At 37.8% G+C, this 62804-nt stretch overlaps 1 protein-coding gene across 1 annotated transcript; it reads left to right on the forward strand.

Annotated features, from left to right (window-relative positions):
• Positions 1 to 42877: 42877 nt before the first annotated feature.
• LOC145981477 (uncharacterized) lies at positions 42878 to 54948 on the forward strand. The gene is made up of 5 exons (XM_083114707.1): positions 42878 to 43304; positions 44787 to 44897; positions 46748 to 46923; positions 50815 to 50976; positions 54542 to 54948. Exons 1-5 carry the CDS (start codon positions 42961 to 42963, stop codon positions 54946 to 54948), a joined length of 1200 nt encoding a protein of 399 aa, XP_082970833.1. The 5' UTR covers positions 42878 to 42960.
• Positions 54949 to 62804: the final 7856 nt, after the last annotated feature.

The raw sequence follows: 62804 nt of genomic DNA on the forward strand, positions 1-62804 counted from the left end.
AACTATTGATAGTCTTTTAACCAAAAAGCAGCGCAAGAAAAAAAATTCTTGTCTTGCCAAGGGCCATGGTATGAAATTATTACTTAGTACCCCCCAATTAAAAAAATTACAGCAATCCAGGAAAAAATCACATGTGGGTGGCTTCATATTTACTATCCCGGCCATCTTAGCAGCTTTGGGGGCTGTTGGCAGCTTGGCTGGGGGATCAGCTGCTATAGCAAAAACAGTAATAGATGCCAAGAAGAATAAGGCAGAATTAGATGAAATGAAGCGCCATAATCTGGCCATGGAGAAACAAGGCAAAGGTGTTAAGGGAGCCATGAATAAGTTTAAAAAAAACAAGAGCCGCTTACAAACCAAGAAATTGAAGCTTTAATCAAGCCACTGGGCATCAAAAATTTTAGAGGTGTGTACATGTCTGATACTTTACCAGAACAACCACTCAACAAAGAGTGTGGCATAGTTAATTTGGATAAGTACAAAAATCAGGGCACTCACTGGATCTGTTATCTTAAATATTTAAAAGATGAGGCATTTGTGTTTGATTCATTTGGAGGTATTCCTCCTGAAAATTTAGTAAAATATCTAAAATCAACTAATCTTTATTACAATAATGTCCGTGTTCAAAATTTCAAAGATGTTAATTGTGGACATCTGTGTTTATCTGTTCTTAGATATCTGTCTCAAATAAATAAACCATCAATTGAAGATTTTCAAAAGGCCCTGTGGTATTTAAAACATCATGGGGGTATTCCATCTCACCAGCCAAAATTCAATATTGAAACTTAGATTACATGATGATATAGTGTATCCCAAAACAATAGCTCTCAGAGCATTTTATGGCATGTACTTGATCCCTAATATTACACACCACAACAACACAATTGCAGTTGGTGATCAAAAAATTGTCATCACTCCAGGGCAATATAATCTGTCTACTCTAAATGCTCAGTTACCCAGAGGTATAGTGTTAACTCAAAATTCTGTCACTCACAGAGTAGAGATTGTGTCTGCTACAGAAACAGTGGATCTGGGTACTATAGGAGAGCTGTTAGGCTTTGAGAACAACACAAAACTTGAACCAGCCATCAAACACACTGCTATTAATATACCTAAATTCTTAGCCATAGAGACTCTGAATATTCACTGTAATGTGGCCGAGGGTATGATCACCAAATCAAATGGCATAGGCACTCACAAACAAACTGGCATCATTGCAACATTCAAACCTAACTCTGAATTTATGGAGCCCATCATCTACACTCCATCAAAAACATTATATTTTCCTGTGTGCCATAATAGAATAGATTACATTGAGTTGATGGTCACTAATGAAAAAGAAGAATTAGTTGATTTTGCTGGAGCCACAACAACTGCTATCATAGAGATTAATATTTAAATAAAAATACATACAAAAAAATGGAAATTATTGAAAGTTATGAGCTACAATCATTCCCCCCAAACAGGAGGACCTTTGCAAATTTAAATCAACCCAACACAGAGATTGAGGTTGATCTTGATGTAGGAGATGGCTTTATACACCCCCACAGAGCAGATCTATACATCAAATTTGATGTTGTAAAGCTCGATGGTACAGATTATCCGGCAAATTCAAATATAAGATTGGTAGACAATTTTGTGCCACATCTGTTCTCTGAAATTGAGATCAGAAAACATGGTGTTGTTATAAACAGAGTGGATTACCCTGGCATTACCTCTACAGCTTTGGCCACACTAAAATTATCCAAGACCGAGGCATCATACTACAAAATAGGTGGATTTCAGGCTGGTGATAAAATATTATCCAAGAGCCACACAGTATTGTTCCCCATGCGCCTGTTGCCAGGATTCTTCTCAAATTACAAAGATATTATGTGGAAGGGTGGTTTAAGAATTACATTTAGAAGAGCTGCCAATGATAATAATGCTTTGATGAGGTACAGTACATTAAACTCTACAGGGGAAGCTCTGCCTAATACCCTACCTGATGAAGGCAAGTGCCTTATTCAGACTATGGAGCTAAGAATGCCAGTAGTTGAATATGAAGCTAGTTATTCCCTTAAATACAAAGCAGATATCCTAAAAAATCCACAGGTGCCTTTACAATTTTATACATATCAATGTGTGCAGAAGCCTGCCATTGGTAGCTATTATGAGTTTGATGAAACAAATTCATTCTCCAGTATACAATATGACATGCCAGATTTTGTGGTGGTACTGTTTCAGACTGGAAGACACAATAATCAAGAAAAAAATTCAAGTAAATTTGATAACTGCAACATCAAAAACATATATCTTAAAAATAGCAGAAATGAGGTGTTCCCTAGAGAAAATTATAATTTAAACATGTCCAAGGATGATTTCCTTAAATTATATGAAGCATTTACAGCATTCCAAAGGGTCACTACTGGCAATACTGACATGTATTACTCACCAGATGAATTCAAAGCACAGAGACCCATGTTTGTCATCAACACCTCAAAAAGGAAACAAGTTGTGGTTAATGACAGGACAAACATTAAAATTATCTGTGAATTCCATGATACACTCCCCGATGACACTATATGTAGTGTTATTCTTATAGGTGAAAAATCATATGTTTATGATGTAAGAAATGAGAGAGTCACAGAGCAATTCTAGAAAGCCTCTGCATATTACATTGTCTTAGTACTAGATATGCAAGTTGGGCCTGGTGTCCAATTAAAATATTGAGCAGAGCCATAACAATATCAAGAAGACTATATCTTTAGCAGGATTACAAACAACAAACTGAGAGATTCAGCCTTTGCACACATGGGCAAATCTGTCTGTTGAGGCTTCTTCATTTGTACACTAGGGCTCAAAATTCTTTAGATTTAACTGTGTGCACACATGGCCGATTGATTCATATAGACATATTGACATTGTTTTAAGTATAGCCAAATCGGGCTGTTTAATCATATGAGCTCTTCATTTGTACACTGTGTGATTCTTCATTTGTACACTAGGCTCAAGATTCTTTAGATTTAAATGTGTGCACACTTGGCCGATTGGGGCATATGGGCATCTTGACATTGTTTTAAGTATAGCCAAATCGGGCTGTTTAATCATATGAGCTCTTCATTTGTATGATTTTGTGCTCATAGTACCACAAAACACACTACTCTTGGTGCCTGTACTACTGGTGCTAAGTTTTGAGACTGACATTATTTAAAATAAAAAGAACACACGGAACACACACTATTGCACGAAAGGGCTGTATTTAATCTTCTCACAAACTGTTCTTTGTGGCGCACGAGTGAAAGATAAGCGAATAATTTTACACCGGCCTTGCTACGAAAACGCTGAACTCAAACTGACCCAGACTTTCAATGTTCGAGAACGCCCAGAACAATGAAGGGTCATTGTTTATATCGAGACAAATTTAACACCCACAGTTTTCTCTAGACACAACAACTCAGCTGCGTCAACATGGTGGCAACGAAAAAAACAGGCGGAAGGAAATGAAAAGTGATGTTTCCCTGGTTTCTTCAAGGAACGATAACTCCGGCTGTATGCGACGGAAATTCATGGGACTTGGACAGTGAGGTTCAAAATGTCTTTCCCCATCTTATGATAAACCTTAAAGTGGCGAGTTTTATGAAAACTTCTCGCGCGCAAGAAAAATACAGAACACTGCTTTTAATTTCCGCGCCGCAGTCTCCTAACTGTACAACGTTGCACTCCTGCCACTGGTTGATCGCCACGCACATCCTCTGCGTGGCCCCACCCGATATCGCTTCTAAAAGCGTGCGTCGTTTATAAATCTGAAGAATTAGGATCATGAAAACCTGTATTGTGCTGTTATCTGCTTTGATGGATGATGCATTCATCACCTTCAGATTTCTCGTTTGTCACAGAGGATAAGTATTTTAATTGTCAATGTCAAGGTCTTCAGAAAAATAAAACTTATTATTTGACAATTCAATCATTTAAATGTTTTTCTTTGTGTATCAGATTTCACAAATGTTAAACGAGTCGATGCATGTGTGAATGTAACCCTTATTGGGATTACGTTGAGTTCACAAAGAGAAACGAAGACTAAACATTGTATATATTACGTGTATTACTACAGGCCCGTACCCAGGGGAGGGGCCATGGGGGCCATGCCTCCCATCGAATCCTGAAATATTTAAATGTGAACCTATAAAAAAAAACTACGAAAATAATATCATCGATTTTTCAATTTTGTTCTTGCATAAATGAATGTGTTTCTTGTGTAGAAGTCTCCAGTCTGCAATTTTGGGTAGTTTTAGGTTTATAATAATTGATGCAAGGCTACCAGACGTCCGATTCACCGATTTAGTCAGAACAGTCCATTACTTTTAATCCCTGTCCCAACTTTTTTCGAACTGCAGCCTTCATGCGAGAATGTGTCTATTAATTATTTTTGTCAACTCACATTTAGACATGTTCTTTACTGTAATAATAATTGCTAGTACGCAATTAGAGACCAATAATAGTTAAATTTTCTAACTATGAACTCAAGCAGTTGATTCTTGCAAGGGCTCGCTTATTTAGAGGAACAGGAATTAGTGTGCATGAGGATTTTTCAAGGGGCGTGCGCGAAACCCGGAGAGAATTGGCAAACTATTTGCAACAGGCAAGAGAACAGAACCTATATGCAGTCATGAGGTTTGATAAGTTGGTGATAGAAGGCAGATCGTACACTTTAAGTTATTTGAGTGAAAATGGACTTCCGTGTGCAGCGAGTGACGTAATAAGTGAAAGTGTTGTCAATTCTCAAACTTCAAATCATTTATATAGTTAATGACAAGTGTGTCGTCTCTCCTAGTGCCGGTCGAGAAACTGAACATCTCCGCACCCAGCCCCTTCTCCCCGTTGAATCGCCTACGGAACCAGCATCATCGTTATCACAGAACTTTGCTGATCAGCATCCACCCCCTTCCCCCCAAAAAGCTCAAACCAAGAATAGGAAATCATACAGTGAAGCAACAAGGAAACTAGACGCACCACAATCAGCGATGCAGAACGGCGCCCGCAGGTATGCAGCACGAATCGAGGACAGAAGAGTGTTCAATCCTCCCCCTCCCTCGATGAGTCACAATAACTTACCCCAGAGGCACAATAGAAGATTTCCCTCCGCGTACCAGGCTAGAGGTCAGCAAATCCGGTGACAAAAGAGATCTCCCCAAAAATAACGGCCAAGTAAGTAAGTAAAGGCAACTCCAAATGTATTCCAGAAGAACTTGACACTTCGTTGTTTCAATTATGTTACCAAAATGTTAGGGGTCTCCGAACCAAAACAAGATAATTTTACACGAATGTCCTTTGTAATAACTTTAGTGCAATAATGATAACTGAAAGTTGGTTAGGAGATTCCCACGAGAATAGTGAACTTTTCGATGAAAGATATGTTGTACAAGGGGGGACCGAAGCAAAAAAGTGTCTGGTAAAACAATGGGTGGTGGTGTAATCATTGCAGTGAAATCAAACGTTAAGAGTGCATTAATAGATTCGCCGTGTTTACATCCGAATATAGACTGCATTTTGATTAAACTATGGTTAAATGGACTAGGAACTGTATATATTTGCGTTGTGTACATAGCACCTGGTAGTAACAAAGACACATACACTTTATTCTTTAGGTTCATAGAAAAGCACTGTCAACCTGGTGACGCTAAACTACTGATAGGTGGGGACTTTAATCTGACAGATATACCTGGTAGCAATTACAATCTAACTAGTTCATCAGCAACAACGTATTTCGATTTGAACAACTTTATTAATGTATATCAACTAAAAAGCTTGAACGACATTAAAAATAGCAATGGGAAAACACTCGATTTGTTTTTGATAAATGGGCAGGGAATAACAGTAACACGAAACACACAGCCGCTAGTTCCTGAAGACACACACCATCCCTCGTTGCTAGTAGATATTAATTATGTCAAAGAAACCCGCGACAAAACTTGTCATAAGCTACAGTACAACTTTAGTAAAGTCGACTTTCCATCCATCTATCACAAGCTGCTTAACACGAACTGGGATGTATTGAAAACAAAGAATGACGTTGATCAAGCTACAGACGTGTTTTATGAAATTATATATAAAATATTCGATGAATGTATCCCCTTAAAGAAAAGCCGCAAAAGACAGTACCCATGTTGGTTTACGAGCAGCATTATTAAAAATATAAATAGGAAACATTATCACCACAAGAAGTGGAAAAAACAGGCGGGAGACTTTCGATACCACTACAATAAATTTAGCGAATTTCGAACAATAGTTAGTAAGGAAATTATTGATGCATACAACAGTTATGTTGCCAATTCGGAAATAAATATTGCAAAAGATAGCACCCAGTTTTGGTCGTTTGTTACAAATAAACGCAGGAAAAGTAACAAAGATCCTGTACTGTTCCAAGATAAAGTGTTGTCAGACCGACTATCAGTAGTCGAAGCTTTTGCACAGCATTTTCAGTCGGTGTATAAAAAAGATCCCCCTAGATATGACATGAAAGTATTGCCTAACCATAAACAATATGAAACTTTGGATAATCTTAATATTACAGAGATACGAATTGAGGACGTAGAAAAAGCAATTAATAACTTAAAACCTAAGAAATCAGCCGGACCGGACAAGATACCGCCCTATGTAGTCAAAGGTTGCAGTAATATATTGAAATACCCGTTATATCTCATTTTCAATTTAATTCTTGCAAAACACAAATTTCCTGAAAAATGGAAAGCCACGGCAATTTGTCCACTTCCCAAAAGTAATAACACTAATGACGTATAAAACTACCGACCAATAAGTATATTATCAGCCCCAGCAAAAATATTCGAAAAAATCATGCACCGTTACATATTTACCCACGTAAAACCTGTAATATCATCGTTTCAGCATGGCTTTGTACCACGTAGATCGGTGTTGACTAATCTCTCCGATATTACCAATTTTATTAGTTCAACATTGGACGAAGGAGGTCAGGTTGACGTAATATATACCGACTTTTGCAAAGCGTTCGACTTGGTTAACCACGATATTCTATTAAGTAAATTAGCATGCTTCAATATTTCTGAACCACTGCGTCAACTGTTCGCTTCCTATTTGCAGAACCGTAAGCAGTACGTAACGTATAAAGGCCACACATCCGACGAGATAAGAGTCACCTCAGGAGTACCTCAGGGGTCTAACCTTGGGCCACTTCTTTTCACATTACTTATTAATGATTTGCCGGATTCATTAGAAAACTCACACAAATTGCTGTTTGCAGATGACCTGAAATTTTACAGGAAAATAAGCAAACAAGATGACAGTGTGCAACTTCAAAATGATGTTACAAAGTTAGAAACGTGGACAAAAATCAATGATTTAACACTAAATATCAGTAAATGTCATTATGTAACATATACTCAAAAGAAAAACCCAGTTGAATTTCAGTATCAAATATGCAACAATACTCTAGGAAGAAATTTTACAGTAAAGGATTTAGGGGTTATTTTTTATTCAAATCTTACTTTTAATAAACACGTAGAACAAATAATTAGTGAAGCGTTCAAGAACCTTGGGGTTATTCTTAGAATGGGGAGGGATTTCAAGAGTATAGAGACACTAAAAGTTTTGTATTATTCATATGTAAGACCATGGCCGTATTTAGAGGGGGGGTTTCTAGGGTTCAAACCCCCCCCGAAACTTCTGACATGTTGGATTCATTGATGTTCAGAAACCAAAATCTGTAACAAATTTTCAATTTTTTTTTCGAAGCATCACAAAAATACAAGGAGACAATGTTGAAACGATCGAGCTAGAATTTTCATACATATGGAATTCTGAAAGTTGAGTGAAACAGGATTTATTCTCGGAATCGCAGCCCACCGGCGACCCCTCCATTATCACTTCTGCTGTCATCTTTCCAGTGTTGTTCCTGCGTCACAAGGAATATAGACTGAAGATTCCCTTATGATTGTCCCAAAATTTCCCTTTCAGCTTTTAAATTCCCCTTCCGATGAAGTCGAAGATAAATCCCCCTTGATAGGAGTTCAACCCTAGTACCTCCAGTTTCGTAGCGCATTACGTTCGCGATTGAGGTTACAATCCATGCCCCAGGCTAATCTTTTAAAGAGAATAACTGGTTCCACACTTTTCAAAATTCCAAAAATTTAATTTTAAAGTCAAACAACAAAAACTTTATGACTAAAATTTCCATCTAACTTTTAAAGTTTTTTCTTGAAGGTATCTAAAGCTTAATGACGAAGTAAAATAATTGTGCATTTCAGTACACACTGTATGAAACGTAAAAAAAACAAAAAGAAACTTATGCTGGATATTCACTCATCTGCTGGATTGAGTAAGCCCCCTCAAGGATATAACAATAATATAATAATAATTATTATTAGTATTATTATTATGGAATAAAATGGTTTTATTATTATGAAATTTTAATTATTATTGTACAATTATTATTATTATTTCTATTATTCAAATTTCTGGTGACACCCTGGGAAGAATTATGAATGAACCCCCCCCGAACATTTTTCCTGCCTACGGCCATGTGTAAGACCCAAACTCGAATATGCATCTGTTATATGGAATACAGACACAGCAAAGTACAGTGTAGCAATTGAAAGAGTCCAATCGAGATTTCTTAGATTTTTAAAATACAAATTTCAAAAAGTTTACCCCACATTTGAACACTACGACAACCTAATATATGAATGTCGATTTACAAAGCTGTGTCACAGAAGAAGGTTACATGAAATAGTATTCTTGTGGAAATTGTTAAATCACGAAATAGATCCTGAACATCTACTCTGCCAGATTAATTTTCGAATCCCGTCGTCGAAAACTAGACTAAAGAATGAAGTTTTTCTTATAAAGAAGGCTAGATCCGAAATTAAAAAGAAATCTCCATTGTGGAGAATGTGCACCAGTTACAATAACTTGCTAATCAAGAATAACACCATTGACATCTTTTCTATGAACCTAAGGGACTTCAGTAAAGCCACTATTAACACAATGGCCTAAGCTTAAACACATAAGTTCGTATTTAAATTGTGTGATAAAGTGTATATATATATATAAAAATATTTTTAATATTATATATATATATATATATATATATGTATGTGTGTATGTCTGTATATGTATATGTATGTATATATATATATATATATATATATATATATGTGTGTGTGTGTGTGTGTGTGTGTATGTGTATATATATGTGCATATGTATGTATGTATGTATATATGTATATATATTTATATATAATTTCTATCTCTATATTACAGAAATATATGTAATTGTAATGACTATGTATCCTTCATATGGGCTCTGTAATTAGGTATGTACCTGTTGAGTTCAATAAATAAATAAATAAATAATTTTATAAATATACTATTTTCTAAACATAGAATTATCATGACTTTTGAATGGCACTCGAATAAGGAAATTGAAGGAAATTTGATAACATTGTTAACTTGCAGAACACAGAACTATTTTGTAATATATATATCGTATATATACACACACACACACACATTTATATGTATGGCCCCTCCCTCAAAAAAATCCTGGGTACGGGCCTGTATTACTATATTATTATTATTATTTGTGAGGTAGCAGTATAACATCCACAATCAGATATAATAAATACACTCCAGTAAAATACGGTATTCTCCCATGTTACTTCTTTCATGTGTGTGTGTGCACAGGGTGTCGAACAACAAAGGTTGAGTGCTGGAAGATATCGTAGAAACAAGGAACTTTTCCTCATAAACATAACCTCGAAAGCGCTTAGCTTCTGTGCTATGAGCGCTTAAAATTTAACCTGTATAACACCATTAAGCCTTGTTTCCATGATATGAAAAACTCAATATGCTGACCAAGGTAGAAATTTATTTTATTATAAAACATAAACTAAACGTAACGTTTCAACCTTGTAGCAAGGTCTTCTTCAGACTCTGTACCAAGTACAAATGTAACAAGATAAACAGGACGATATATATACACAAACATTACTCCCCTCCAGATTATTAGAAAGTTGTTCTGGAACATTCTAGCAGGTGGCTTTCCCTTGTCAACTGTACTTTCACCTAAAAGGCTAAACATTTTCTTCCATATGGAATGTGGTTGGACTCTTTCTCTCTCCTCTTTCTCTCTTGTCCTTTCCACTCTTTCTAACACCTTCTTCCATTCTTTGTTTATCTTCAGTCCCCCATTCCAGTTCATTGTCTTCTTCACCTTTCTTCTCTATTTCCTTGGCCTCCTTATATTTTCTCACTAGTATTCTCTTCTCCGTTCCTATCTGCTTAGCCTCATCCCACTCTATGTCATGTCCTGTTTCTCTTGTGTGTTTAAATATCGCATTTCTCTCTCTCTTAAGACGTACATCATCCCTATGTTGTTCTAACCTGTTTGTATGCAACCCAACACAGCAAACGATCGCTCTGACATAACTTTCAGGAACGTGTGTTACAGTTGCGTCACTTGTCAAGAGAGACGACTTGAAAACAGCAACTAGGAGTCTTTACTGGCCTTACAAAATAATAATTATACTTGCGATGTTGTAAGAAGCATTTACAGTATTTATAAACTGACCCAGACAAAAAATAGGAGGACTAAAATTCAAGATTCTTCATTCTAAAATGTCTCCATAGTTGATTGAGTGCGATGATGTAATGAAATAACAGAAAAACACCCATGCTCAGGCCGGGATTTGAACCCGACACACCTGGGTTCGTAGCGCGCTGTGCTAACCACATCACCACGGTGTGTTTCCAATGTCATCAATAGGGCCCGGATATATAAGCACAATCAAACAGTAAAATAAGCAAGTTAATAAGCACAAAAAATGAAAAAAATAAGCACCAAAATAAGCATAAACAAATACAGGAAAATCTGAAAAAACATTTGTTTATTAGATCTCTTATCTTATTCCAAGCTGTTACAGTATGTAAGGAAGGTCATCCTGAGATTTTCTTGTGTGAAGCTCCTGTGTCTGTCAGTGAAGAAGGATTTGTACAGTGAAAATGTTCTTTCCACGTAGAATGACATCCCAGGCGCATGTGAAAAACACCACAGTTCTTCTTCGGTGAATTCCTCTTCAATGTCTGTTTCTTCACCAGAAATATTTTTATAAATTTGACACAGTGTTTTGTAACCGGAATTTTTCAGTAATACCTGACTGAGCTTGTCGGACACAATTTTAGCAATACCGTGAGTTTCTGAAGACGACGTTACTGAAATTTCATCAATTAGAGAAAGAGAATATTGCAATGGATTATTTCGAGCTTTCAACTGTTATAATATCAGGTAATTTGGAAAAAAATGATTTTGGATTTACTGTATCTTTTCTTGGATGCCGTTTCTCCCATTCGGCTATTTAGAAGCATTGATCTCGTCATCCCAATGCCGTCGTGTGATTGAAATAGGATTGAAATATGAAATATTTGGGTAAAATATGCTATGTTAAACCAAAATCATAAAATAAGCAAGCATAACCGTTTCCTGCAGAAATAAGCATTTATAAGCACGTTCAACCTTAGTTAAATAGCTCATCAAGGTATGTAATACGAAGTATAACATTTCTCCTTACCATTAGAAGTCTGGAAAAGAATATGCATTTCGCTTACAAATCCGGGCTCTAGTCATCAATAACCGCATGAAATCGACAAACGAACAAATGCAAACATAATGTGTTCGCTGCCTGGTTTGGAACACACAGACTGTAATGTTACAATTTATTTATTTGAAAATTACAGCGTACTTGTTTCTATGATATCTACCAACAGCCAACCGTTGTTGAAGTTGTTTTTCGACACCCTGTATCATCTTATGTTTGTGCATATTTGCTTTATCAGATTTTTTTCTTGGGTTGTAACACAAGGTTGGTACAAGAAGATCCACTGAACACAAGGTTGGTACAAGAAGCTCCACTGAACACAAGGTTGGTACAACAAGCTCCACTGAACACAAGGTTGGTACAAGAAGCTCCACTGAACACAAGGTTGGTACAAGAAGCTCCACTGAACACAAGGTTGGTACAAGAAGCTCCACGGAACACAAGGTTGGTACAAGAAGCTCCACTGAACACAAGGTTGGTACAAGAAGCTCCATTGAACACAAGGTTGGTACAAGAAGCTCCACTGAACACAAGGTTGGTACAAGAAGCTCCACTGAACACAAGGTTGGTACAAGAAGCTCCACTGAACACAAGGTTGGTACAAGAAGCTCCACTGAACACAAGGTTGGTACAAGAAGCTCCACTGAACACAAGGTTGGTACAAGAAGCTCCACTGAACACAAGGTTGGTACAAGAAGCTCCACTGAACACAAGGTTGGTACAAGAAGCTCCACTGAACACAAGGTTGGTACAAGAAGCTCCACTGAACACAAGGTTGGTACAAGAAGCACCATTGAACACAAGGTTGGTACAAGAAGCTCCACTGAACACAAGGTTGGTACAAGAAGATCCATTGAACACAAGGTTGGTACAAGAAGCTCCACTGAACACAAGGTTGGTACAAGAAGCTCCACTGAACACAAGGTTGGTACAAGAAGATCCACTGAACACAAGGTTGGTACAAGAAGCTCCACTGAACACAAGGTTGGTACAAGAAGATCCATTGAACACAAGGTTGGTACAAGAAGCTCCACTGAACACAAGGTTGGTACAAGAAGCTCCACTGAACACAAGGTTGGTACAAGAAGCTCCACTGAACACAAGGTTGGTACAAGAAGATCCATTGAACACAAGGTTGGTACAAGAAGCTCCACTGAACACAAGGTTGGTACAAGAAGCTCCACTGAACACAAGGTTGGTACAAGAAGCTCCACTGAACACAAGGTTGGTACAAGAAGCTCCACTGAACACAAGGTTGGTACAAGAAGCTCCACTGAACACAAGGTTGGTACAAGAAGATCCATTGAACACAAGGTTGGTACAAGAAGCTCCACTGAACACAAGGTTGGTACAAGAAGCTCCACTGAACACAAGGTTGGTACAAGAAGCTCCACTGAACACAAGGTTGGTACAAGAAGCTCCACTGAACACAAGGTTGGTACAAGAAGCTCCACTGAACACAAGGTTGGTACAAGAAGATCCATTGAACACAAGGTTGGTACAAGAAGCTCCACTGAACACAAGGTTGGTACAAGAAGCTCCACTGAACACAAGGTTGGTACAAGAAGCTCCACTGAACACAAGGTTGGTACAAGAAGCTCCACTGAACACAAGGTTGGTACAAGAAGCTCCACTGAACACAAGGTTGGTACAAGAAGCTCCACTGAACACAAGTTTGTTACAAGAAGCTCCACTGAACACAAGGTTGGTACAAGAAGCTCCACTGAACACAAGGTTGGTACAAGAAGATCCATTGAACACAAGGTTGGTACAAGAAGCTCCACTGAACACAAGGTTGGTACAAGAAGCTCCACTGAACACAAGGTTGGTACAAGAAGATCCATTGAACACAAGGTTGGTACAAGAAGCTCCACTCAACACAAGGTTGGTACAAGAAGCTCCACTGAACACAAGGTTGGTACAAGAAGCTCCACTGAACACAAGGTTGGTACAAGAAGCTCCACTGAACACAAGGTTGGTACAAGAAGCTCCACTGAACACAAGGTTGGTACAAGTAGATCCATTGAACACAAGGTTGGTACAAGAAGCTCCACTGAACACAAGGTTGGTACAAGAAGCTCCACTGAACACAAGGTTGGTACAAGAAGCTCCACTGAACACAAGGTTGGTACAAGAAGATCCACTGAACACAAGGTTGGTACAAGAAGCTCCACTGAACACAAGGTTGGTACAAGAAGTTCCACTGAACACAAGGTTGGTACAAGAAGATCCATTGAACACAAGGTTGGTACAAGAAGCTCCACTGAACACAAGGTTGGTACAAGAAGCTCCACTGAACACAAGGTTGGTACAAGAAGCTCCACTGAAAACAAGGTTGGTACAAGAAGATCCATTGAACACAAGGTCGGTACAAGAAGCTCCACTGAACACAAGGTCGGTACAAGAAGCTCCACTGAACACAAGGTTGGTACAAGAAGCTCCACTGAACACAAGGTTGGTACAAGAAGCTCCACTGAACACAAGGTTGGTACAAGAAGCTCCACTGAACACAAGGTTGGTACAAGAAGCTCCACTGAACACAAGGTTGGTACAAGAAGCTCCACTGAACACAAGGTTGGTACAAGAAGATCCATTGAACACAAGGTTGGTACAAGAAGCTCCACTGAACACAAGGTTGGTACAAGAAGATCCATTGAACACAAGGTTGGTACAAGAAGCTCCACTGAACACAAGGTTGGTACAAGAAGCTCCACTGAACACAAGGTTGGTACAAGAAGCTCCACTGAACACAAGGTTGGTACAAGCTCCACTGAACACAAGGTTGGTACAAGAAGCTCCACTGAACACAAGGTTGGTACAAGAAGCTCCACTGAACACAAGGTTGGTACAAGAAGATCGATTGAACACAAGGTTGGTACAAGAAGCTCCACTGAACACAAGGTTGGTACAAGAAGCTCCACTGCACACAAGGTTGGTACAAGATCCATTGAACACAAGGTTGGTACCAGAAACTCCACTGAACACAAGGTTGGTACAAGAAGCTCCACTGAACACAAGGTTGGTACAAGAAGCTCCACTGAACACAAGGTTGGTACAAGAAGCTCCACTGAACACAAGGTTGGTACAAGAAGCTCCACTGAACACAAGGTTGGTACAAGAAGCTCCACTGAACACAAGGTTGGTACAAGAAGCTCCACTGAACACAAGGTTGGTACAAGAAGCTCCACTGAACACAAGGTTGGTACAAGAAGCTCCACTGAACACAAGGTTGGTACAAGAAGCTCCACTGAACACAAGGTTTGTACAAGAAGCTCCACTGAACACAAGGTTGGTACAAGAAGCTCCACTGAACACAAGGTTGGTACAAGAAGCTCCACTGAACACAAGGTTGGTACAAGAAGCTCCACTGAACACAAGGTTGGTACAAGAAGCTCCACTGAACACAAGGTTGGTACAAGAAGCTCCACTGAACACAAGGTTGGTACAAGAAGCTCCACTGAACACAAGGTTGGTACAAGAAGCTCCACTGAACACAAGGTTGGTACATGAAGCTCCACTGAACACAAGGTTGGTACAAGAAGCTCCACTGAACACAATGTTGGTACAAGAAGCTCCACTGAACAACAGGTTGGTACAAGAAGCTCCACTGAACACAAGGTTGGTACAAGAAGCTCCACTGAACACAAGGTTGGTACAAGAAGCTCCACTGAACACAAGGTTGGTACAAGAAGCTCCACTGAACACAAGGTTGGTACAAGAAGCTCCACTGAACACAAGGTTGGTACAAGAAGCTCCACTGAACACAAGGTTGGTACAAGAAGCTCCACTGAACACAAGGTTGGTACAAGAAGCTCCACTGAACACAAGGTTGGTACAAGAAGCTCCACTGAACACATGGTTGGTACAAGAAGCTCCACTGAATACAAGGTTGGTACAAGAAGCTCCACTGAACACAAGGTTGGTACAAGAAGCTCCAGTGAACACAAGGTTGGTACAAGAAGCTCCACTGAACACAAGGTTGGTACAAGAAGCTCCATTGAACACAAGGTTGGTACAAGAAGCTCCATTGAACACAAGGTTGGTACAGTGGGATCCATGAGTATTACCGTGCAAATTGTCCACGACTATTTTCATTAATTTTTCTCTTACATCCTGTGGGTTTTTAAGCGATGGATTTTTTTGTATGCTGGTGCAGAAGTTGTAAACAGCTTGTTTTAAGATTTCATTTAATTCTTTAAGCTCTTATTGGATCAAATAAAGTGCACGAACATGGTGATTGACAATTTGCAAGGTAATACTAATGGATCCCACTGTACAAGAAGCTCCACTGAACACAAGGTTGGTACAAGAAGCTCCATTGAACACAAGGTTGGTACAAGAAGCTCCATTGAACACAAGGTTGGTACAAGAAGCTCCACTGAACACAATGTTGGTACAAGAAGCTCCACTGAACACAAGGTTGGTACAAGAAGCTCCACTGAACACAAGGTTGGTACAAGAAGCTCCACTGAACACAAGGTTGGTACAAGAAGCTCCACTGAACACAAGGTTGGTACAAGAAGCTCCATTGAACACAAGGTTTGTACAAGAAGCTCCATTGAACACAAGGTTGGTACAAGAAGCTCCACTGAACACAAGGTTGGTACAAGAAGCTCCACTGAACACAAGGTTGGTACAAGAAGCTCCACTGAACACAAGGTTGGTACAAGAAGCTCCACTGAACACAAGGTTGGTACAAGAAGCTCCACTGAACACAAGGTTGGTACAAGAAGCTCCACTGAACACAAGGTTGGTACAAGAAGCTCCACTGAACACAAGGTTGGTACAAGAAGCTCCACTGAACACAAGGTTGGTACAAGAAGCTCCACTGAACACAAGGTTGGTACAAGAAGCTCCACTGAACACAAGGTTGGTACAAGAAGCTCCACTGAACACAAGGTTGGTACAAGAAGCTCCACTGAAGACAAGGTTGGTACAAGAAGCTCCACTGAACACAAGGTTGGTACAAGAAGCTCCATTGAACACAAGGTTGGTACAAGAAGCTCCATTGAACACAAGGTTGGTACAAGAAGCTCCATTGAACACAAGGTTGGTACAGTGGGATCCATGAGTATTACCGTGCAAATTGTCCACGACTATTTTCATTAATTTTTCTCTTACATCCTGTGGGTTTTTAAGCGATGGATTTTTTTGTATGCTGGTGCAGAAGTTGTAAACAGCTTGTTTTAAGATTTCATTTAATTCTTTAAGCTCTTATTGGATCAAATAAAGTGCACGAACATGGTGATGGACAATTTGCAAGGTAATACTAATGGATCCCACTGTACAAGAAGCTCCATTGAACACAAGGTTGGTACAAGAAGCTCCATTGAACACAAGGTTGGTACAAGAAGCTCCAGTGAACACAAGGTTGGTACAAGAAGCTCCATTGAACACAAGGTTGGTACAAGAAGCTCCATTGAACACAAGGTTGGTACAAGAAGCTCCATTGAACACAAGGTTGGTACAGTGGGATCCATGAGTATTACCGTGCAAATTGTCCACGACTATTTTCATTAATTTTTCTCTTACATCCTGTGGGTTTTTAAGCGATGGATTTTTTTGTATGCTGGTGCAGAAGTTGTAAACAGCTTGTTTTAAGATTTCATTTAATTCTTTAAGCTCTTATTGGATCAAATAAAGTGCACGAACATGGTGATGGACAATTTGCAAGGTAATACTAATGGATCCCACTGTACAAGAAGCTCCATTGAACACAAGGTTGGTACAAGAAGCTCCATTGAACACAAGGTTGGTACAAGAAGCTCCACTGAACACAAGGTTGGTACAAGAAGCTCCACTGAACACAAGGTTGGTACAAGAAGCTCCACTGAACACAAGGTTGGTACAAGAAGCTCCACTGAACACAAGGTTGGTACAAGAAGCTCCACTGAACACAAGGTTGGTACAAGAAGCTCCACTGAACACAAGGTTGGTACAAGAAGCTCCACTGAACACAAGGTTGGTACAAGAAGCTCCAGTGAACACAAGGTTGGTACAAGAAGCTCCATTGAACACAAGGTTGGTACAAGAAGCTCCATTGAACACAAGGTTGGTACAAGAAGCTCCATTGAACACAAGGTTGGTACAGTGGGATCCATGAGTATTACCGTGCAAATTGTCCACGACTATTTTCATTAATTTTTCTCTTACATCCTGTGGGTTTTTAAGCGATGGATTTTTTTGTATGCTGGTGCAGAAGTTGTAAACAGCTTGTTTTAAGATTTCATTTAATTCTTTAAGCTCTTATTGGATCAAATAAAGTGCACGAACATGGTGATGGACAATTTGCAAGGTAATACTAATGGATCCCACTGTACAAGAAGCTCCATTGAACACAAGGTTGGTACAAGAAGCTCCATTGAACACAAGGTTGGTACAAGAAGCTCCATTGAACACAAGGTTGGTACAACAAGCTCCATTCGCAGACTTAGGAGTGAGGGGAGAGAGAAGGAGGGGACTCAGAAAAGAGAAAGTTTGAAATTATTATACAATCCAAATAATTAGAGACTGGATTTTAAATGGAAACATTTTACTCTAAAAAGTACAAAAAAATAAATTATTGACAAAAAAGGAAATGAAAAAGGACTGTAATGTATTTTTGCACTCCACTAAAATATTATTTTAAATGAAAGCACAATATATATATATAGTACAAGAGGTGAGATAAGAAACTCTCCCATCGATGTGCTGGGTCGGAAACGCAGCAAGCGCATGCGCGAACTTCCCTTATCGTGCTTAACAGGCAGGGTTGCCGATCGTCATAAATATGTGAGCACCGAGAAACAACGCGATCGACTTGCCTGTATTAATTTGAAGTGTGTGTTTGTTTTGTGTGCAGTGTACTTGCTAGCATGGAAGCTTGCAGTTCAGAGATAGCAAGTAAACTCGGTGGACGGAAAGCAATCCAGAGTCAAGAGCGAGAAATTGTATATAATGTATATACGCATTTATGAAAGACGAGGTGGGAGTTGGTATGTCCGAAAACCAGTTTCAAAGGAGGGTGGCTCGCACATGTGGTGTTTCATTCAGCAGTGTGAGGAGAATTGTACTAATAGAAAGTAAAGCATGCACTACGTTGAAGAAACACTTTCATACGCCCCATAAAACACGACCGCGCCGAAAAATCAAAAGTCATATAGACGAGTTCGATAAGTGTGTTGTTAGGCGTGTTGTGCACGAATTTCACCTTACGGACGGGGAAGGTATCCGAAGGGTTTTGAAACAAAGAATAGAGTTCCAAGGCAGTGTCTAGTGTCATGGCCGTAGGCAGGAAAAATTTTCGGGGGGGGGGGGGGGGGTTCATTCATAATTGTTCCTAGGGCGTCGCCAGAAATTTGAATAATAGAAATAATAATAATAATTGTACAATAATAATTAAAATTTCATAATAAAACAATTTTATTCCATAATAATAATACTAATAATAATTATTATTATATTATTGTTATATCCTTGAGGGGGCTTACTCAATCCAGCAGATGAGTGAATATCCAGCATAAGTTTCTTTTTGTTTTTTTTACGTTTCATACAGTGTGTACTGAAATGCACATTTATTTTACTTCGTCATTAAACTTTAGATACCTTCAAGAAAAAACTTTAAAATGTTGGATGGAAATTTTAGTCATAAGTTTTTTGTTGTTTGATTTTTAGAATTAAATTTTTGGAATTTTGAAAAGTGTGGAACCAGTTATTCTCTTTAAAAGCGTAGCCTGGTGCATGGATTGTAACCTCAATCGCGAACGTAATGGGCTACGAAACTGGAGGTACTAGGTTTGAATTCCTATCAAAGGGGATTTATTTTCGACTTTATCGGACGGGGAATTTAAAAGCTGGAAAGGGAATTTTGGGACAATCATAAGGGAATCTTCAGTCTATATTCCTTGTGACGCAGGAACAACACTGGAAAGATGACAGCAGAAGTGATAATGGAGGGGTCGCCAGAGGGCTGCGATTCCGAGAATAAATCCTGTTTCACTTAAGTTTCAGAATTCCAAATGTATGAAAATTCTAGCTCGATCGTTTCAACATTGTCTCCTTGTATTTTTGTGATGCTTCGAAAAATAAATTGAAAATATGTTACAGATTTTGGTTTCTGAACATCCATTATTCCAACATGTCAGAAGTTTCGGGGGGGGGGTTTGAACCCTATAAACCCCCCCTCTAAATACGGCCATGTCTAGTGTGTGCGCAAGATAATACGAGACCTAGAGTTTAAGTGGGAAAAAGCAGAAAATAATAGACAATTGCTTATAGAAAAGGACGAAATAAGAAGTTTACGTTCATCGTACCTCAAAGCCATAAAAATCTTTCGTCGACAAGGACGACCCATTGTTTACGTTGACGAATTTATTTTCACAGCTGTACAACTAAGAAAGAAGCTTGGGTGGATGAAACCGCGACTGCCATCAAAGCACCGGTGTCTAAAGGGCAACGTGTAATTGTTGTACATGCTGGCGGTTAATGTTCAAATCTGGAAAATATTTTGGCGATTACCACCATGATATGGAGGCCCAAAATTTAATTTTTTTTTTATTTGATATATTTTATTTTACTTCGCGTTTTGTGCCTCTTGGCTAATTTGCGAAGATGGGGATGAGTGATGAAATGATGAAATTGATGAATGGACATTTACAAACAACCATGACCGAGCGGGATTCGAACCCGGGACCCTTGGCGTCGCAGCGCGATGTGCTAACCACTCAGCCACAGGGTCCGGGGAGAAGTTGATCCCAAATTTGACACGAAACAGTGTGGTTGTTGTTGCACCTCATGCCATAACGTACAAATAAATCCTGCGCCTTCTTCCTCCTCCCGAAAAGACATTATGATTCAGTGGCTCGTTCAAAACAACACCCCCTTTGACGCACACATGTTCAAACCAGAATTGTATTCATTGGTGAAAATTAACAAACCCCGTTTGAAGATGTTCAAAATTGATTCCATCTTAGCAGAACACGGTCATTCCGTTGTATGTTTACCGCCATGCCACCCAGATCTTTTTGCTTATTAGTTTTCTTGTGTTCTCGTTCTGCGTAGACATTTGACCCGTGTGCACTGCCAACCCTGCTTCTGTGCGTCCTTCCCCTACGTATGGCTTGGGCGTGAGGCCGCGAGGAGTTTCTTCTCTTACCTATTCTACTGTACCATTCATGTATAAAAAGGGATACATTAAATTTCGTATGAAGTAAAGCAAAAATGCAAGAAATTTAATGTATTCCTTTTTGTATATGAATAGTATATAAGTATATTGTGCTTTCATTTAAAATAATATTTTAGTGGAGTGCAAAACTAAACTACAGTCCTTTTTCTTTTAAGGTAAAGACAGCAAATAATCTTCATCCCTTTCGATGAAGTCTTCCTTGCAACAGCTTACCACATTCCATAGCTTGCTGCCACTTGTACCTGGCTTCGCCATTTCACTGACACTCAATACTGTCGTCACTGTCACACAGTTAAATTAAAACTATTCTAAAAATTTCACAATGAAAGTCTAAATCTAGCAGATAAGTATTTCAGGTCAACAGGCGTGCCGCTTATACAGTGCGTTTGTTGCTGCATAAGTCCAGAACGCGTTGTTTCAACAATCGCTGCAACGTACTCCCAACACTCATGGAAGAAAGGTAAGGTAGAAGGCGCTTGTTCTTTCTATCCTCTAAGCTGCACCAAATGGACAATTGTTGAATGTTTTGTTCAGGGAAAATACAGTCGTACAAAATATTTGATTTCCTGTCAATAAAGGGACCAAGAAAGATGTTTTTTTTAAAGAGGGAATAAAAGAGAATGTAGGCTGAAAAAACTAGTCAATAAGGAGACCAGAAAGTAAAACGTTTTTAAAAAAGGGGGAAAAAATAATGTGGGCTGAAAAAAGAAAAAAAGGAAGCCAAAACCATGTAATTTTGTTGGTGGAAGATAATTATCAACACTGTTGTTATTTATAATCCATGTTGAAAAATAAAAAAAATGAATTCCTTTAAAATCCGGTCTCTACTCATAATAAAATAATTTCAAATACATAGTTTTAGGATTGGGTGCATTGTTGCTGCAGGGCATTTGACTGGTATGATTATTTCATATTTCTTATAGATGCTTTCTTCGCTGAGAAATATTTTGTGATATCCAAAGCATTGTCGAAGAAGACGAATTGTGACATCTTGATGGATACAAAAAATGGAATGTCTTATCTGTTTGCACCACAGGGGGTCCCTTGGTCGACCTGAAGATACCACACAGAAAATGTTGTTCAAGATACATTTCAAGGATGTCTGTGACTATGAAGAATGAAGATAAAGTTCCTTCACAGAATGGCTCAGCAATTCATAGAAACATTGTCTTATTTCTTATAAAACTAATCCAAGTTCGTAGAATCTTTCACTGATTTTTTTTCTTCCTTTGTTGTGTGTTTATTTTAGTCCCTTGCCAAAAAAAAGTGATAACTCTTGACACCAAAGAAAAACTACCGAGATATACTTAATTGTTTTTCTTTCAACTACATAATACTTTTGTCTTCTGAGTGATATGAGTTAAGAAATCGATAATGATATAATGCTTTGTCATTATGCTTTGACAAGTTAAGCCAGTATCTCAAAAAAAGTGTAGCAAAACAAACTAGGAAGCTACTATGGAGACAGGCTGTTAAGTATGTCTCGTATGTCTTGATATATTTGATAAAAGTATTAATTTGATTAATTATTTTTAGAACAATATGTGATATTTCGTTGTAAGAAAGATGTCCATAAAAAAAGAATGGTATTAAGCTTAATTGAGCAACTACCGTTCAATCCTAAATAACAAACAGCACAGGCTATTCTCAATTCCTGTATTAAAATGATTGATTGATTTGCTTTATTTCACTTCGCTTCTTGTGCCACTTTTGGCTAATTTGCGAAGATGGGGATGAGTGATGAAAGTGATGAATGGCCACTCACAAACATCCATGTCTAAGATAGGATTCAAACCCGGGACCCCTGGCGTCGTAGCGTTAACCACTCCGACACGGGGACCGGCTTAGTAAAAGGAGAATCATCGAAATTAATTGTCCTCATGGCTAGAGAATGTAAGGCTTTTATTTATTGATTCAACTTATAATTGTGAAACAACTATTCATCATAAACTTTGACTGTTGCAAATTTCAAAACATTAATTTCTCCTACCAATTGTTATGGTGTGTATCTTTTTATTTCTTTATTATTTAACGAGCCTTTTCTAACACGATGGTTCATAAAGCATTTGTAAGTCGTTAAAAAAAGGGGGGTTAAGGGGAAGATTGACAGTTTCTCACCAGCTGTGCATTTATTTCAATATCGCCGGAATGGGCAGTGCTATTAAAAATAACCCCGCTACACAAGAGAGTATGAATTTCGCCCCATGTTGCAAGCACAAGCTTTTTTTTTAAGTTCATTATTAAGCTAGACATAAATGTGAGGAATAAGTATTTACATAATTCCATGATCAAATAGGAGTTTCGACTTTTCCTACGACTATGAAATTGTTCAACGTGTTCTCTTTCCGTCCATGTACTCTTCTACGCCATTGGATGTTTGATATTCGAGAGAGAACGAATAAAATAATACTCCTACGTCCATCCTGCCAGTGTTGCCAAATCTGATGAGTATAAAAAAGCTGATTTTCATCTTCAATGGAGCTAAAGTTGACTTTCAAGGAGCTAGATTTAGGAAGCATGGCTAAAGTGCCTCCTAGAGTAATTTTAATTGTCGAAGGAGTGGGGGACGCTGCTATTGATTGATTGATTGATTTAGTTTATTTTACTTCGCGTTTTGTGCCTCTTGGCTAATTTGCGAAGATGGGGATGAGTGATGAAATGGATGAATGGACATTCACAAACAATCAAGCCCGAGCGGGATTCGAACCCGGGATCCTTGGCGTCGCAGCGCGATGTGCTAACCACTCGGCCACAGGGTCCGGCAGGGCGCTGCTGTTACCGTTAACTTTAAAGTGATGACAATTTGTTCTTAGTTTTCACCTTCCAACCTTAAAAGTCCGTATGGAAGTACAGGAGTATTTCCCTCTCTCTCTAATACATGAGTTTTGCCAATAGCTCTGTCCTTCTCTACCACCGCTGCGTTACAAAATTTACAAAATGTAAAGTTAAAAATTTCAAACAGTGAAATCATTATCCTGAAGTGCTTTTTATACTCTATTTACTGACGGCATTATATAACCTCTCATAAATTCATGTGATCTGAATTTTTCATAATTATTGAATTTTCCAAAACGCTTAATTCTTTTCTAGTAAATACTTCAACAGCCATAAATATGAAACCGCTTGAACAACTTCGCTAGTTTTTTTTTCTACGGGATCTATGATGTTTGAAGATATGATATTCTTCGCCTAAGTGAATTAATTTGCTTACGAGGAGAGTTATATATATATATATATATATACATTGGATATTTTGTATAAATCATCAGACCGTAACACGAAAAAGTTGGTTAGCGAGAAACTTTTCGGTTTGTCGCGATACACATGCAGACCAAGCGAGAAAAGTGTTGACCATTGTTGGAAGTTATTTTTAGAATGTATTGTTACTCCACAGCACCGTTATTTATTCCGCAATCGTAGTTTGTTTATGCGGGCTGTCTTGCGTATCAAATTCATTGCGCGCCACCGAGGTTACAATTCAGTTGCAGGCAGGTGCTCCGGTTCGTAGGAAGTACAGTGTGCTTTATTTCCCGTAAAAAATGTATCTTAATGTTTGTTTTTGCATTTATTTAATTTTGTTTATGTAAAGGATATAACATTCAACGAAAGAAGTAACAATAGTTGCGTGTATTACACATATAATGCAAATGTAAAATGATAAATAGTTACGTCGAAATATAAACATTTACATTCAAATCTTGAGGTAACTATTGTTTGTTTTTTTCCAAAATGCATCAAATACATAGATTTTGATGATTTCCTATGCGATATTAAGGAAGTAAATTTGTCACAATCATTATCGATTAACAGCGACTCGTTGCGACTCCAGTTTGTTGATCTGGCAACGCCGCGCTCCATACTGACTTTTAAGGTTGAAACGCTCTATAGGTTTGGCGGCATCACCGATCTCAATAATTCACATATGGTCTTATGGAATTAAAAAAAGGGATTCCCGGATAACAATATTAGACATGCCAACGTCATGCCAGCCACGGCACTATAGAAAAAGTAGCTGGGAAGGTAAGAGGGCGTTTGGCGACGCAGCCAATATAAGAATATCATGTCACGTGAAAATGTATACTCATGGCAAAAGTTGGTCAATGTGGGCCGATGGAGCAGAGGAACGGGCGCCCAGTTGACAGCAAAACGAGTACACGAAAGAGCCAGATCTCGCTACAAAATAGCAAAGTTGGCAACAGTGCTCCCAGCTGCAGCGGACAGAAGAAACTCGAGGAAAACCCTCCCCCATGCTCTTAATCAAGAGTTATGATTCAAATTACATGTACAAAATTGTCAAAGGCAAAATTAGGTGCAACCAGTGATGTGCCGTACACTATAAGTTTACGTCTACATGCGTTGTCTACACGTAATCTACGCGTAGATTACATTGGGTTGTAGTTTACATAGAATACGTAGACAATCTAAAGTGCATTAAAATTAATTTTCAATGGTTTCATGAAAGGAAAGTGACACTTTCAACTATGTTATTTCCTAACGAACTGACAAGAATCCTATTTACAACAAAATGTCTCTTCTCTTCTATCATCAGCTATGGAAGAAGATAAAATAGTATGCAAGAAAGACAACAGATGGCAGTCATGAGGCAAAATTAGTCTTTTCCTCATAAAACACTAGAATATTTTATGTTAGGTTTTACGTAGGCGAGAAATTGTTCGAATTTGGAAAAAAGAGCATGAAAATTTCTCCTTGACACACATCAGCAACTGATACGCAGTATAGTTTTCTTTTAATTCCATGGCGCCCCCTTTGCTAAGTTATCACCTCTCACCATGTTGTTTACATAGATTACGTTATCGACGTGTATAAAATAGTCTACGTGTAGAATGTACTAGACTATCGTTGTTTACGCGTAGACGCACATCACTGGGTGCAACACACTGCTTCAGGAATTCCACTTTCGAGTGCCTATGCGCACAACACGTATAGTGCAACCACAAGTAAAATAACCTGCGCAGACCCGCGATTCCCGTGCACTATACTCCCGCGTGGAGGGGAGGGGCAGAGTAAACCATGCTTCCTTATGGCCCGAGCTGAACGGAAGAAGGGAAAGCTGCGCGGACACTTTTCGGCGAAGGTTTTTTCCCTTGTGGTCGCTCTATAACACAAACTTATTTTACACAGCAAAACCTAGAATTGAAATTCAAAAAATATCTCTCTCCTGCAGACTTCCCACGCAATATAATGACCTCCCATCACGTGTTGACATATTCGATACAGAGTACGCTTTTCGGTCTTTCATCAGGAAAAATGTACGTAAATAATATAATGTATAATAGTGCCATCTTGACTTACTTTTGTTAATATTTGTTTGTGTTATTTCCTCATTGTTGACAGTTTCAGTGTAAAATGGCCATCTGTGCTGTATCTGGAATTATAAATAAATAAATGTTGTACTGCATGCGAGTTTAATTGTGAAGATTATTTAGTGTCAATCGCTATGAGCATTCATTGTTTTTACTTCTGTTAGGTTCCGAGTTCGATACCCGGTGGAAGCCCAAGGCACAGTGATTGTGAACCCACTTTAAACTGTGGGGCCAGTACTAATTACGAGTAGTCTTTCTGTGCATAAAATGGACTTAAAACAACAATTAAAAATCAAGTCAGTTCATCATCCATCCCAGCCGGCCCCCGCGGCGAAGTGGTTATCATCCCGCTACAACACCAGGGGTCCCGGGTTCGAATCCGGGCCAGGGCATGGATGTTTGTGAGTGTCCATTCATCAGTTTCATCATATCATCACTCATCCTCATCTTCGCAAATTAGCCAAAAGTGGCACAAGATACGAAGTAAAATTAAGCAAACCAACAACATCATCCTCACTGTCGCCATTTACGAAGTAAGAAATAAGCTAGGTAGAAAATAACTGGTAATTTTAAATCAGTAGTTATATTAAGGCTCGGCTGGACCTTTGGCATGCAAATGGACGAATTTTTACAAATTTTCCTCTCCATTCGAAAAACTTCTTGGATATTTCAAAATATGAAACATTACATCAGCTTAGAATTCCTTCTAGAGCATTGACGTGAATTTTCATGTAGTTTTCTTTCATTGTTGTCTAGATATTATCAATAGTTTAATAGACTTATGTAATCACAAAACTATTGATAATATCTAGACAACAGTGAAAGAAAACTACACGAAAATTCACGTCAATGCTCTAGAAGGAATTCTAAGCTGATGTAATGTTTCATATTTTGAAATATCCAAGAAGTTTTTCGAATGGAGAGGAAAATTTGACAAAAATTCGCCCATTTGCATGCCAAAGGTCCAGCCGAGCCTTAACTATCAAAATTCAAATAATTCCTCCCCTCTGTCTCCCACCAACTTCATATATTTCTGAGAACCCACAATAGTATTTTTAGAGTGCAGAAAGCAAACTGTTACGAATTTTCTCTCGATGTTTAAGAACCATTAATAGTAAACAGTTTGCAACATTTAAACCATCACGTGTGTTATGTCTTTTTATTTCAATAAGGCGACTGGGTGTGATTGATAATGCCTCTTACGATTTAGGCCATCACATGATGTTTTCATCTCTAATCCCTTCAACTGGTGATCAGAGGTGAAAGCTTATCTCCATATATATATATATATTTGTTTATTCTAACATCACACTTTGCACGGCGATTATAACTTTGTAAATATATTATGGAAAGTAAACAAAACCAAATATCTAGGTTACAGATAAAACTGTTTAAGTGCCAGTTTTATACCAAATTACTTGAAGCAAAGAACACTATACCTGTGACACATGAATACTACTCACTCAGGCACATAGTGGTTCGGATCCCACTTTAAATTGTAGGTCCAGTCCCGATTAGCCTTACTGTGCATAAAGTGGACTTAAAACACCAATTCAATCAATCAATGCCACTCAGAAATGTCACGATACGGATTTTAAACATAAACGCCTACATTATCTGGCCAAGGAACAAGAAAAGGCATTTTATGGCAAATCGTTAGCCTATTATTGAATAAAATTTAAAACAAATCTCCGGGATCAGCCTACAAACTTCCTAAAACCGTGCCAAAAATGAGTGGATGCACGAGAACAACATTTACAACATCCCCCGTGACAATTAGCGTGCATCCATGATTCAACAAATTTCTCGTGACGTAATGTTAATTGTACGATTCCATGGTCAGGCTATCGATGTAAGCTCCGAAACGCGTAACTCTCGCCTTTACTTGTCCCCGCTTAACGATAAGCTCTTTCAGTCTACCTGCAGATATTGTTGCTAATGCTAATTCAAACTGTTTCGTCACGACACTGATGCACTGGACCTGTTCGTTACCGTATTGAAAGTTCACTTACACTTCACAAAACACTAACACAGGGTAACACAAAGGGTGTAAGGATGTAATTAAATAGGAAAATAACGAAACTTGCACGCACTCACTACCAACCTTGTTGCTGCTGCGTCGCGACGGCTGGCTTCCATGGCAGGGTCAATCTCGTTGCATACGAATTTCGGACGACCAAAATGTTTCGGTTTAGACTGTTGTGCAGGCCCGTAGCTAGAGGCCCCTGAGAGCCTACTTTGCCCCCGCTGTGAAAAATACAGAACACATTCCTATCTGGAATTCGCACTAATCTTTACAATTGTATCATGTGTAGCTCTAGCAACATAACAAAAACACTTATTTATTTTGTGATTTATAAGGGTGTATGGAATTCCGTATAATGTCGTATCAGGATTTGGAAAGGGGAGGGGGGAGTCCCTTCCAGATTCAAACTTCGGGAAAAGATTTCGCAATTTTTAGTATCTAGAACAGTTGTGACATTTTGAGTAGTCTTGTATTAAAGGTGCCTAATGTGTTCGGATGTTTTTCTTGGATGTGTTGCTATGAACTGGGAACTGCTTACATTTTTGTTTCCCAAGTCTACCTTTTGTTAATAGTGATTCATTTGGAAGAGAGAGGGAGTGGATATTTGATTTTTGTTACTTAGCGTTGCTTTTCTGCCACTTCTAGCTAATCGCAACAATGAGCGATGAAGTGAAATTGATGAAGAGAGACTCATAAACAGTGCCGCAACCACAGGGGGCAGGGGGCATTGCCCCCACCCGACCTTGGACTGGAGGCCATTCGGGGAAGCAAACATTGAAGTAAAAAAACAAGACTAAATCTAAGAATAGCAGGACAATTGGATACTCGTGATGGAATTAGTTTTTACGTGTTCGTTGCATTTTTCTTCCAGACGGCGAAGGGCACTTGCAAGGGGCACAGAGGGGCAATTGCCGCCCTCCATTTCAAATTTTATAGAAATAAAAATACATTTCGTAAAATGTTCTTGCTCGCTTCGCTCGCAATTCGTGCTATTATTATAGTTCAAGTTCAGAGCCATAGCTATGGGGCGGCGAGAATCGGCCCTGGGAGTCAAACGATCTACTATATGAAATGAAAAAAAGAATGTTAAAGAGAATCCCATGGCGCCCCGTAAAATGATTTGCGCTCTATTAAAATAATTTATTTCTATGAAACTTAATATGAAATATTAATGATGACATTGTAATCCAATAAGTCATTGATCAATCAACGGATTCCTATTTGTTTGTCAGGTGTCAAAACATGTATTTCAACTGTATAATATAATACAAGTCACACAATATTTTGCAAAATGGTTAACGTAACCAGTAGGCAAACGTAGTCATGCAAGAGTCTCCCCTCTGAAGGAAATAGAGTCCGTGGTGGACTAAGGGACCCATCTTTTCATGTTTTAGCATGTTCAAAAAAATGTATTACACATTTTTACACAATTCATCAAAGTGTAGATAATATGTAACCATTATTATTTAATTAATTCGATTTTTTTTGCATAACACAACACAATGGTGGTGTAGGATTCTCGTTACATTCCTTTGTGCGTAAAAATCTTGCATACTGGAAACTAGAGGGAATCATTATGAAGCATGATTTATAAAGGGCTCCCTTAATCAGAGAGGCCCAAACCTGTTGGTACATATTAATCGTCTATTAACATCATCGACCTGTAAATATCAAGTAGATACACTCCCTTAGCTTATTTACGTATGTTAAACTTTATTTTCTTTGGCAATCTGGAAAGGTCATTATCGAAATATTGCTATTTCATGTTGCTCAAAGTTTTTTTTTTTTTTTGTTCGTTGCAGTTTCAAGATATCATTCCTTTTCTGTTACTTATCTCTTTTTGGGGGGGGGGGGCAAGTGTGAAGTGCCTCTAGGATTGACTTCGCCCCCCTACAAAGAATTCCTGGCTACGGGCCTGCTGTTGTGCATCTTTCATCGCTGATATTATGATAAGAAAACACACGCGTAATGATTATACGTCGATTTATTACACGTAAACACAACTAAACTGTAAATTACACATGAAATCAAACATTACGAATGATGTTCTCTCTCACCACCTGTCGTCTCTCTGCTCGATCGCTACTCAATTGTTGTTTTTTTAAACTATATTTAGCACCAAGAGATGGCGTGGTTTGGTTTGTTCTTTACACGTACATGTTCACAGTTTGACGGGGCAGATATATTGTTTTGTAAATCGAGTATGTCATATACCTTCATACTAATTAACAAAATCAACAAAACTGAAATATCATGCGTAGTTTTGAATAAATGCGCGTTTATTGCTGCCACGTGGTAACAGACATGTATAATTTAAAACAACATTAACACTGAATATTACAGTTTGAGAATTAGGGTCAGTCTCATTGCTTCATTGCCTCCTCTCCATACTTACGAAACTCTTTATATAATTCTCTTTCTTATGTTTTTTTTAATTATATATATTTGTAATTTTCTTTATTGGATAATTTTCCATATTTTGCACAATAATTAACTATTATAAGCATAACTGTACAGCTTAACACATTAACGTCTCTGGGACCAAAAGCTTCTTTAAATAGAAAGTAAATTGTAAGCTTAACTGTAATTTTGCTGCAAATAAATATATAATAATAATTTGGTCTATATTTATATTCATGGACCTAATTGCATTGATAATTATTTTTAAGCTAAAGATACCGTCTCCCTTTTAAAAAATTCTAGATGCGCATACTTATGTCGTAAAAGTCCCATGTCTCTTTCTATGTATTTAGTTAAGTATGTGCAAATATGTTTTCTGTCATTTCAGTGTATTCTCGTTTGCACAATGTTATTTGTTTAAAACAAAAGATCCACATATGTTACAGATGAACATAGAAACATTCCTTGCCGTGTATGTCGGATAAGAATGAGTCAGGTGAATAACTTGCGTGGAAGGAAGCCGCTTTGTATAAACAATTAAAGCAAAAAGAATGAGAGCTCGGTCATTCCACTTGCGTATTGAGAGGTATGGAATCAGAGTGCGTACGTGACCAGCAGCATGTGGAGCGAATTCCTTTGCCACTGTCCACTACCTAATGCGTTGTGTCCCAAGTGAACCCCAAGCAAGTGAACGACAGGCGCCATTCGAAATTTTTCAAGCTCCTTTAGGCAGCACAATGAGAATGGTATATCTTAAATTAGATTTAAAATGAGTGATAGTCCTTGTTTCTTAAGTCCACTTTATGCACAGAAGGCTAATCGGGGCTCAGAGGGACGTAGCTACACTTTACAACGCTTTCCACACACAAATACACTTTGACCGCACCGCAACCACAGCAACTCGAGAGAAATTTTAAATCTCCGAACATTGTCAGTATTATTGTTGACCGCTCTAAGGGAAGGGAAGAGTCATTTGCAACAAATTGTTCGAATTTCTGGTTTCTAGTAACTTGGGGTAATAACGTCAAGATTATATGATTTCGGTTATTCACCGGTAAGCAACAAAAGGGTAGAAATGTTGGTGTCTTATATTTGCTTCTGACGATTTTCTTCAAAATAGCAAATTTCTTCCCCACGCAGTGGTCCAGTTCTAATACAAATTTACTGGAAAAGTATATTAGTATTAATTTAGGATATTAATTTTTAATATATTAAAATTTTCTGACGGGTGCAAAGTTGCAACTGGTGGGGTAAGAACCCCCCTGGCCCTCCCCTAACGACCTACAGTTCAAAGTAGGATCCGAACCATTATGTGCCTTCACAGCGAGTTCTGCACTGTTCTGAACAGCTTCTGTGAGAGCACGAACTTCGCATGTTCGTTCTTTGGATATTAAGGTTCAAGATAATCTCGTTTGCATGTATTTCTCCCTATAACCACCTCGAGCTTTTACCTACTGACCGATGCTTTCACTATAGCAATAGTTGGGGTTCAAACGAGAAACTGCACCACAGCTGACTCGCTGTTTCTCTTTCTCAGGCAAAGAATTAATCGTGGTAAGGTCATACATACTTATTTTGTGCAGCAATTATTGTGCAACAGGACCCTGTGGCCGAGCGGTGTCGGCTCCTGTGGCGGAGTGGTTAGCACATTGCGCTACAACGTCAGGGGTCCCAGGCTCGAATCCTGGCTCGGACATGGATGTTTGTGATTGTCTGTCCTGAAAAGTCCTGAAATTGAAATTTGAATGAAATGATATGAGTAAATTAAGTGTGATGGGGGAAGCTTCCGCATAGGGGCTTTCCGTTTTGTTTTGTTTTTTAAAAAAAGGTCGTTAGCACATCGTGCTGCGACGGCAAGGGTCCCGGGTTCGAATCCCGCTCGGACTTGGTTGTTTGTGAATGTCCATTCATCAATTTCATCACTCATCCCCATCTTCGCAAATTAGCCAAGAGGCACAAAACGCGAATCAATCAATAAATTATTTTTCATTCTCGAAGTGAATATTACTGGAGGTTCAGTGTTCAGTGTTCAAAGCAGGGTGCACCGAATTTTAGGTAACTACTGATAATCTAACATGAACAAAAAATTCAACACGAGAGCAATAAATTCAAGGAAGTTTTCATAACCAAAATGTTTGTGCTTTATTATCCACTCCCTCCTAAATTAATTATCACATTGATTGATTGATTTGTTTAATTTTACTTCGCTTTTCTGCCACTTTTGGCTAATAGCGAATATGTGGATGAGCGATGATATACTGAAATAGATGAAGGTAGTGGCGGCAATTAGGGGGCTAGGTGGGCAGTTTCCCCCCACACTTTTCGCCACTTTTGCCCTCGAACTATGCTAAATCTTATCTACAAAGGGAAATATACTGTCTTTGCCCCTCAGTTTTGACACCTTGCCCCCCCCCCCCCGGTTTTGGAACCCAATCGCCGCCACTGATGAAGGGACATTCACAAAGAACACCCATGCGCAGATCGGGATTCGAACCTGGGACCCTTGGTGTCATAGCATTCTGTGCTAACCACTCCACCACGGAGACCGGCGCTAAGCTATCATGTAAGAAATATCCTAAATTTTCTGTCAGTTTCGTTTATAAATCTTTTAAAATATACTAAATTGAAAACATTAGTATGAATGTTAGTGCCAGTGGTTCTTTATTAGTAGCATCAGCCATCCTGAAACTGATCAATTTTGTTTTAATATATTGAACCAGTGGTTCTCAAACTATAGTACGCGTACCCCCAGGGGTTCATGAAAGACTTGAAGGGAGTACACGATCAGCTCGGAAGAGAAATGTCGAGCATACCCACACGACAACATTTTTGCTGCAGGTGCGTAGAACAGACTTCATTGTTTCAGATTTCATAGCTTGAACACTCATCGTGAAAACATGGTTGATTTTGTCACTGACATTCCCCAGTCAACACACTAACGTTGCCACAACGTTGTATGCATGTTGTATTTATGATGAATGTTGTATGTAGGGGAACAACGTTGTGATAACGTTGCATCAACGTTACAAAAAAAAACATTCCAGTGAATGCGCTTTAATTTGGATGGTCACCACCATGAGCGCCACAAGCGTCAGATCGGAGTGTTTTGTTTATTCTGAATTTGTGTGTGCATTGTCTACCAAATCTTATATTTCCTACAGCGTACGCTAGATGGCATTATCCATATCTAAAAAGAAACTGATTACCAGGGTGTAGTTAGAGATTGGTTAATTCATCAAACTCTCCAAATTAACAATTGCGTATTTTGTTGGAGCAGGAAAAGTTTTTATAAGCTGTACAGAGAACCTGTGACGTTACAAACATTGGTTTTTCCTGTTACGCATATGTATTATATACAAAAATGCCTTGGCAAGATTGCTAATAGCTTACCATGCGAAATAACCATATTTAAAATATGCATTGTTGTTATGTTCGTAAATTACACGGGCAGCAAGGTAATGTTGCAAAAAGATTGTGGCAACGTTAACCCCTTACATACCTAACGTTGCTACATAATGTTCAGTTTATGTTGCCACAACGTTGTCAACCTACGTTGCAGCAACGTTGAAATAAATGACCCATAAACGTTGACACAACGTTGTATCAACGTACACTGAACATTGTAACAACGTTAGGTATGTTAGGGGCTAACGTTGATACAACGTTGTGGTAACATTACCTTGTTGACTGGGTCTTATCTATGTTTCATGTGTTTTGAAATAAAATACTCGTTCGAAATCTATAATTTGGAGCCGAATCTCCGCTTGAATGTTTCAAGTGCACAACCAGACATCAAGAAACTGTGTCGGGCTAAGCAGGCACATCTTTCTCAATTGAAACTCTGAGGATTTACAACAAAATCTACCAGAATTGCGCTTGACAGCTTGTTTACAAACTTACTTTTGTTTTTACTTTTTTCAATAACTCTGGAGAAAATACGAGTCATGGCAGCCCAGTAATAATTCGATAATCGAAGGATGTATTAAAAATTTGTTATATACAACTGAAAGAGTATCTATTATGGATATTTTGTTGGTAGGAATCATGAAGGAAAACCCAAGCAATCCTGTGACATACACATGTATTAATGTACAAGTTACAAAAACCTCTGTGACATACACATGTGCACATGTTACAAAAACTTGTCTGATTATGACAAACATTCAAAATAATCTCCCACATTGTCCACAGCACGGTGCCATGGAAGGCGTCGAATACCATCGGCAGCACCATCCTCTTCACCAATGCCTGAAGTTTTTGTGATCTACGACGTGCCGTTAGGGAGAAGCGTCCAGATCTACTGCATAATGCAATCATATGGACAATGCTGTGGACAATGCGGGAGATTATTTCGAAGGTTTGTCATAATCGGACAAGTTTTTGTAACATGTGCACATGTGTATGTCACAGGGTCAGACAGGTTTTTGTAACTTGTACATTAATACATGTGTATGTCACAGGGTTGCTTGGGTTTTCTTTCATGATTCCTACCAACAAAATATCCATAATAGATACTCTTTCAGTTGTATATAACAAATTTTTAATACATCCTTCGATTGTTGAATTATTACTGGGTTGTCATGACTTACTCCCCAACCCTCGTATATTAAAATGAAAGTTTTTTTTTTATGTAGCCTACTTCTTAGCATACGTACGTTTCACATTTTTATTTTTGTAACTAATCATGAAGATTGTAAACGCAGGAACACCCAATATGATAAACGTTTAATAACAACGTTTAATGTTTATTTGCTTACCACCTTTCCACAGACAGCTCGAATGCAATTTTGCTCTATTGCTGATAAGCACCTCCAACATATCAGGCAGCCGAAAAAAAATCCCCAAAACTCACTATTCGGACAAAACCTATTAGACGTTGAGTTACGACTAAAGGGTAAAATGAGAAAAAAGTTTGAGAACCACTGTATTGAACCATATCAATGAACTTCAACTGAACTGATTTCTGAAACTCCTGGATTGCATCCAGGTTCGTATCCAAGATTTTATTTCTGGAGGGGGGCTCATCCATTATCAGGAAAAGCATCGCCAGAAATATTTGTAGAGGGAGGCAGCCCACTCATAAAAGTTGATTAGTAGAAATAATAATAATCGTTTATTTTAAGTGTTGAGCACAGTATGAAACCTAATAGAGCACTGAGTCAAATACAAAAGTACAAAGTTACACGAATAAAATACGTAAGCTGTAGAATAACATAACATAAAAAGTTAGCATATTTACACTTCAAGTTACAGTTTTCAACGAGATCTATTATATCTCTGATCTCTGATCTCTGATACTCAGAAATAATAATGCTAATAATAATTATTACCATGGTTATAATTGTTATTTTACAATAATAAGTATTATAAGTTATTAAAAATAAACCAATTTTAATGCAAATGTATTATTATTATTATTATTATATAAATGGAGAGAATTTTCTACTCGATTCACTGTATGAGTGAATATTCAACACAAGTGTTGTCCACTATTTTTCTTATATTTTATACAGTTAGTGTATTGAAATACATAGTTATTGTATTTTGTTATTAACTTTTACACATTCCGTTAAAGAAATGCTTTGAAGGTTAGGGTCATATTTTACTCATGAAGTTTATATTCTATGACCTCTCTCTCACAAAGAAAACAATACATTTTTGAGAGCCCTGGATCCATTTATTCTCTGGATTAAATGGTAGAATATAAAAATATAACCTGGTTCCTCTTTTATACACTAAACTTTTTTCGATCTAATGTTTAATCCTGCTAAGGAAGTAAAATTAATTACCACCATACACAGTGGCGAAGAGTGACACTTTTACATAGTCATCGTAAGACTTGTCAAACGTCAGGATCAATCTTTGTTACTGTATTCCACATTACCCCCCACTTTCATTTTGTTGACATTTCACACTTTATTCACTAATGTTTTTTCTTCAAAAACACATTAATCATTTCAAATATTATGAGTGTTTTTTTTTTAAAAGGAATGTGTATTGTATTTTTTTGTTGAATTTTCATATCAAAATGTGCACAAATAAAGTAATTATACAGGGTGGGGCAAAGTAACTTCCTTTTTTGAAATGCACGCCATGCAGCCTGTAGAGGTCGTAGCGGGGCGGGAGTGGTCTCATTCGACAGGCGCGAGTTTAAAGTTTCGTTTGCGTTCCGGTCAGTTGCCATCATGCGTTGCAACAGTGAGGAACGTGCGTTTGCCGTCGAGGCCTACTTTACGAACGGATGTTCTGTTATCGCAACCCAGCGTACTTTCATGTAGCCCCGTTGGGCCGTGTCCCGGACCGGAAATTAATTGTTACCTGGGTCACTACGTTCGGACAAACCGCGAGTGCGACAAGACGAAGAACAGGAGCCCCTCGGCCCATCCGATCACGTGAGAACATTGAGGCAGTGAGAGCTTCAATCTTGCGATCACCACGGAGTTCTGTGCGCAAACATGCGTCTCCCCTTGGCCCCTTGCGATTTTTTTGTGCTTTTTTTTAAATCCCGCGTTTATGTTGCCCGTCCAAGGATCCTCCAAGACCTGAAGGCCAACATCCGTCAAGAAATTGCCAACATTCCCGCTGATATCCTGGTTCGGGTCATGAAGAACGCCAGAAATCGGCTTCTTCAGTGTATGGACAATGGGGGCGTCACCTTCCTGATATGATTTTCAAAACTGTGTGAAACATAACTTTAGATATGTACCTAGAGTGTAAAAAAAAACATTAAACAATTCTAATTCATCACATGGATTTTATTGCGTTCTGAAATAAGGAAGTTATGTTGCCGCACCTTTAGTTCAAAACAAAAACGGTATTCCACATTTGCCGCCTCTACTCTACTTAGTAATTCAATGTGGAAAGACATAGATTATTATTTTTATTTGTCTCTGTTTTTTATTATTAGTCTGTTGTCTAACATTTACAAATATTATCTTGTGCAATTAGCATTACAATAGTAAATTACAAAACATCACCTACTTTTACATTATTTTATCATCCAGAACAAATTCCACAATGGTGAACTAGGAAAAATATTACAATTATTAAACTCAATAGAACACATCATGCAAAGCTTAAGACGGCATCAAGAATTTACAGCAATCTTATCCTGCGAGTTTTCTTCCTGGCATATACTGCAATCATAGGCGTAGCTACGGGGTGCTTTATCAAAGAGAATTAAACACAGATCTTTCAATAAGAGAGAAAATAAGCAGCAGTTTATAAGAAGTTGAAAATGTCATTACAGTAGAGCGTCGATTATCCGAACGTCGGTCAACCGAACGACCGCTTAACCGAACTGTGTACTCGCTCACTTTCAGATATCTGTAATGAAAAAAGTACGTGACTTAGCTGCTCGTAAGCGTGTAGGCTTGCTTAGACAGACCAAAATAAAGGATTTTTTTAAACGTTAATTTTGTGTACTGTGTGTATTGTTCATGCAAAATGCGTATGTAATATGTACATATTTTTGTTTAATAAACTGTACCACATACTATATATTCCTACTAAAGTTGCCTTTGTACGTTACTTTGTAATACATACTTAAAGAGATGCCTGTTTTTATGAATAAATTTACTGTACAGTACTTCTTTTTGGCAAATAAACATGTACAGTTCGATTATCCGAACAAACCAGTTTTCCGAACACCCATGTCCCCCAATTACTTCGGATAATCGACGCTCTACTGTACTTCGTACAAACGTGTGCATCATCGCTGATGAAACGAGTGTCTATAGATTTTCGATTTTTTGATGTCATTGGAGAAAGAAGATATTTACTGCATTCTACTCTGTACTGCAGCACTTTTCTTCTATACCTGTCACAAGCTGCACGTGTGAGAGAGAGCTTTCTCCAAGCTTACCCAAGTTAAAACTAAATTAAGAGCAACTCAGAAACAGGGTAGATTGAAAGCCCTGCTCTTGAAATTTGTGGAACAGGAAAAAGCTTAGTCTGTTCTATTGATGTAAATGAAGTTATTGATGACTTTAAGAACATGGTACCTTTTGACAGACGTCTCTTGTTATAGATGACGTGTATTTTGATGTGTTTGTAACATTTATGAACATTATGTGTATGTGTAATTTCTATGCAATTTGATTTTTTCTACTACATATATTCAGAAATTTCCAACAGTCATTTAGTGAATTTATATTCCTTTACAAACATCAGTGCAGTTAAAGAGTTAAGTGATTGTGTTGCAAAATATGCTATTAAAAAGGTACAAGACCTCATTTTTTTTCTTTGTGCACACGCAAATATAAAGTTCTAGCTACGCCTATGACTGCAATGCAGCTCAAATGCGTCTTGTCTTTTGTAGACCACCACTTGTCTGCAGCGGCGTAGTGCCCACGTAAGGCTTGTAAGTCCACCTTACAAGTTGAAATTATTGAAGAAAAAGTATTTCATTCCTATATTTATCGCTTGAACACACATCAGACTTCAAGTAGAACTTTTACGAAACAATTGAGGACTTGTTTTGATTCGAGTTGTTTCTCTGTAAGGCTTCTTGAGAGGACTTACGTTCGAGTGAATGGAAGAAATGATTTGGACTCGCCCATGGCGGGTGTGTTAGCTTATGTAGTATATTCTCTCCCAATGACAGGGCGCCCCGATTCTCACGGACTGTAATGCGCATTACTAACTGGCGAGATTTCTGTCTCCGCTGCGTCTGTTTGCCACGGTCGGAAGAGAACCAAGAAAATCGACTCCCGTGTTGTTTCAACAATGCTTGACGGGAGGTGTAGCTAACAAAACGGGTGTCATTTTAAATGTGTAAACTAACTATTAAGTTCACAAAGAGATGGTTTAATATTGGATATTACCTTCATTAGAAGCAGCGAAGAGGAATGTCTGGCAATCCTAGATCCGGCAGCGCCCGCAAAGTTAGGCGCCTGCATAGTTAAAAGCATAGCTACGCGTAATACTTAGCATTATGATTTACAGATTTGTTTTACCTTTTCCTTTGACTAAGTTGCTTGAAATGCTTTTCAAAATGTGCGCAAATATCGTAACCATGATAATGAGTAATATTCTCGAATGCATTGCATTTGCAAATTGTATCCTAAGCATTTCCCTCAAATAGCTTTTAGTGAAAGAAAAAGAATAATAAGAATAAAAATATGACATGTGTCCTTAACTAAGCTGTATGCGAAATTTGTCAATTGCTACCAGTTGAAAGTTGAGCTACAGATAATTTATTCTGAAGCCGAATATCGAGTAAAGAGTGTGTTTGAACTTCATGAGTACTTGCGTACTACCCATTTGAATGAAGCTGTTGAACAAGTGTACAAACTAACAGAATTCAGAATTCTTCCTCACTGTTCCTGCCTCAAGCTCGTCGGTGGAAAAGTAGTTTTCTGCACTGAAGAGGATTCACACATTTCAACGCAGCACACAGACTCAGGCAAGGAAATCTGACTTGGGACTGATATCCATTGAAAAGGAGCTGTTAAAGAAATTGACCAGAAACTCCCAATTCTACGACAACGTGATGGAGGTGAACAGACTAAAGGATCGTCGGATCGAGTTACAGTATAAATGAGAATTTTCATTAAGTAATACATAAATATGCTATTATTGTTAACATAGAGTGTGTGCATTTTGTGTTTGAAATCGAGTATGCCCATGCATGACTTACATTCAAATAGATTCTATTTAGTTAAAATATCTTTGGGTTTTCTTTATCCAATATTCAGATCAGGTTTATCTAAGGAAGCCTTACACCTTTCATAGAATCACGCTACGCCACTGCTTGTCTGTAACATTTACATTCTCGAAGGTACAAAAAAGCAATGCGGTGGCTAGATTCTAACAATCGCATCAAGATTTTTCTTTAACTCAATACTTTTCAGTCACTCCACCTTTGGCTCAACAATCGATTTTCTTATCGTTTACAAATATACCACAGACAAATATACTGTTAAATACCGCGTCGGCTTTCATGATAACGAGTCGGTGCTTTTGATATGGAAAGCACTACTGAACATTCGTGATTGGAGAGAGGATATAAGGCTAGTGCGGTTGTCAGTTTTATTCTGCTTCTTCTGTAAGATTGGACAAGTGTGGGCGTTGTTATTTACAGAGGAAATTTATAGAGGCAAGAATATTCGCCACACAAAGAAATGTGGTCCGATGCGAGGGAAACAATGGTAGCAGAAAAGTTTTATACTTTGGTTTTGTTGTACAATTTTGTCCGGGGGGCGGGGCGGGGCGGTAGATTTCCTCCGGGGTGCTCCACACCCTCGGAAAGGTGCCTGAAAGAAACACTGAATGAGAGTGACTTTAGCTCTCGAAAGCTTGGAATCTCTTCCACAACTCACCTGGTCGATAGCCCGAGAGAAACTTTTCATTAAAGGAGAAAATGTCTTCAGAAAAAATATGTTCAAGTGTGTTAACTAAGCGTGATTGATAACAACACCTGGGTTGTGAAAAGGATGGGATGGTTTCCTATTAACGATCTTGTGTGGCAAAGTGGATAAGAATACCCGGTATTTCATTAATTCAATAATGAATTGAAAATTTTTACATAAACCAATAACCAGTCACATATACACAATCGGCATTCACATCATTAAAACCAATAAATCGTTCCTTAACCCAACCCTCCTCTTTATGCACACATCTCAAGACAGTTGACAATTGGGACCTATTGTTAACATTATATGGTTCGTATAACATAACTGAAGGAAATTCTGATTTTTCAGTTTATTTAAAAATGGTTTCACTCACGACATCACTAATTACGTGTATTAGATCATTCCCTTGCATGCTTTACAATGATGGAAATAGCACTCGGAAAAATTTTAATCCAGATGACTTCAGAGAAACCCTGTCGTAATGATGGGAGCTGAAGAAAAGGGCCTGTTATGACCAGACCTTCAAGCGGTCGTTGGGTGTCTTCCGAGCAGGTAGAGAGATTCGCACATTTTCTGCGATGACCTGGGCTTGCGTTGCGACACCATTACCTTCAATAGGAAACGTAGCGCGAGTGCCGATGGGCAATACTACTTAGCGAATCCCTTGCATATTTCTAGCTGTTTTATAGTGTCGCTTGGCTTATTAGAACATTCTGACTTTTTTTTTACTTGTTCTCTAAAATATTTAAAAAGCCGTATTTTTGTTATTTTCCTAAGTCATCGTCGCATCTGCCGATGACCGGACACCTCGCCTCTGACTATAAACTATTTAAATTAGATATTTGTAGGATTTCAGGGGGGGCTTCAGCTCCCTTAGCCCTCTCTCTGGCTATGTGCCTGGTTGCATCACTATGATGAGAGCACATTTCAGTTGTTCAGAGATTTCTCTTGATTCCCTGGTAAAAAAGGTAAAGTTCTCCCCTGTGCTTAGCACCACGCCATGAAGGCGTATAGGGGGTGTGGGGGTAACGTCCCACACTTTCTTGATCCGGTCGTGAGTGGGGGTGATGTGATCAGAATCACGCCCCTAACCGCCTTTACCCCCCAGGGTTTCCCCCAGGTACCCATGTTATTCGACGCTGGGTGGGCGCCGGGGCCGCTTCCATCGTTAGAAAAGTTCCCGGATTTGAACCGGCCGGGGATCGAACCCGGGACCTTTAACATAGTAGTCAGACGCGTTACCGACTGAGCCACCGCGGGTCTATCCTATCTGTATGCATGTACACAAAGTGAGCTAAGACATTTGTAAATATTATGCAATCTAATCCACATTGTTGCAACAGAAGTGTTATAATATTCGTATTTTGTGAGAAGTAAGAAGTATATTTGCTTAAAAGATAGTGCTAGTTATCTGTTACTAAGCTAAGAAGCATTTTCTGATAACATGCGTACTCTAATACCTTATGCTGTATATTATCTGAGGACTATTGCAGAAAGATTGGCATTGCTTGCAAACATATAATCTCCCATTTTGACAACTAAGTTATTGAATGCAATATGATCATTAGTAGAAAATACATTAAAAGGAACAGACTAAATACTGAAAAAAATGTATAATCTCCAGAAGATACTGACCACAAATTGAATTTTTGTGTGCTGTAAAATCTCAAACTGTATATTGCAGGATTGATGAAAAACTAAAGAAAGAGTTTATTTTTATTTCTATTTAAATGAACAAAGTTTATATATACGTACAACAACATGTACTGGTATATACAGTACTTACAGTACATTTTGTCTGCATGACAAGTGGCATAAAAATATACTGATAGGACAATGAAACTAAATTTCAGAAAATATGATTAAAAGTGTTTTCTGCAAACTGAAATACCAACATTTTGTACTGTGATGATGTAATTGGGAGATATTCTCCACAAGTGTCATGTTAACCTTAATTGAATATACCTTGGAATCACCAAGTATGTAAATAATGAATTTAATAGTTCAGAAGACAAGTTATTTGCAGATAAGTGTGTGGACATTTTGAGGAAAAAAGAATTTCTATTTTAAGCAGGAAAGAATGGAATTCATGCAATCTCAGCTATGTCACAAAGAAAAAGGAAAGAGTTTGGTAGAGATAGCAAGAAATTCTTGTGGTAATAGAGAATCTCATGAAGCAGCTTGTGTACAAGGGAAAGCAATGACTGATGAAATCCAGCTAACAAATAATTTTCAACAAAACATCAATGAATCTCCAGGCTTTTTAGTTCCTGTTGTCTTATTTCTTATAGCATCATCCAATTCCATCAGCCTAATTTTGATTTTGTGCTTATATGTTTATGAGAAGAATGTAATTGGCCTTATTTTAACATCAGCTATCACAATTCCTTCACGAGTCACAGAAGGAATACTTGCCATTGAAAGGTACGAAGAGTTCACTATTATGAATTTGAATTTAAAATTTTGGGTGTGTCAGCACTTAGGCTATTTTGAACCCGTCACGTTATATGGGGTCCATCCCCTTACAAATAACATAACTGTAATGTTGCATAACTGGAATCTTAAAATATTCTGACTTAGGTTAAAAGCTGAGGCTGTAAAGAGGCACTCATAAGGACAAAAAACAGGACAACACACAGAATTATACTGGCCATTGGGCCAATCGCCAGAGCCTCGTTAGTCTGCATAAAGCAGTCCAGGGTGTACTATGTGGAAGTGAGGTTGACAATTGGGTGTACTCATGGCCAGCCCTTGGATTAAAGATGGCCGTGGTGTACTACATGGAAGGTCACCCCTTACACCACGAAGAGTTTGAATTTGAATTTGAATTTTGTTTTCTTCCGTTGACCCTTGATTAAAAGGGCATGGAAAACGTCAAGACACATAATGAAATAATAATTAGTTTAGTACATCATAACAAAAAAGAAGAAACATTGTGTAGTACATTACATCACTACACCAAACTAAAAATTGAAAAATACACTTCATTACACTACAATAAAAATAAAAACACATTATCATTGTTGCATGATTGAAATAAGAATACAATTAAAATACATATTGTTTAGTACATTGGCCTTGTATTGTCTTGTTCCATGAATTCTCTGATACTGTAGAGAGCTCTCTCTGTCAAATATTTTTTTATTGTTTGTATTTGTTTATTTTTTTGGAGATATCAGTTTTATGTCATGAGGCAGCTGGTTGTAGAATAATTTCCCGGCATTCATTGGTGATTGTTTTGAGATATTGAGTCTGTGTTGGTTCTGGTAATAATTATCTTTTCCCCTTGTATTGTGGTTGTGTAATAGGTTATTTTTAGTCATGCTTCCACTAGATGTGCACATTTGACCCAATGACAAGAATATACTTAAAAAATATGATTATTTCATATTTCAGTTTTTCTTTATTACAGTCAGCTTAAGCTTAATGTTGTTCCTTTCTTTCTATTTCTGGTTATATATAATTAATTTAATTTCAGTTTAAGAAATAATATGTTTAGCAATGTTAATTTTATTAACTATTTGGCTTTGTGAAAGTTGTCTGGATTACAGGTTTCTGTAGACAGTGATAATGTTCATAATGAATGCAAAAAGTTGTTTCTAATTCCAGGTAAATAATAACATAATTTAGGTGAAATAAATATATAAAACTGATAGGCTTTACTATGAAATTGCAAGCACAATTTGTTTACTGAAAGCTCTGTTTGTGAGCTGAATATAAAAAGTTGTCAACACAAACTATTTGTGCCTGGGATTTTCTAGTGAATTATTTCAGTTATGTAAACAAAAGTGAGTGATAACGCTGTTTGTGTTGCAATTTCTAGACTTACATTTTCATCTACATAAAAAAATTCGCAGATTTGTCAAATATATCAATCATTAAGTAAAAGTTCTTACTATTTTTCAGTAGTCAAGTAAACAGTGGACCTGAAGATCATGAAGGCAAAGCTTCTTGTAGACGTATTTGTTGCTGGCTTCACTTTGTCACTGTGTTATTTGGACTAGAATCACTAGTCAGGTAATACTAGAAACTTTTATATGAAAATTACAATTTTACAGCTCTCATATATGTATTTATCTATTTACCTACTATTTTATGAGTAGGGAGCGGAAGTTGATGACCTAAAAAATATAGGTATATGACCTATAGAATGTCCTAAAAAATGGGGAAATGTGACGTAAAAAATGCAAAAAGTGACAGGCCAGTAGCCAGGCAGGGGCCACGGGGGGGCTCAGCCCCCCCTGGTACTAACGCGAGTCCCCCTGACATTAGGTAAAACTATTTTATATTCTAATTTGTTTGAGGTGAACAGTGAAAATGTAGACAGAATATATTATTTTGTTCACAACTTCGTTCATTCATCTTGTTTATGAGCAGAAGTCTAAGCAGCGGCAAGTGTTTAGAAGATTCTCTAGACTTTAGAAAGTTCTTTCATAGGAAGCCTTCTTTATCTGTACCTGTTGCAGCCTCTCGCTTGACAGAAATCTGTGACTTTGATGTCATTATCCACATTCCTTCCGCATCTGCGCCAAATGTGAACAGATCCCAAGTTTTAATGCTTTGGCTGGGGGTGGAATGTATGGTAGGCACTATGATTGAAGTGAATATTGTACATTTTAACATGTATGATATAAATATCTGTATCATCAAAAATAGTATGGAGTTTGTATTAAGGGATGGTGTCAGTAGCAGTCAATTAACACTTCAATAGATATAAAAAAAACTGTAGTATTTGTACATGATATTTCTAAATTTATATTTTAAATTAACTTAATGACCCTCGACACAGATAATTTACCTTCATTTAATACTATTAAACTTTTGAAAAATTGACTTGGTTTACAAAGCCCCCCCCTGATATCTCGAGAGCCCCCCCTAGAGGTCGGTTCTAGCTACGGGCCTGAAAAGTGACCATTAAATTTGTTAGTTTCAGGTTAAAAATTGAAATGAAAAGGAAATTGAACAAAATGCAATCTTGCTTTAAAAAACAAAAAAAACAAAAAAAAAACGACACAACAAAGACTGTCACCAGTTCAGCATTTCTTGTGCTCGTAAATTGCAATCCTGCCAGATATATATAGGTCTATGTTCACCTTGGTGGACCAAAATGAAAGAAGTGACAAAATATGACGAAACAATACACCGAATATTGCGAAAAATGACGGGAAAATGCCGAAAATCGGGGAAAATGACCTAAAACCTGAAAATTGGCAAAAATGCAATTTAGAATTACCTTTTTTGGTTCTCTAGAGGAAGTGTAATATTGTGTATGTTTAATGGGCATGGTGTCCGAGATGTCAGAAAAAAGATGACATTTCATCAACTTCCGCTCCTTATTTATGAGTGTTGATAATGATATAATCTACTTCAGTCATTACAAATTATAATATTACTAGGCTGAGCTGATACCAATTGGTATCAGCTCAGATGGGTGCCATAAATTATTTGTTGGAATTCATCTACCAATACCAGTGAATACATTTCCGGCATATTGGTCTTTCACGGGGCCACAAAAATGCTGCGAGACACTTTTGCAGAGTCTAATTATCCTGGAAATTATGCAAAATTCGAACTTGCGTTTCATTTTTCATGTTTTTTTTGCACAAAAACTATTATATGATTGCATAATTCTATTTTGATATTCTGATGTAATTCTAAAGGAAATTTATTGGTAAATTGATGCATATAATTGGAGAAGAATATTTACAATATTGATCAGTATTATTAACATATTTTAATTATTGCAATTTTCAAGTATCGCTAAGAGTATTGGCTCAGCCTTAAAAAATAGCAATTTCTCTGTAAATAAATATTTTGCTTAATTGCCTTACAATTAATTACTCATAATTAAGTGTTGTTTATTTTAGGAGTGGAAAAGTTTTGTTGGCTCTGATGAAGTACAATAAGGAGCAAGCAATTGCCACATGCCGTAATTCAGGAAGATATTTTCTATTAGAAGCAACAGTATTCTGTGTCCCTCAAATAATGGTTCAAGTAGTGTTGTGGACTAGGACCAACAACTGGGCAAGCTTAAGGACGATTGGTAAGGATCAGAGGCGTATATTCAGGGCTATCTAGGCTATCTGCGAAGCCCAGACTCGGGGAATAAAATACAGAAAAAAATATCTATCAAAAAATGTGCATAAAAGTTTTCATTTCAATAAGAAGATGAACCTATTTCTTAGAAGTTGGAAACATTGCCCGCTTTCTTTGAATTCGCGAGATGGCTGGCCCAGGTGGCGGGCAACTCCACGGGGGTGACGGGTGAGCTTGACAGGGCTCCGATCAATGTTGCAAACCAATTTTTCCCACCATGTAATTTCCCCAGGATCGGGGAATTGTGGAGTCAAACTGTTACAGGAGAGAGAACAGGGTTGCATATGGTGGGGAAAAACCCTCTGAACTTCCTCAACAGTCTGGATCAATGTTGCAAACCAATTTTTCCCAGCACGTAATCTTCCCAGGAATGGGGAATTTTGAAGCCAAATTATCGCGGGCAAGGGGAAAGTGTCATGTGACAGGGACAAGAACATCATTGAACGCTTGCAGAGGAGTTGAAAAAGAGGTCGTTGACCTTCAAACAACTAGAGATACAGGGGGGAGTAGAAAATTGTTAGCTGAGCGGGAATGCTTTACCGAAATGACAAGGACCAGTTCTAGTCTAGATCGCGTTGAGTGGTCTTGGTGCGTGGAATTTATTTAGAGGCAGCGTGTGAATACAGTAGTGAGTGGATTGTATTTTTGTGAATGATATGTGCTGTGTGTTGTGTAGTGAACTGAAATGAGGGACATAATTAACAAGCTGTCTTATTGGCTTACGAATTACGATAAGCTCCAAATTGTTGTGGATTTTCCTTGTATGTCCACTTTATGAACAGATAAGCTAATGGGGATCGAACCTACAGTTAAAGTGGTATCTAAACCACCATGCATCGAACCCGGGACCCCTTAGTTTCAAGTCAACGACGTTATTACCGCGCCAACAAGGAGTACCCGAACTTAAAATAGTGAAAATAGGCAGGTTGAAATTTTATTTTTATTCTCATATATAGGCCCACATAATATTTCACAATATGGGCCTCTCATTTATGCAAATAAGAATGAAATTCTTGAAATCCTTTCCTAACTGACAGTGTATATTTCCATGTTTTATTTATGAGGTATATATTTTTAATCACAGAGTCACATCACTTCAACCGGCCACCCCAAATGAGTTAGAAAAACAAAAACACTTCACCAGCAATTTTTTGTCCATTCGGACACTAAGATATGGTGCGATAGCCCAGGTTCTTAACCCAGTATAAGCTACTGGTAAGGATGCCTTATTATAACTTCTGTAGCATATCAAAATCATGTAATACACATGTGCCACAGTTACTTCTTCTGAGTAGTGGTAACTGTAACTGCTTACTTTTTGAAATAAGTAACAGCAGCTCAGTTTTTCAGGTAACAAGCAAAGAAATTAATAGAGTTATATTTTGTTTGTTTCAACATGGGATTGATCTTTACTGTTTTGGTATTGTATTAATTAACACCTAGCCAGTAATTAGGTACAAGGGTTAATTAATATGTCTATATATATACAGGGTGTCCCATAAGTAATAGCGCAAACTGACACAGGTGAAAGTAAACGATTATAGAAGCAAAAATGTCTCAGTAAACATGGGTCCGCAAACGACCCGTTTTCGAGATAATCGCGAATGTGTAATTACAAGCCGTCACTCACTTCATTGTTTGTAAATGTCGTCCTAGTTGGTAAAATACTAATATTGTGTGCGAATGTGTGGTTACAAACCATCATTGATTGCATTTTGTAAACACCAAGTGGCACGGTCTGAGGTTTGCTCTTTGTTTACAAAACAGAACATTTCCGAGAGGTGGCGTTGTAATCAAACAGAACATTTCCGAGAGGTGGTACAACTTGTACCCACACATTCGCATACATTATTAGCATTTTACCAACTAGGACGATGTTTACAAACAATGAAGTCAGTGGCGGCTTGTAATCACACATTCGCAATTATCTCGAAAACGGCTCATTTGCAGACCCATGTTTACTGAGACTTTTTGCTTCTATTATCGTGTACTTTCAACTGTGTCAGTTTGCGCTATTACTTTTGAGATACCCTGTATATGTGTATGTAAAGTTACCCCTGTGCATGTGCACATAAGCCATGAAGGCATATGGAATGATGTGGAGAAGTATAGAGTATATTCTTGATCTCGGACATAGTTGGGATGATGTGATCAGCATCACGCCTGGCCACCTTTACCCCCCAAGGTTGCCCTGGGGTACCTATTTATACAGGGCTGGGTGGGACTCAGAGCCAATGAGAAAAAGGGAAATGGCTAGATAATTTCCTGGTCCAGACCCTCTGCCCCAGGATTTGAACCCAGCATGAACGTCTGCAGGATTTTTTGCAGGAAGGGGCAAGCAAGGTAATTTTTCTCCAGTAGGGGCAAAGGAAGCAGATTTTCCCTCATGGTAGCGATACTCCCTCAAAAAACACTGCTGTTCATCTGCAGGGAGGTTAGTGTTGGGTTCGTAGGTGGGGGTGTGAGAGGTAGCATAGGATGGTGACAGCTCTTGGACCCTTTGATTTGGAGATAATGTTGTTCCTCAAAGATAAAGTTGTTATATGTGAGAACAAGATGGGCTTGATGGGTCAGGAAATTAGTCTTGGGATTGTGGTGTCTGCTGTTAAGTATTCAATGGAAGTGAAGGCTGTGAGAATGAGGGATGTTGGTGTAACAAGGATAGTGTCTGGTGGCTATGGTGGAAGGTCATTTCTTTTCTGAAGGAAGTGGTTGCTGTCACAATAGCAGAACTTCACAACAGGCTGGAGATGAAAGTCCACAAAGGCAGAAATTCATTCGATGGGCGAATTGTAGCTGGATACAATAGGTCTAAGTCAAGAACATATTTAGGAGGGGGGGTCCAGGCATTAATTCCCTTGCCAGGGATCTTTTTGTTTTTACAAATGTTGCCGACCTTAACTATATGATATAATGAATATGTGCTGATATATTACTATCCTCATACTAATTTTTAACCTATTCATGTAATAAAAATATATTAATAAATTTGAATATTTTAATTAATACTATTTGAATTAATATAATTATATTTATTTTAATTTAAACATTACTCTTGTTCTTCTTCTTCTTCTTCTTATTATTATTATTTTGAGACATTTGGTTTGGACCCACCCCTCCAGAATATATTTATAGATATACGTGCCTGGTCTAAGTACAATCTGATTGTATCACTCTCGAACCTTGGGCCTTGTTAAAAAATCCACAGACAAATTTACCCATGCAACAGGTTGCCAACGAGCCCAGCTTACCTTAAAACAACTAGATCATACTTTATTTATCTAGCTGATTAATGATGTTAGCATTTACAATGTAGCTTAAAGAGAAATGCCCCCATAAAACCTTACTGGGATATTCCTGATATTTTTCATTGTCAGTATTGTAGAATAGGTGCAAAACAAATTCTTACTTCATCTGTCTCAAATTATTACAAAGTGTTCTTCTCTGGTTTGCATGACCTAGTTTAATCATAATCCATTTCTTGCACAGATTGGGTAATCGGAACAAGACCTATATTTTAAAGTGAGCTTCAATCTCTGAAACCAGGCAAGAATTATATCAGGGGACTCTTTGAATACAACTCTATAGTATGAACTACTAAAATAAGGATTCTCTATTTGTACAAGATTCTAAAGTGGGCTTGTAGGCTCACAAGTGTATCATATTTTTAATTCAACTAATAGATTACATCACCTCTAGCATGTCAGTTCCATGTTGGAAAGTTGAAGCATCTGCCCCTGAAATTAATCATTATGTAATGTTGATTCATTATGTTTGCTCTCATAATTAATCTTACATTACATGATGACAAGCAATTTTTCAGTTTATTTCATTGCAGGATCCTTGCTGTCTCTTTGGACTATTATTTCATTTGCAATGTTTGTGACACTAGTCATGACATTTTATCTGCCAATGTATGAAGAAAATAGTAGCAAGCATATACCAGTTAAAACTCCATTATTTCATACAGTTAAGTTTCTTCTCATTGTCTGTTCTGCAGGTGAGTTTTACTCTAATTTTTAAATAGTGTCTATAGTAAACTATAATTACGAAAGTAAATTTCTTAAAAATTACAATTTGAATCTAAACAAAGATTCACATATGTTTTTTTTTTGTATGTACGCATTGCTTGCATTATAGAATTATTTTCCTATAGTTTACGGTTATTACAAGCATAAGAAAACAGTTATAACCATTGTTATAACTGTATCTTTAGTCAAAATGAAAATAAATGTCTGATGAAAGGAGTGTGTGTTCTCCTGAAACGTCACAAAGAAAAACTGTTTTCTTATGCTTGTAATAACCGTAAACTATAGGAAAATAATGGGTTCACATATGTACACACTGAATTTTTTGAGAATATATTATTGATCATAAGCTACACTAGATGGAACAAAGTAACTCATAAAATTTACAATGCTCAAAAGGATTAGAAGAACACCTTTTTGGATAAGACATAACTTACACAACATGCCATCATTTCACTCAGTGATAAAGACAGTTTTGACATCTACTTGCTTTGTTCTCAAGATTTCACAACATCATGTGGCTTCCTTAGGACAAATATAGTCAAGATTTAAGACATGGAAAGGTAAGTTAAAGGTTAAAAAGTTAGAAGTGTGCCCTGTCACACCTTACCACTCCAACTCTGGCTGGCAACTGGCTCTGTCTTTTTTAACCTTTAACTTACCTTCCCATGTCTTAAATCTTGACTATATTTACCCTGAGGAAGCCACATGATGTGCTGAAAGCTTGAGAACAAAGTAAGTAGATGCCAAAACTGTCTTTATCACTGACTGAACATCTTTTTCTTAACGTCTGCCACATAGCATCAGAAAAATAATAGACAAGTAAAATAATAGAAGTGTAATTGTAATTATCTATTAGCAGTATGTAAACAGAATCTCTATACTTTGCGTACTTCCTGTTTCTACAAACCGTCTACAGAAAACAAAGTGAAAATGCTGTTCATACACTGATCCAATCTAAAAGTTCAGGATTCTAAAGTCTAATTAACACCATGCATGTCTACCAGAGTTTGAATCCCAGTCAGGGTATTGGTGTTCTTTGCGAGTGTCCCTTCATTAATTTCATATCATCACCCATCCTCATCTTCATGATTAACCGAAGTGGCAGAAAAGTGAAGTAAAAAAACCAATCAACCATGAGTGTCCATGTCCCCGTGATGTCCAATAGCACAAGCATCTTCAATCAGCACCCTTGTGAGCTCCTGCAGTGTAAGGGATGTGGTAGGATATCTACAGATTCTTGATAGGATTTGCTGGACCATGTGGCCGAGTGGTTAGCACATCGTGCTGCGATGCCAACGGTCCCGGGTTTGAATCCCGCTTGGGCTTGGTTGCTTGTGAATGTCCATTCATTAATTTCATCATTTCATCACTCATCCCCATCTTTGCAAATTAGCCAAGAGGCACAAAATGCAAAGTAAATAAACTCAGTCAATCAATCTCGATAGGATTTAAGTTGGGGCACATTGCTGGCCAGTTCAGGACTTAAAATTGATGCACGTGATGCCTGCAAGAAGCTTGGCATTGCCGTACATGCTGAACTCATGAACCTCAAGTTCAGAAAGCACCACATTATTCTCCTGGATTTGGTCGGGGAAGTGTTGTCCTCCTACATGCACACATTTATGGCATATTTTTAGGAAATTTTCAGTAACATGCATCAGTTTCCTCTTCTGAAGTTGCTTCAATATTTCCCCTGATGTTTAAAAGCATGATAGCTCACCATGCGGACGTTATGTAAATGTCTGGAGGCACTGGAGGGATTTTTGAGGAGTATTGTCCAATCGTGTTCTAATGTCATCTATTTTCTCCTCAGTAAAAATTATAACCCTTGCTTCGTATCAAGAACAGATCCTGTTTCCCTAAATTCGTTTACAAGTTTTCGAACAGCATGTCTATGTGGAACATCAACATCTGGGAATTCTGTTGCAAAATGCCTTCCGACTTCCTTACAAGAATTTGTATTGACGTAAGAGTCGTACAAGAAAATTTGTTGTTTAAAATTGTACGTATAGCGTGACATTATTAGACTGCAGAAAAGCACCTGTAATACAAAACTAAAACAAGCTAAAACACTTGTTAACACCTTAACACTTCACAAACTGGGATACTAAAGGAATTTAGAAAGGTTCTGCAAGACTGGCTAAGATAAAAGGTTTTCTACTCAATAGATGAATTTATTCTGCACTTCAAAGAAGATTTAACTTTCTAGAACTTTTAATATGTGCAATATTATTCTCTCCATACTCACCCTATGTATTTATTATATATATAGGCTTGTTTATGCTATTCTTGTATTGAGTTTTATATTTAGATATATATATGCTATTCTTGTATTATGTCTTATATTTGTATGTTTATACTACTCTTGTATTAGGTATGTCTAATATTTGTATGTTTATACTATTCTTGTATTGTTTTATATTTGTATGTTTAAACTATTCTTGTAATATGTTTTACATTTGTACCAATGACATAGGCGCCGACTCCATGGGGCTTGGGAGGCTCAAGCCCCCCCTCCCCAATGTTAACGATGTGGGGGCTCCCCCACAAATAATTTTGCTTAAGAGGATCTAATGTATTATTTTGCTTCTCTTGTAAAGTTTACTCTGAATTGTGCCACATGAACTTAACTTCAAATACACATTTGAAATGTTCTAGACCATCAACTTTGGGGGGCTGAGACCGCTAAACCATCAACTTTGGGGGGCTATGACCAGAGACAGCAAAACACATGACTTATTACTATATACTAAGTATATAATTATGAGTATTGTTAAAATTTTTACTAAAAAGAGTTTCAAAAGACGATGTGCATGACTAGGGTAGTGGATGAGACGTTCGGGCTACAAATGGCTCTCACATGACATTCAGAACGAGATCATTGATATATTAGGGAGATCTGTTTTGCGCTCCGTGGTAGCAGATATTAAATTAAAAGTCGGAAATATTTTGCTTTTATGGTTGACGAAACTTGTGACATATCCATCCATGGACAATTAATATTCTGCATTCGAACTGTGAATAAAAAATTTGGTATTTTTGAGTAATTCATGGGCTTTTACGAGATTCCGAAACTTAAAAAAGGGAGGGAGTGAGTCATTCATTAATTTATTTCAGTGATCAGAGCCCCCCCAATAATTTTGACAAGTCGGCGCCCCTGACCAATGACGACATCTATTGCATTATTGTAATGCTTAATGATGAATAAACATATTGATATTGATATTGACTGACACGTCCAGTGGCATGGTTAGCATAAAGCTGTGGGTCTAAATGCCCGGCAGATATACTTTCACTGCCCAGCACTCTAGCCGCCACTCCATGGGCAACTTGACCGTGAAAAGAACAGTACTATCAATGAAGTAGTAGCAGTGTGGAATCAAGTATTCATTTACCTGCAACATCAGTCTTCGTGGACCTTTGAGGCAGTATGTTGGCAAAAATTAACTAGAAATAATCTAATTCAAAATAAAATCCTTCCTTGCTAAAAGATTTGTCTTCATATTAACCAACTGTATTTCCATTATCTTTCAGGAAGCAGACTTTCTGTTTTCATCTGCTTTGGCCACATATTTGGATTTTACCTTATTGGGGTTTATGGAGTGCATCTTCTGTTCACAGAGTTGTGGCTTTTTGTTGAGCTGCAAGTTTCTTCCTCAAAAAGCTGTGATTACACGGAAGATTTCTTGAAATTTGCAGTAGGTATCTGTTACACACTTACGTATTCAGATTTTAAAAGCAACACTCATTTTAAAAGATATTATGTATACTTAACATTTATTTTTCTGGAAAATTTCTTCCTGATTGTTAGTTGCCTGCATGTAATTCATTTTGATTCTGAAGTTGCGCAGGCAACTCCTTTTATATATGATGTTCTCGTTGGGTACGGAACAGGTTTCGTGATCAGTATGATACTAACAACTGTTCTTCATGCAGTTTGAAAGAACAATAAAAATAAAACAATACAGTTACCTTTACTTTCTCATGTCAAGCTTTTAGAAGTAATGCCATAGCGAGATTAAGCGTGGGAGAATTATGAACACCTTTCCCTGCCCAGATATCTAAAACTAGCAATTAATTGTTAGAGGCATGTACATTTTCCTACTCTGTTTTGTCACGAAATGATGGGAAATGAAATGCAAAATGCAAAATAGACTCTTAAACATGAAAGTTAGGGTTTATTTACAGACATGACACTTTCTGAAGTTTAAATTATCCTGTGAGTTATGCAATTTACGGAATATTGATTAATACTTGAGAAGCAAAAATGGACCCCTTTATACAGGAATGAACTTAATTCTCTGGTAGCTACATAAATGTGCTATTAGAAGGGATATATTCATTTTGCATAACAATGTGTAGTTTTTAAATCAAATAAAGCTTTATATTCACAATTTAAAAACCAAAATGTCATTTATATATAGGGAGCGGAAGATGATGACCTAAAAAATAGAGGTATATGACCTATAGAATGTCCTAAGAAATGGGAAAAAATGACGTAAAAATGCAAAAACTGACCATTAAATTTGTTACTATCAGGTTAAAAATTGGAAATTAAACAAAATGCAATTTTGCTTTCAAAATAAAAAAGTCACCAAATCATACCACATGCACATTCAATTAAAATATGCAACGAGGATTTCCAATGGAAACAACCGAATAATTTTTAAACAATTTAATGAAAAAGTCTTATACATGGAATGAATTGGTGTAAAATGCATTAATTTCCCACCTGGTGATGTAGTGTGTTGTGTTTCTGTGGCAAGGTAAAGAAAAAGAAATCATCACGATGGTGGTTTCCCCAGACACAACAAAGACTGTCACCAGTTCAGCATTTCTTTTGCTCGTAAATTGCAATCCTGCTAGATATATATAGGCCTATGTTCACCTTGGTGATAATTGGCAAAAAATGCACTTTAAAATTACCTTTTTGGGTTCTAGACGAATTGTAACATTGTGTATATTTAATGGGCATAGTGTCCGAGACGTCAGAAAAAAGATGGCATTTCATCAACGTCCGCTCGAACCATTCTTGATCCGATTTTTCACCGCTGTAACACCAAAATTTAATTTTATTTACCACCTTTGAAATTGAGTCTGTTTTTGTACCGAAATTTCGCTTTCTTATTTACCAAAAATATGTGCCCCTAAATATCAAGTACCCTTCCCCTGCCCCTCTATATTTTATTTCATCCCAACACAGGTTACAGTGGTGTATTCTCCCTTGTTATCTGGTTTACCGCCAGTAAACCAACTTCTTTCACATACTTAGATATTGCTGGAAAATTTGAAGTTCTTGGACTTCTGTTTTTGTTTCACTTGCATGCCTGTATCAGTGTTTCATTTCTATTATTAATAATTGTCAATTAACACAGGAGTAAATGAACAACTATCGCCCCTGTGCCCCCTTTTCGACATCTACAAAAGGCTATCCCAAATTTGATATAAAAAATTAAGCCCTCAACCTTCCAAGAGAGATTTAAATTAACAAAAGAATGGGCACAATGTGACAAGAAATTACTCTTGCTTTTCCTGGATCAAAAAAGAAAAAGAACACAAAATAACTTGCAAAAATTATGTTTTTATCCTACGTGCAAGGGGGAAATAGGGGAAGACTATAAACAAGGTAAAAAGGCTTCGAAGTTAAGTGGAAACGTATTCAGCAAAAATCGAAGAATGCTAAATAAGAACGATGAATACTTCTATTGGTGTTTTGTCACTAAGTTTTTCTTGCTTGAAGAAAATAGGAATAGGAGAGCATAAAGGAGGCAGTTGAAAGAAACCCTGGTTGCCAAGGAACACAGACTGTATGAATAGAGAGAGGAAAGGGATATTCAACTTCTGAAATATAAAATATGTGTGAAATTAAAGCAATGGGAAATCTTGTAAGTGCATATTAACAAACTACAAACTATGAAACCTATTTTCGTGGTGGAAAACAGTGCTGGTCTTCAAGTCAGTTTCGAAATATGAACCTGATTTTTCTATATTATAAAGTGGAAATATGCAACAATACCCTCCCTCAGCAAGGAAAATTTACGTGAGTCAATGCCTTTCCTTCAATTTATTCAATGGCCAAAAAATGTTTAATCTCCTACAAGCATTTTCAGGCTATCCTAAAGGCTCGAACAAACATCCCTCACCCAAGACATTCCACTTCACTATACACTAAGCCCCGCGACAGGTTAACTTTGCAGCAGATGTTATGTATTAATCCACGCTAGAACGGCTCTCAGCATCTCCTGTGCCAGTTTTGATTTAACCGCCGAGCTGGTCATATCACAGACAGTAAGAAAATCGGCAGTATTGCAGCGGAACTATATTCTGCGTGCACGTTTGGGTCTATATATGTGAAAAGTTTCTGCAACCTTAACCTGTCGCGGGGCTTACACAACTACCGAAATGTGTATGTCTTAATCCGTTGAAAAAAGTGCTAAAATAACGTTAGCAGTGTGGTGTACGGGGATCATGTTCACTTGCCAAATGGAAGGTCATGGGTTCAAACCTATTTCTTTGCAGAAACTTTACAAAAACTAAACAGCCTTGGACAAGAATGCTTATCTACATTTCCGTTGATATTTATGCAAATTACATCCATCATTTTCAGGAAGACATCTGAATCATAGTAAGGAAGATGCAATGTGGAATGCGCAGAAACATATGAAGTAAATTCTGAGATAGGTAGTTTCAAATGTTGAATATGCAATAAAATTTGAGTTTGCCATGAAAAATCCGATGCATATTTTTTGGTATGCAGTGAAGAGCACAAGTGACAAAGAACATCCTGTTTGCAAGTGTAATTGTATTGTCGTTTTAAGTCCACTTTATGCACAGATAGGAAAATTGGGACAGGACCTACAGTTTAAACTGGAATACGAACCACTGTGCAGTGTGCCTCTACTGAGCATCAAACCCAGAACCCCTTAATTACAACAACCTGTTTAAGACCAGACATTTATGGCATAAATTACTAATGTGTGTTAACATAACTTAGGACAGCTGAACGCAAAAAAAAAGTCTTGCCTAAAATCCTGCAATTTCTGTATACTGTGCCAGAGATAAACGGAACAATTGACCAGAAGCATTCCTCGAGCAATGCCATAAATACTTACAGTGATTTAATATAATCTTATATTACATTATTGCAACATTTCGTACTCAGTAAATAACACGAAAGGGAAAAAAAGAAACAGGAGAGGGTGGGATTTGAACCTATCATGTGTCATTCCTGATGCTAAAATACAGCAGGATGTCCGTCTAAACAACTGCTCCGTGATGTCACTAACAAGAAAATCTGTGGAAACAACCTTGTGCCGAAGTTCTGAACCATATTTTGCCACAGATCAAGGAGAAGATGCATTTTGCAGAATCGTCAGGTATTGTGTAAAGTATATTTACTGAAATTTTGCCTAAAATCGTGAGAAATTTGCCTCTTTGCATTAAAATGTGAAGGCAATTCTCTCCAGGTGGAGAACCTGTTCAGTGTTTCAAACTGTTTTCAATTTCAGAACAAAGAATCGTCAATATTTTTCAATATTTGTATTTCTACTTACAATTTTTACTTATTTCTGCATTGTACTACAGGCTTAGGGTTTCTAACTTCACGGAATGTGAAAGAATGAAAAAATAAGTTCACACGAGCATTTTCATTAGAGTGAAGAACTGTTGCAAAGTTGGCTCTGAAGTGCCACGAATTCCGGACTGAAATCTTTCAGGGTGGACAAATAAGGTGTTGCAAAGAGTACATTGTATTTAATGTCAATGTATTTAATGAATTTCAAATGAATGTGAAGTTTGAGAAAGCATCATGGCCATCACAGGGTAGGGACTAGAGTATTGCATTGGGCCACTTTCACTCGAAAATACTCGATCGAATCTCCCACGCTCACGCGTGATATGCTCGAATGTATAGAATATCAAATATCATTTCAGTGGGACAATAATCGTACAAATATGTGTAAAAATTCGTACTGGTAATTTCAGCCCATAATCATCTATTCCTTTTCATATATTGCTATCTACACAGTCCATCCAGTGGGAAAGTAGACTGATTTTTTTGCCACGGAACCACCAATGCCATCTATGGAGATGTACTACGTAGCGACACATTTTGACTTTCTTCCAGCAAAGTTGCAAAGCGTTGCATCGACGGTCGACGCGTACAGATCTTGTGACTGACAGTACCTGCTGAACGTCGGTCGGAAACTGAGCAATGGAGCAACGTGCCAACATTACATTCTGTTTCAAATTGGGTAAAAGTGCAACAGACATATTTCAAATGATTCAAACTGTTAACGGTAGTGAGACATTGAGAAGTAAGAATGTGTTTAAGTGGTATGCAAGATTTGGTGATGGTCGGGAGAGCATTGAAGACGATCCGCGACCAGGAGCATCAGTGACTGTGCGAACTGACGAAAACATCCAAAAAGTGGCGGAGATTGTACGCAATGATCAATGTGCAAGGCTCATCGAGGATCTCACTGGAATTCTGAAATCCACAGTCCATGTCATTCTAACCGAAAATTTGGGCGCAGTTTGTGCCACACATGCTCAGTGACGAACAAAAACATTGCAGAGTGGAACACTGCAAAGACATAAAACAAGCAGCTGATGTGGATGCAGGATTCATGTCAAGCATTGTAACAGGGTGCTTTCAGTACGAACCACTCACAAAGCATCAGAGATCGGAATGGAAGGGTCCAGGCTCTCCAAAATTGAAGAAAGTGCGCATGCAGAAGAACCGAATCAAAACTCTGCTCACTATTTTCTTCGATTCCAAAGGCATCATCCACAAGGAATTCACTCCAGAGGGTCACACTGTGAACGCAGAGTTTTACGTGGGTGTTTTGCATCATCTATTGGCCAGGATTCATAGAGTTCGGCCTGAATATCGGGTACAAGGCTCATTGTCTCTGTTGCACGACAATGCACCCGTGCACAAGAGCAGGTTGGTACGCCAGTTTTTGGCCAAAAAAAAGTGATAGTGGAGCTCGATCACCCCCCATATTCTCCAGATGTAGCTCCATGTGAGTTCTGGCTATTTCCAAAACTGAAATTGGTGTTGAAAGGAAGGCGTTTCGACACCATTCCAGACATCCAAAAGGCTTCGACCGCAATTTTGGAGGGAATTTTGAAACAGGAGTACCAAGACTGCTTCACAAAGTTCTACAACCGCTTCAGTGCATGTATTGACTCACAAGGTGTCTATTTTGAATAAACGTTATTGTAAACTACCAATCCACAATGTCTTGTCTTTCATTTCTCATTAGTCACCTTTCCCACTGAACGGACTGTGTCAACTAAAGGTTAAAAGATTAAAAATCAGTAACTTACGTGTGTGAGCATGAGATTTATCAAACTACGTTTTGAAGGTTATACTACCTCCTCCTTCAGGTTGAAACCATGTTTTCAGACACCTGACATGGTGCCTCGTCGAGAAAGTGATGGTTGAGGATTTAGGTTAAAATGGAAGGAAAACTCCTCCCCCCCTCAGTTTTCCTTCTCCAGGTAAGAGCTGACACCGTGCATTTGCCTACCCCGAGCACCGATCGGCAGTTTGCCTTCATCAGCTTTGAACGTTCTTTTGTTTTTACAGAGTATTACGCGGTTTTAGTATGTGTATTTTACATCCTTTTTTTAGAAAGTGTCTTTCCTATATCATTTTAACCTAAATCCTCAACCTTCACTTTCTCGACGAGGCACCATGTCAGGTGTCTGAAAACACCATTTCAACCTGAAGAAGGAGGTAGTATAACCTTCGAAACGTAGTTCGATAAATCTCATGCTCTCACACGTAAGTTACTGATTTTTAATCTTTTAACCTTTAGTTGGTATTTAATTGTGAGCAATCAGCACATTACCAGTATGTTAACGGACTGTGTATTTGTAAAATACACTACAATACCTTTTAACATGGAGATAACGACTATGTTCACTTCAGTTTCAATTTTACTGCGTCTTTCACTTCACGATCCACATTTGAAGCCCACTACTACGGAAAAATAACGGTTCCACGTGAATTATTGGGCTTTGAGCGTATACCGATCGTTTGAATGTTCGAGTGTTATTTGCTCAAGCGAAAAAAACTGTCCATTCCCTAAGCCATCTAGCATCATTCGTACAAACTATTAGATGATCAAGCAAATACGCATCGATGCAGCACTCTAGTAGGGACCGAGTGGGCCTGGCGACCATGAAATAGTCTGAAGCCTCTTAAATAGCCTCATGAGATAGGTTGAGTGTTTACAATGCAAGGGAGCTTTCAGACTGAACTGACAATTAACTCGAATCACTCGGAAACAACCCCTCAGTGACACACAAAAATCTTTTGAATTGAAGCAGGAAAAGCTGCACCTGTACATAAAGTCCCCAAAAGGTATAGTGGTAACATCATTGCCTTGTAATCAAGGGGTTCTGGGTTTGATACCTGGTGGGGGCACATAGTGGTTCGGATCCCACTTTAAACTGTACGTCTAGTCCCGATTAGCCTATCTGTGCATAAAGTGGACTTAAAATAACAATTCAACATTCCACAAGTAAAAACCAAACAAAACAGAAAGGTGTTCCTGATGCCAGAACATCATTAGCGTGAAGTGATAAAAGAAACCATGTATTTCAAAGATATCTGAACGGTGTACACTCCTATTCACATAAAGTGGCACATTATTCAACTGTTCAACCCTATAAAATGTGCCATTTCTTAGTATGTAGTCTGTTATTGATGAATAGTTGGAGAATCAAATAGATTTACAGTTCATCAACTGCGTTCTAAAAAGTGTTATCTTTTTTCTTACTACTAAATCAGTGGAGAAACTGAAATAACGAAAGTTTGTAATCAACGAATGAACTCAATTTATTCATCTAATTCCCACTGACATTCAATCAGGTACAAAAGAGATAGGAGAAATGTCAGCAACATTTATTTACCTTGTACACATTTTTATGTTTGGAATCCAAAATCATCTCTCACAAAACATTTACATCCCACATTTTAAAAATTGTCTTTGGAATAAGTAGAACCAGTGATTACAAGCTTCTCACAGTCAACATAAAACATAAAAAACTGAAAGAAAAGCATATAAATTACAACCAGTTCATACTTTATGCACAACCTACAGATTGACTTATGATTTTTAATACAAACCAGAAACATAAATTAATTTGCACCTTGCCCACAGTCAACATGGTACGAAGGATATCTACAGCTTTATACAATGTGTATAACGGCTAACATCAAAAACGTCTATGGTCCCTGAATATTATGACTATTAAAAAAAACGCATCAAACTACATATAATGTACACAAATAAAGATGAATACACCCTACATACAACAATGTATCCTGGTCACAAATTAAACAATAAAACATATATAAATACATAATGCAATGCCCTCAGTCAGAATGTAAATAATAATGAATTTTATGATACAATACAATGTCATCAGTTCTTACAAGTTACTTTTTTAAATTGCCTGTTTGACAGTTATAACTTTAAAAAGTTATTGTACGCCACTTTTACAGATGTTTAATTCTAGATAAGATATATAACGCAAATAGCATGCTCTATGCATGACATGTAAACAGGTTGCTCGCTTGGTAATTTGAAATTAATACAGGATTTCCAAGAATGGATGGCGGGGTTTGGAGATGTTATTGTGAAAGATACATTACTCAGTATACACTGAAAGTTAGGTGGCGCTGGCTCAGTCGTTAGGGTGTATGACAACCATGTGAGAGACCCAGGTTCGATCCCCGGTGGGGATAAATAAATACAAAAGAATCTGAACTTGTTAATTT

The sequence above is a fragment of the Lepisma saccharinum genome, chromosome 29 (assembly GCF_977018435.1).
Source record: "Lepisma saccharinum chromosome 29, izLepSacc3.1, whole genome shotgun sequence".
NCBI lineage: Eukaryota > Metazoa > Arthropoda > Insecta > Zygentoma > Lepismatidae > Lepisma > Lepisma saccharinum.

Bases quoted from the DNA above. Each gene is read 5' to 3' on its own strand.
- LOC145981477 (XM_083114707.1), top strand. From the start codon at position 42,961: ATGGAATTCATGCAATCTCAGCTATGTCACAAAGAAAAAGGAAAGAGT. The intron at 43,305-44,786 runs GTACGAAGAGTT...ACTATTTTTCAG, and splicing joins GGAATACTTGCCATTGAAAG to TAGTCAAGTAAACAGTGGAC. The intron at 50,977-54,541 runs GTGAGTTTTACT...ATTATCTTTCAG, and splicing joins TCTCATTGTCTGTTCTGCAG to GAAGCAGACTTTCTGTTTTC.